The sequence below is a fragment of the Tasmannia lanceolata genome, unplaced genomic scaffold (genome assembly GCF_043159265.1).
Source record: "Tasmannia lanceolata isolate RefF3 unplaced genomic scaffold, GAP_Taslan_0.1 ptg000006l, whole genome shotgun sequence".
In the NCBI taxonomy this organism is placed as follows: domain Eukaryota; kingdom Viridiplantae; phylum Streptophyta; class Magnoliopsida; order Canellales; family Winteraceae; genus Tasmannia; species Tasmannia lanceolata.
Genome location: NW_027518683.1, coordinates 34,434,060 through 34,506,148, shown reverse-complemented (window position 1 = coordinate 34,506,148; position 72,089 = coordinate 34,434,060). Strand labels below are relative to the sequence as shown.

Genomic DNA, 72,089 nt, shown 5'->3' with positions numbered 1-72,089 from the left:
GATTTTCTTTCTTTTTTATTCAATATGGATTTAAATCGGATTATCAAAGCAAGTGTATGAAAACGTGGGTTTCTTTAAAAACTGATATTTTTTGAGATTTCTATACAATAAAATACAACTGTAAACTGAATTCCAATCGCAGTTTAGCCGTTTTAATTTTGATTCTATTTTTCAAAAAATAACCCCGAAAGGGGTTATTTCTTGATGAATGAAGCCATAAGTATATCAAAGCAAGTCCAAAATTTGTTAAAATATCTTTCCAAACCAATTTTTTGATTTTCAGACCACCCAAAAAGTTTTGGATTTTTTTGAATTTGTTTAATCCGGTTTTGAATTATTTTACATTTTGGCCATTTTTAATAAATATCAAAAGGTTTTAAAAATCGATGAAACTCTCAAGAATTAATGTTCAATAATAAATTGAATTTCTCATGAAATTATTATTTCGAAAAAAGGTTTTTTTATTTGTGTTCTAATCGCTTCTTCATTTTACGCGTCGTAATTCTTTTTTATATTAAATTAATGTAATTTCGAATCTTTTTCCTACAAACCAGTAGTTTAGGCCATTATAAGGTTAGAAAAAAATTTTCAAAATATTTTACAAAGGTTTAAAATGATTTCGCAATTTTCCTTTAAAAAAACGGGTTTTAATTCTCTTTAAAAAAACGGGTTTTAATTCCTAGGAAACGAAGTCCCCTTTTTATTCAAAAATTAATTTTATGGAGGAGCATTAATTATTAGTTCTTGAAATTTTGATAGTAAATCATATAACATGTTGTATATCTCCTGGAATTTCTACATGAGTTTAGGATATCATTTAATCTACTTTTTAATTGATTCATTGATTTTATCAGAATTTTGTGTGAATTTTAATTGGCATCAAAGCTTGCTAAATACCTTTAAAATTTTTACAGTAGTCTAATACCATGATTCTATCTATACTGTAACAGTTTTACTTGATTTGAGATTTGTATGCTATGAGGTAATTTCTTAATTTACAATCTGACCTAAATTTTGGAAATTTAGAAATTGATAGGAAACCTTATTCCAAATTCATAAAACTTTTCCACTAGTCTAAACTCATTCATATCTTATTACTGAAAAAGTTACCATGAATTTGGAGTTTGATTGCTTAGGGTTACTGTGTAATCCTAGCAATCTGGTCTTAATGTTAATAAATCATAACTTAATAGTAAATCAACACAAAAGTCAGTGAAAACTTTCAGAAAATCCTATTTTTTCATCATATATTTAACCTTAAAATTTTTTGAAACAGAAACCCTAGAGGTTATAGATTCCCTTTGTAAATTGACTATGATGTGACGGTTTAACTGCCGATATTGCATTCATAATCGTATACTAATTGTGATCGTTCCTGCATAATTTGAGCATGTAAATTATAGTATGTTGTTGGCTCCGAGGTCCACTGTCTACGAAAATCCTGAGAATCATGCCAGGCAATAATATACTATAATTTATGTGTTAAATTATACAATGATTGAGAGCACGATGCCCTTCCATGGATGCAACTCAAGGCTGAAATTTGCCAACCATAGAGCCTTTGGTATTCCTTCGATGTTAGGAATCGAAAATCTTTGAAAAATTAAAAATTATTTACTTAATAAATTAAGATCATTTGATCAATGCTTTTGGAACGTTGGATAACAGTATCTCTTCGTAAGGACCTTTAGAACCAATTATGAACACTTACCTCGCGTTGTGTCCTAGGTTTTAGGGTGTCCTAGAGTTAGGGAGTTCAGCCTCATCACAACTGATTGCTATGGATAGCAACCGTGCCATAGATCTAGTTACACTAGTCACCCAATTTTCTCCTAGGACAAACCTAGTTACCTAAGATGTAGGTTAACATGCATTAGTCTAAGGGACGTATTGCACTTAGATATGACCATAAAGCATCTTAGATGAAGTCTTAGGATAATAAAATCTTCAACATGAATTAAATAATTTCTCTTAAACTGTTAAAACTGTCAATCCAGTCTAGGTCGGTGTCCTAGATGAGTTAGGCATAAGTAGCTTAGTTCAGATGCACGGAACTACATCGACTCTGATCCCAGTGAGGCTTGGGTACGTAGGCAGCTTGGATGCTTGATGGCATACTAATCACGAGTCGGCCCCACACACAAATGGTGGGGTTTTCTATATTAGTTTTTGTTATAAATTTTTAATTAAAATATGTAGGATTTTCCTCCAATTAGCATTTTAGGAGAATATTCACTTAGATTGAATTCAAACAAATTAAGAAAATCAATATACACATTAGAGAATACATTGAAATTAAATCTTAGGATGCATGTCACGTAGTTCGCACATTAATATAGAGTTAAATGAGCAATTTAAAAGAAATTCAAAAGAGTTAACTTTCGGAATTGAAGACCGATTATCGGGCAGGAATGGTGCATGTGGTGGTAACTCCCAATACCTTCTATTCTCGTAACCAAGTAACGAGTCTAGATTTCTGGTCAATTATGGGTCCTATATCCCTCATCTAGGTGGTGACTCTATCACTCTCTTTTGTGGGTAATTCGGATTGTCTTAGTGATCCCAAGTTCACAGAAAAGATGAATTAAATCACACCTTGCTAGGCTCGGCAGCTTACCCCTGCCCTTATGGGTACTGGGTTGCACGTTTGTTTGCACCCTATGGTTTTGTTGGTGCCTGCTTGGTTGGGTAATTAAAATCAATAATAAAAAGCACACGTCATTTGCGTGGGTACGAGAGACCAAGAGAGAGGAAGGCGGCTCGCGGGCCATTCCCCTCTCGCGGGATCGGGTCCCGGCTCTACTGGGGATCACCTAACTTCATTAAAATTTCAAAAGATAATTCGTTTGAATTTATTTTCACTGGCTCATAAAAAACTCTATCGTATATCTTATACTTGTTAGATTAATTTGTATGTTTTATTTTCTCAACACATTATACTCAAATTTAATCTAACAAAACCTGAAGGCATCATAGATTGCGCAAACTTATTCACACACTTACATCACTTGCATCTCACATGCACACACGTTCTATTTTAGGAACCCGGAGTGTTATCTAGCATAGTTGACTGGGATTTCATCACCTGGTGCCTTTGTGCTAGAGCAGCATTCCACTTTTAGCCTAGTACCTTTATGGTGCGTAAACGGATCTCTTGTTCACGTACTGGTACGCCGGACACTGGTACAGTATATTGAGCACGGATTTTGCGCTAAGGGAACTCTTGGCTTTACCCCTAGATTACCCCACACATGCATATAGTATACGAACACACGTGCATCACGTGTGTGAGCTTAGATTAGGATATCTTATCCAATGGTGTCTAGATTAGGCCGTAGTCCATGGTCCAATGGCTACGATCGGTTCTTAGGAACACTAACAAAGTCTTGAGTCGAGATCCTTCAGGTAACACTGTTAAAATGTACGAAGATTAAAAAACTTTTCCTTTGGGATTAGGATATAAATCCCATCTTTCCTAAGATCTCTTAGGATTAGCCATTCCTGATCTACCCGTTGAAAACAATCCTATGCAATCTCATCTTTTGATCATGTGTCTATCATTCGCCTCTTGTGGGATTCGATTATGTCTTCATTCTCTTTCTCAATTGGCAGGAATTGTGTATCAATCATTTGATTGTGCAATCTTGATGATTTGATCGTACTTGTACCCTTAGTCTCTTCTTACTCTAAGGGCAACCTTTTTCAAGAATATTTTTCTAAGTCCTTCAGAGTTCACTCTCATGATCCTTGAACTAGGGCATTTCCTTATACGATTTTGTCATCATTGTCATGTTTTGGTCATTTAGGATTCATCTTATTGTCCCAATTACTTGCTTACTCCATAATCTTTTTCAGTCATTGAGAAGAAACACTCCATGAATGTCAAGCTCATATACCTCGTGTTCATTGTTTCCATGACAGGAAGTTGGCACCGTAGCTAACTCTACCACTCCTTGGGTTCGGACTTCTTCACGGTTGGAGATGAAATCTGTCTCTCCACCACACTCTGTGAGAACTCCAGCGTCCCCTTCTTTCTCCTCACCCATGGCAGAAAACCAGGAGAATCCTTCGCTCGCTACTGTTGCTGAAACTCTTGCCTTAGTTCTCCAGCAATTACAAGAGATCAACGATGAAAATTAGGCCATGAAAGCCCAACTTGCTGAGAAACTCGGGTCATCGCCTTTCAGTTCTAAAGGTAAAGAGCCTATGCACCATACAACCACTTCTGCAGCACAAGCCCAGCCAATGTTCATCCCTATTGTTGGTCTGTTCATAATTGTCATGTTTTGGTCAAGAGAGAGGAAGGCGGCTCGCGGGCCATTCCCCTCTCACGGGATCAGGTCCCACAGGAAGAACAAACATGAAATGACTTCTAGGACACCCTGTCCCATCGTATTTATCCATGTCTGGTACTTTGAATCTTGGAGGTAATGTGACTCCCGGATAAATCATAAAATCTGCCATGTTCAACTTTTTCGGGCTTTGGAATTTTATGTTTTCCATCTCCTGGGTCAGCCTGTCCAGTCTGTCTGTTATCACCTTGCCCTTATCGGCTCTATCCAGATGAGGGTGATAATTCTCTTCTGCATACTGCTCATCCTCAAATCATCCTCAACAGCGAACATTGCTGGTCTGTTCATCATAGGAGGTGGAGGAAGTATGACTGAAGGATGCTGGGGAGCATGTTCTTTAGAAGTAGAACTTCTATCATTTTTCAGGCGAGCAATTTCTTCATTGATGGTGCCCAATTGTGCTAGGGTATTATGTCTTCATCATCTCATTGGTGTCCAGGGTATTATGTCCATTCCCCGCCATTGGTTCAGGTGTGGGTAGAATGGGTGAAAGAGTTTCCTGAAAGTTTGAAAGGGGTAACAGTGGGGAAGTAAAGAGGGTGGTGACAAAGACTGTCGACTCAGCCTGGAATCAGATGTCTAACGGGACCAGGTTGGTTTTGAAATATGAGTTTTCTGAGAAGCTATGATTGCTCTATGTTAGAATCCTGAAATAGAAGTATAAAAACTAGATTAAAATGAATGATAAATGAGATAAGATATTCAATCAAATAGTGACAAGAGAAACAAAAACACACTTTCATTAATAGAATTCAAATTGTGATTACAACGGATGGAAATATTAATCTCTGATCACAACTGGATAAGCAGACTGACAATAAAGGAAATGTAGAAATCAAGATAATAAAACATGATATAGATCCTCAAGGCTCCTCAATCTGAGCTCTCCTGCTTGCGGGCTCTTCCGATATTTCTCCACGTCGGATTTTAGATACTAAAGAAAATCTCCTCTCCATATTTTTATTTCCCCAAGCAGCCACAATGGATCGAACAAGATCAGGAGTGAGATCTTCACAAAGAGGAGGGACTATGATTCCGTGAGGACATGGAATTCCCATAATCTGATGGAGAAAACGCATGGGTGCATAAAAGGAAGATTTCTCGGTACCCATGAGGTAAACAAACGGATATGGGTAAGTGCTAGTGAAAACTTGGAAGCATGAATGACTTACCCAACGAAACTGGCTCTCCTCTACATGCTGCAACCAATTGCGCCATTCATCAATGGACTGAGGTTGATTCACTATTGGTTTCCATGCACGAAAATTCTTCAGGGTATACGGATTTTGGTTTTGTCGCTGAAGAACTTGAAGTTTTTCGCCAAGCCAGACATACAACAATTTCACGCACCCACAGAAATTATTTTTGACCTTTTGGTAAGTAATAAGGTCTAGTTGAAATTCCACTTAGCAACCCAAGAGGGGGTGAATTGGGTTTCTTTTCAAATTTTAAGGATTTTGAAAACTTAGATTGCACTAGTTTTAGATTGAATAGAAACTCAGAAATAGTATTTAAGACAATAGTAAAAAGCTTACCACAAGAGAAGAGGTGAAGAGACAAAGAAGCTTTGACACAATGATTTTTATAGTGGTTCGGTCTTAGCTCAAAACCTACTCCACTCTTCTCAAGTTACTCTCCTTGAGGATTCCACTATCTTCTCCAAGGAACTTAAATACGGCGTTCCTTCCGCCTTGTACAAATCGAGCTTCACGCTCTAAGGGTCTTCTACGGCGCCCTTTATGCCAAAGACAAAGAAGATGAAATGAAAAAGCTTGCTTGCCTCTAGATATGCTAATTTAAAGTAAAGCTCACTCACTCTCACAAGAACAAGATGAACAAATGAAAGTCCTAAAGTCTCTCAAGAATAATCTAAGGAAAATGACACAAGAGAGAGATTGACAGTGAAGATCTTGAGGAGAGGGAGAATGAATGCCTTTTAGTGCTCTTAAAATCTTTGTAAACTCCTTACGCGATGTTCCAAGAGTCCCTAGGTTCATATATATAGAGGGGAGAAAAATACACAATTTTTAAGCTCCCCAACGATCTTCTCGAACTCCGGGCTCGGAACTCCGACCCTTATTTTTTTTGAACCTGGAACCATTCTCGGAGTTCCGAGAAGCCTACGACAACAGATATTTTCTTATATTTTTGCTGTCTTTGTTTGGGCTTTTGGAACTTTGATTTATCAAGTTAAAGGGAATGTCATGTGGGTCCAACAATGTTGAGACACCATTATGAACATTCACAAACCCATTAAATTCTATCTATGTTGATTTTAACTCTCTCCTTTGTGCCATAGACCTAGATTAAACATGAATGACCATTTACATTCTAAATTTACTTGGTCTTCAATCTTGTTGGCACCTTGTAGAGGCTTTGACATGTCTTCACTCAGCTCCATTGATGCTTGAGCCAAGCTTGAACTTTTGAGTTGATTGCCATTCTTATGCTTGAGCCAAGCTTGATCTTTTGAGATGATTGTCATTCTTGTTAGGCTAGAGTTCAACCTTGTCTTTGAATGCCTTTGAGATGGTGATGCCTTCTTCATGCCTTGATATCACTTTGAGCTTGAATGATTTGCCATTTGTCATGCACTCTTGAGGATGATACGCTATCAACACCATAACTTTGCCAATGGAAATCATTAGTGTATACAACCTTTATTTTATAACAAATTGAATTTGTTAATCATCAAAACATTTCGATGGGAGTACTTGTTGAACCCTTGGGCTAACAATCTCCCCCTTTTTTATGATGACAAAAATAATTTGTTTTTGGGTAGGAGCTACCCCTTTAGGGATGAATAAAACAATTTGGGCTCCCCCTTAATATATGCATGTTATTATGACTTGGGAGTTCAAATATTCTCCTCCTTTTATCATCACCAAAAAGGTGGAACAAAAGGAAAGAGTGTAGGTGAGAGCCAATGAGACAAGTGAAGTGAAGTGCAATGCAATAGAGAAAGCAGGCATAAGACAAGTTATGCAAGCAAAGAAATAAAACAGAGAAGCTCACCGCACAGTAAACCAAAGATATATATATATATATAGATGATGTGAAATGGCATACATAAAAGTGCATACAACCAGTCAAAGGACATAGCATCCACGACACATCATAACAGTGACAGAAGTAGATAAACCGAATACATCCCAAAAAGATCCAACTGACTATAGAAGCATCTAGATAAGCCTAATATAAAGAGAAATCTGAGCAAGACAGGAGCCATCATCAGAGAGCGAAAGTCATCGACTGCTGCGGAGAAGGCGGTGGCTGATGAGAAGAACTGCCCAGCGCCTGGCCTCACTGGTCACCGGAGAGGTAGCGATAATAGGCGGCCCACTGGTCATCAACATGGGTAGTCAAGGTCTGGAAGCGAGTCGAAATCTCAGAGTCGACATGGGTAGACAGCTGCTCAAACTGTGAGGCCATGGATCGCTCAATACCCTCCTGCATGTGAGCCAAATCCTGGCGAGTGCAGAACTGAGAGGTATCCTGTGATGGCTGAGGTACCGGTGCAGCCTGGTCCTCGGCTTCGTAGCCGCCTTCATCGTCAGAATCAATGTCAATCGCGGCTTGATTGAGAGCCATGCGGTTAAAGGTCTGAACATCAAACGGTGCAGTCGGAGTCATGGTCATCTCTCCATCCAAGATGATGCCAAAGTGGCAGAAGACACGGGTGAGAATCATGCCATATGGCAAGGAAGAGCGGTAATGGCCAGGGGTCTGAAACATGTAGCGAAACATGATATGCCTCTAAGGGTCGTAGGGCTTCACGCATCCCAGCACGAGGTATGAAGATGCGGTACATGAAGTTATGAAGCATGCGCGCAACCGGAATGAGGTCAGCAGATTGTACAGGCATATTGGCGTGGTAGCGCCGTGTTATCCGACCATAGACAGTGTCATGATCAAGATCATCAAGGGAATGTGTCCCATCTTCCGGCCAAAAATAGTGTAAGAGGCCCTCATGGCTAATCCCAAGAAGTGTGGCAAAAGTGTGATAGTTGAGTTTGATGACTATTTTCTTGATCTTGGATTCGATTTTGAAGAAGGAAGGGAAAATGGTGAGATTGGCATAGAAGAGACGCACCAATCGAGGGTAAACGGATTCGTTGAGGTGAAGGATGGGTGTCCAATGAATGGCATCAAATTTTGCCTTTAAATCAAAATTTGGAAGGACAGGGGAATCAATGTACCTGCCGGTGAGGATGCCCCTAGTGCCGACGTCGGCCCAGAGTTTCTTGGCCTTATCCCCAGTGAAAAAGGAGTTGGACACAACCTCGACCACCACAGCCTTCGCCTTCGCCTTCTTCCTCGAAAACTTCTTCAGGAACGTATTCAGGGTCTACAGCTTGGGAGGAGCCGCCAAGGTTGAGATTTTTGGTTTTAGGAGGCATGGTGAGAGAAAGATGTGGGTGGAGAGAAAAATAAAGAAGAGAAAGAGCCCTAAAATGGAGAAAAATAGAAGAAATAGAGAAATGATGAAAGAAAAAATGAAAAAAGGGTGAAATCCTAGGGTTTTAATGAAAAAAACTAAGGTTTTTAGGAAGAAGAGAGGGATTTAAAGAAAAAACTAAGGTTTTTAGGAAGAAGAGAGGGATTTGGAAGGGCGAAGAGGGTTTTGGAGGAAGATGAAGGGAGAAAATGAAGAAAAATAACGAAAATGGAGGTAGGGGTTGAAGAGAAATGGAGGGAAGAGGGAAAGAAGAGAAGAAAAAATGAGAAAAACTAAACCGGGTCCAGGGTTTTAACGCTCCTGGCCCGATTCTCGGAGCTCCGAGAAAAATCTCGGAGTTCCGAGAACACACGATTTTTTTATTTATTTTCTACTGGTCCGATTCTCAGAGTTCCGAGACATTTTCTCGGAGCTCCGAGGACCACCTGGACGAAATCTTGGAGTTTCGTGAAATTGTCTCGGAGTTCCGAGAACCTTTCCAGGTGCCCTCTGCCCATATTCTCGGAGTTCCGAGACCAAATCTCGGAGTTCTGAGAATTTTTTTTTTATTTTTATTTTTTAAGGATGACATAGTTACACACATACACATAAATATATATATATATATGTGACATTGCAAGTATAAACCATGATCCAATGCATGAATTACACATATGACTTGCCGAAGGTTTAGATGATGGCACATGGCCAAAGTTTTAAGTATCTTAATTAAGGGTGATGGTACCGACTCCCCCTTGACATGAAGTGGGCTATGGGTACCAATTGAGTGAGTTTTAGAGTTAGGGTTGGATCATCTAAAACCATGTAGTCACTATCAAAAGAAGAGATATATATATATATATATATATATATATATATATACAAGGAGAATTGTGTCTTCTATTCATGCTTCATGTGCAAACTCTTTGACTTGATTCAAGCTCCAAATGTTGAGTCCACTCCTAAGATCACAAAATCAATCCTCATTAAGGGGTTTTGTGAAGATATCCACCAATTGTTCATTGGTGTGGATGTACTTAATTTCAATATCCCCTTTTTGAGAATGATCTCTTAAGAAATGATGCCTTACCTCTACGTGCTTAGTTCTAGAATATTGAATTGAATTTTTTATCAAGTTGATGGCACTTGTATTGTCACAATGGATTGGAACATTACTAAATGCAAGATTGTAGTCCATGAGAGTGTTCTTCATCTATAAGATTTGTGCACAACAAGCGCCGGCCGCAATGTATTCTGCTTCAGTTGTAGACAAGGTTACCGAGTTTTATTTTTTGCTAAACCAAGACACTAGAGACCTTCCTAGAAATTGACAAGTGTCACTTGTGCTTTTTCTATCAATTCTACAACCGGCAAAGTCGGCATCCAAAAATCCTACTAGGTTGAATTCATTCGATCGTTCATACCATAAACCTAAAGAAGGAGTTCATTTGAGATATTTGAATATCCTCTTAACGGCACTCAAATGAGACTCTTTAGGACCCGATTGAAACCTAGCACAAATACACACGCTAAACATTATATCCGGCCGACTAGAGGTCAAATATAATAGACTACCTATCATTCCTCTAAACTTTTTCTCATCAACCGGTTTCCCACTTTCATCCTTTTCTAATTTGGTGGAAGTGCTCATAGGAGTTGGCCTGATTTGTGAGCTATCCATGCTAAATTTCTTAAGGAGTTCCCTAGTATACTTCTCTTGGTTGATGAAAATTCCATTTTTACATTGTTTGATTTGAAGTCCTAGGAAATAGGTAAGCTCTCCCATCATACTCATTTCAAACTCTTTTTGCATGGATTGTGCGAATTCTTCACACATCTTATCATTGGTAGCACCAAATATTGTATCATCTACATAGACTTGAACAATAAGCATATCTTTTCCTTTTCTTTTAATGAACAAGGTTTTGTCAACCGTGCCCATTTGAAAGCCACTTTCTAATAGGAAGGAGCTAAGCCTCTCATAGCAAGCTCTAGGAGCTTGCTTTAGACCGTACAAGGCTTTGTCCGACCTATATACGTGATTAGGGTATTTGAAATCCTCAAAACCGGGAGGTTGTTCAACATAAACTTCCTCCATAATATACCCATTTAGGAATGCACTCTTTACATCCATTTGATACAACTTAAAGTTTTTATGGGATGCAAATGCAAGTAGCATCCTTATGGCTTCCAATCTAGCAACCGGAGCAAAGGTCTCATCATAATCGATACCTTCCTCTTGGTTGTAACCTTGGGCTACCAATCTAGCTTTATTCCTTTGAATATCTCCATGCTCATCGAGTTTGTTTCTAAACACCCATTTAGTCCCAATAACCGGGTGATCACTAGGCTTAGGAACTAACCTCCATACTTGGTTTCTCTCAAATTGGTTTAGTTCCTCATTCATAGCAATCATCCAAAATTCATCCTTTTCAGCTTATTTTATGGACTTGGGTTCTATTTGGGAAATAAAGGCCATGTTGGCAGAAACATTCTTATAGTGAGATCTTGTCTTAACTCCTTGTGAGGTTTCACCTATGATTTGAGTAGGAGGGTGACTAGACATGATGCTACTATGCTTGGGAAGACCTTCTACTTCAAGTTCTTCTATAGGTTGACCTTCTAAATTAAGATTTTCTAAGGGTTGAACAATGGACTCTACTTGACTATGAGGCTCTAGAAGTTTGACACCATCATCATCTTCATTAATTACTTTAGGAGGTTCAAATGACTCGTCAAATTTGACATGCACGGATTCTTAAACAATTTGAGTTCTTTTGTTGTAGACTCTATAAGCTTTACTATGGGTTGAATAGCCTAAGAAGATACCTTCATCGGATTTTGAATCAAACTTGTGCAAGGTGTCTTTCATGTTTAATATAAAACATTTACAACCGAAAACTTTGAAATAGCTAACTTTGGGGGGTGTTCCACTCCATAATTCATAAGGTGTTTTGTTAAGATGAGGTCTAATGAGCACTCTATTTAAAAGATAGCAAGCCGTGTGAACGGCTTCCGCCCAAAAGTTTTTTGGAACATTGTGCTCATTTAACATGGTTCTAGCCATTTCAATAAGTGATCTATTTTTCCTTTCAACTACCCCATTTTGTTGGGGAGTTCTTGGAGCCGAGAAATTGTGCTTGATTCCATTTTCATTACAAAAGATATCAAACTCAATGTTCTCAAACTCGGTTCCATGATCACTTCTAATTTCATTTATGAAAATCCCTTGTTCATTTTGAATTCGCTTGCACTAGTTGACAAATTTCTTGAAGGTTTCATCTTTACTAGTTAAAAATAACACCCAAGTGAACCTAGAGTAGTCATCAACAATCACATATACATATCTACTGCCTCCTCTACTACGAGTCTTCATGGGACCAAATAGGTCCATGTGAAGGAGTTGTAATGGACAAGAGGTAGCTAATACACTTATGGGTTTAAAAGAGTCTTTAGCATGTTTTCCTTGAATGCAAGCACTACAAACTTTATCTTTAATGTATTTGAGTTTAGGTAACTCTCTCACAAGATTTTTAGAAGATAATCTTGAAATCAAATCCATATGAGCATGACCAAGTCTCCTATGCCATAACCAAGGGTTATCATCCATGGCGGAGAGACATTGGATGTTTTGATTTTCAAGGTCTTCTAATGCTAATGAATACATATTGCTATCTCTATATGCAACAAATTCAACTTCATTATTTTTAGCCTTCAAAATCTTAGATCACATAGTTGACTAATGCTTATCAAATTAAATGAAAGACCATCAACGAGCAAAACATGTTCAACTATAATGTCCTTAATTTAAATGGTACATTCACCGATGATTTTGCTTCTTGTATCATCCCCAAAGGTGACATTTCCTTGATGACTCACGGTGACACATGCGAACTTGGTTACGTCTCCCGTCATGTGCCTTGAGCAACCGCTATCCAAGAACCACTTATTCTTTTAGGGTTTTCCTTTCAAGCACACCTACAAGAATCAAAATTCATGTTGAAGTTTTAGGTACCCACTTTTTCTTGGGTTCTTCAAGGTTAGCAACATCATAAAACTCATCTTTTTTAACCCACATAAATTTAGATGCTTTTGATTTCTTAACATTGCATGCAAACCTTAAGTGTCCTATTCTATCACAATAGTGACAAGTAGGAATAAAAGCACTAGTGTTAGCATGGATGTGGGAGGAATTCATCATAAACTTATTTTTGAATGAGGCTTTTCCTTTAGAAAGGGGTTGGTAACAAAGACCATTTTTTTCTAGAGAGACAAGCTTATTTTCAAGAATTTCATCTAGTTTGTTTTTGCCACATGAGAATTTTTTAAATGTTAAATCAAGTTCTTTGCATTTCAAAACAAGTTTCTCATTTTCCTCTTTCAAGCTTTTGTTTTCAAGGATTAATTTGTCTACTTCTTCATTCAAAGCTTTGTTTTCCAAAATCAATTTTTCACTTGTATTTGTTTGCAAATCGAATTCCTTTTTCAAGAACCCAAAATCCCTAGTGATATCTTGTAAGGACTTTTTCATTGTTTTGTTTTTGGCAAATTGTAAATCCAAATTTTCATAAAGTTTTTCACAAGCAAATATTAGTTCATCATTAGAGAATTCATGAGACATATCATCAACATCATTTACCTCGGATACGGAGATGTCTTGTGTCACATGGGCGAGTCCCATGAAGCAAAGGTCATCTTCATCCTTTCCGTTGGATTCATTTCCGGATGAAGCACTCCCTTCATCCTAAGCCGCCGCACACAAAGCCTTTTTGCCATTTCTTCTATTCTTCCTATCCTTGTCATTGTTGTTGATGAGTGAGCAATTTGGCCTTATATGACCAACCTTGTTGCACTTATAACATCTCATTTCCTCTTTGCTTGAAGGCCTATTTCTTCCTTGGCTAGAGTTGCCTCCTTTCTTGAACTTGAGAAATTTCTTGAATCTCTTGGTGAAGAGAGCAAAATTATCTTGTGTGTCTTCTTCACTCTCTTCCTCTTCACTCTCAACTCTTGCTTTAAAAGCTATTCCTTTCCTTTTTGTATCTTCCTTTTGTTTGTTTAAGGTTTCTCTTCCTTTTAAAACCATTTCAAAAGTTATTAAGGATCCTATTAAGTCTTCTAAGCTCATTTTTTATACATCTTTTGCTTCTTCAATGGCGGTGACCTTGGGATCCCAATCTTTAGGTAATGACCTAAGAATTTTAGTAACTAAGTCCTTGCTAGACAATTGTTTACCTAATGATCTCAACCCATTTGTTATGTTTGTGAACCTAGTATGCATTTCGGCAATGGTTTCATTAGGGTCCATCATGAATAGTTCATATTCTCTAAAGAGAAGATTCATCTTGGACTCTTTCACTTGATTTGTCCCTTCATGAGCTATCTCTAACATATCCCAGATCTCCTTAGCGGTTTCAAGAGTAGAAACTCGATTGAACTCCTCGGGAAAGAAGGCACAAATCAAGGCATTCATTGCTTTTGCATTGATAGTGGACTCTTTTCTTTCATTTTCATCCCATAGTTCCATATCAACACTAGGTTCATTATATCCATTTTGGATACTTCTCCAAACATCATAATCTAAAGATTTTAAAAACACTCTCATTCTAGCTTTCCAATATGGATAGTTTAAGCCATTGAAGAAGGGAGGTCTAGTAGTGGATTGCCCCTCATTGCTATGAGAAAAGGTTGCCATTTGGATCTTTCCCTTGTAGGTTTTCAAAGAGAAATCCTATGTAAGAGCCTATGCTCTGATACCAAGTGAAATTCCACTTAGCAACCCAAGAGGGGGTGAATTGGGTTTCTTTTCAAATTTTAAGGATTTTGAAAACTTAGATTGCACTAGTTTTAGATTGAATAGAAACTCAAAAATAGTATTTAAGACAATAGTAAAAAGCTTACCACAAGAGAAGAGGTGAAGAGACAAAGAAGCTTTGACACAATGATTTTTATAGTGGTTCAGTCTTAGCTCAAGACCTACTCCACTCTTCTCAAGTTACTCTCCTTGAGGATTCCACTATCTTCTCCAAGGAACTTAAATACGGCGTTCCTTCCGCCTTGTACAAATCGAGCTTCACGCTCCAAGGGTCTTCTACGGCGCCCTTTGTGCCAAGAAGATTAAATGAAAAAGCTTGCTTGCCTCTAGATAGGGTAATTTAAAGTAAAGCTCACTCACTCTCACAAGAACAAGATGAACAAATGAAAGTCCTAAAGTCTCTCAAGAATAATCTAAGGAAACTGGCACAAGAGAGAGATTGACAGTGAAGGTCTTGAGGAGAAGGAGAATGAATGCCTTTTAGTGCTCTTAAAATCTTTGTAAACTCCTTAGATGATGTTCCAAGAGTCCCTAGGTTCATATATATAGAGGGGAGAAGAAAAACACACAATTTTTAAGCTCCCCAACAGTCTTCTCGGACTCCGGGCTCGGAGCTCCGACCCTTATTTTTTTTAACCTGGAACCATTCTCGGAGTTTCGAGCTCAGAGCTCCAAGAATATTCTCGGAGTTCTGAGAAGCCTACAACAGCAGATATTTTCTTATATTTTTGCTGTCTTTGTTTGGGCTTTTGGAACTTTGATTTATCAAGTTAAATGGAATGTCATGAGGGTCCAACAATGTTGAGACACCATTATGAACATTCACAAACCCATTAAATTCTATCTATGTTGATTTTAACTCTCTCCTTTGTGCCATAGACCTAGATTAAACATGAATGACCATTTACATTCTAAATTTACTTGGTCTTCAATCTTGTTGGCACCTTGTAGAGGCTTTGACATGTCTTCACTCAGCTCCATTGATGCTTGAGCCAAGCTTGAACTTTTGAGTTGATTGCCATTCTTATGCTTGAGCCAAGCTTGAACTTTTGAGATGATTGTCATTCTTGTTAGGCTAGAGTTCAACCTTGTCTTTGAATGCCTTTGAGATGGTGATGCCTTCTTCATGCCTTGATATCACTTTGAGCTTGAATGATTTGCCATTTGTCATGCACTCTTGAGGATGCTACGCTATCAACACCATAACTTTGCCAATGGAAATCATTAGTGTATACAACCTTTATTTTATAACAAATTGAGTTTGTTAATCATCAAAACATTTCGATGGGAGTACTTGTTGAACCCTTGGGCTAACACTAGTCCCAAGAAGGTCTCTGCTAACATTGTGGAGACTGGATTCCTCCCTTCATTAATTTGGTCTACCACGGCTAACAACGTTAACGGGGCAACACGAGGGTTTTTTCGAATGACATATCGGGCAAAGACACAAAAAATCAAAGCATTACGTCAACAACTCTGAAAATGGGAGTTGGTAGGATCGACGTTTTCGGAAAAAAGTGTAATGAGGCTTTAAACTTGCACACACGTATCCGTTAAGCATGGAAGAGCATCAACGGTTTGATTTTTGAATAGCTTGCAAAAAAGAGAATGAGAGGATTCTATACTCGAAGATCGTATCCAAAGTCCCTCTGTTGGGAGCTCTAATAAAGCTCACCAATCCTCAAATATAGGACAAAGCTTGAAGGATCCAAATCGGAAAACATGAAGATTAGAATCCCAGAATCCAGCAGCTGCTTGGAGAAACTTCCAATTTATATCGGAGACACTCAAATGATTGAAGGTACAGATGAACTGATCAGCCATACTTCTTTCCGAAAACTCCCGCGGAAGAGCCCTAATAGTCTCATTTATCCAGCTTTTCAACACATTATTCGCCATGATTTAACCTAAACACAAAGATAGGATGGGATAATTAGGGAGTGGAGAATAACTTGGAATAAACAAAGAATAAGGATAAACTTAGCAATAAGTCACAAGAATGATACAATTGGCAACACTGAATGTTCCACTGATGATCAAAGATGATCAGAAACTCAGAAAAGAGACCACGGTCACAAAATGACGAAAGTAGATCATAAACCAGGTCTAAATCTGGAAGATGGACATCAAAATGTATGATCAAAAGATCGATAATGATAGACTATGGTCATAGAGACAACAGACAAGTTATCGACCATATCTGAAGACAAAACAAGCAAATATCCGAGTAATACATATGCAATAAGAATCTATGACACAACAAAAGAATGGCTGAATGACGTTTGAATTTGACGGATAACAACAAGCAGAATTTATCATCACTGAATCAAGGAATAAACCACACCTATGAGTGTGACAAGTGGAAGTCACCAACTGGGTTTAAATTTGAAGGATGACTTTAAACGATTGATTGATTCAGACTAGGAATCTCCACTAGAAAGTGGGTCCCGATCTTATAATCAAGGAAGGATACAGACGGATTTTCTAAGAATAAATCAAAAATAGACCACGACCATGAGAGGGGCAAATAAAGCCACTAATCGGGTCTAAATCTCGGAGATGGATTGATGGAATTGATTAGATTAGATAAGGAAGCCTCACTAATGAGTAGGCCCTAATCTGATAATCAATATATAGATATATATATATATATATACATATATATCCTGACCAGGGGCACCAGCCCTAAATATAATTCCGCAGAGTCAAGAAGCTTGACTCAAGACAGACATGTGAGTGTACTAGGACTGCGTTGTAGCCACATAAAGTGAACTACAATAATCTATAGACAGGACAAGGCTCCTAAATCTAGGCTCCACATGTGTAAGCAACACATGTTCGTCCCTATATGAATGTAATACATATATATATAAGCACATGCGACTCCTAATTGGGTTTTACTAAATCAACAAATATATCCATATACATAATATATGTAAAATGAAAGTAGAGCTCCGAACTCAATATATCGGGCACTATGCATGTGATCCATACTTTAAGTGTATAACACAAGTACATCGAGTGTTATACACAGTATGCTTCATTGCTCACCGGCTGCTGTAAACACAAGTACACCGAGTGTTTACGACTGCAGCACTGGCGCATAGCTTGGAAATAGATACAACAACACCATAAGGGTAATGACATCCCATCTGGCACGCACTGTATCTATCCCATGGAGCAAATAATAATAAATCAATAAAAGAAAATAAAAACAAAATGAAGTATGCTGTGCAGTGTATGAATCCCTTGTTTTAAACACCTATTTGGTGCCCCTGAATTCTAAGCGAAAAAGTTCCCATTTATAATGATTTTAGCCTAAATTTCTTCAAAATTAATTAAAATGGCATTTTAACAGAGTTAGGCAATGTTCCAAGAACTCCCCAGCAGAGTCGCCAGCCTGTGGACCCCGATCCGAGACAGGCGGGGATGAGCCCCACGAGAAAGTCTCTCTCTGGATCATCCACGTGAATGGAGAGCTCTACCAAGGAACTCTCGAAAAGAATGCCGCTCACAGCATGAGTAGCGATATGAGCTGAGATACCTCTCGATTCGGGGACTAGCCCAGATTTAAGACGTACCTCAAACAAGGAAGAGTCGCCATCCAAGGAAATGGGCCCTGGATCCCATACTATGCTCTGTTACAATGGATAACCAGAGATATAAAATAAGGTTCGTGCCTGGTTACGAATTTGGAAGGTCCGAAGAGCACCTCATCCACCCAAGTGCAAACACCTGGTCTCTTATGCCATTTACTTATTGATTTTGAAGAGTTTTGGGCGAAAGACGGGGGACATTGCTCTACTATTTATATCATATCATGCTTATTCATTTATCTGATTGATATCTCCTACCTCCCTAATCAATTTGTTTGCAATCATCAAAAAGGAGGAGAATGTAAGCCCAAGGGTTCCCATGGGTTAATCATTCACCTTACCTTCTTGTTTTGATGCTAGCAAACTCAAATTAATTAGCATTTATGGACTAATGTCTTGCCTTGAGGTGTTGTGTTGTATACATGATTTTCATGTCATAATCGCCATTACACGACTCTTCTCAACACATAGCGTGTGGATCAAGAAGCAAAGGAATCAAGAGCTTGCACCTATAATGAAGACATCCTCATTTGAAGATGTTCAAGTCAAGAAGCTCGAACATGAAGATCCCACAAGTTCCTAGCAAGTGTCAAGAAGGAGCTTGGAGTTGAACCAACATGGTAACACCTCATGTACCTCTCAACATGCATTGAAGATTTGAAGGAGTCACAAAAGCCAAGACAAAGTTCAAGATGTTCACTCTCAAGCTGAAGAAGTCCAAGAAAGTGCGAAGGAGCCAATACATTCCAAGAAGACACAACGGTATCATTTTTGAATGTATTTAGAGTCCTCCTGATATTTTGTAAAATGCACTTTAAACAGGTTTTCAAATGATTTTCATACCTAAATTTTTACATGTTTGGAAATCATCAACACACCAAAAAATGTGTTTGAAAACATAGGACTTAAGTCCAAAGACCATGGCCCAAAAGCCCCTGAATTTTTAAAGTTAAAATGAAATTTTACACAGGGGTGGTTGATCGAGCTATATCGGGCGACACGCGGCAGGGTAGCTGGAAATCCAGCACTTGCATGTAAATAGCGGGCCGGTCGACCGGGGTGAGCCAGGCGACCGCAGAAATGGTTCTATGGAATCAGAATCATTCTGACATGGGTTTGGGAGGGCAACCTCCAAGGGCCGGTCAACCGCGGATAGGTTTTTAAACTTAAATTTTGAGCGGACAGGTAGCCCTCACCGGACGACCGCCATGGGGCCGGTCAATTCCAACGGTAAGAAATTTGAAAATAAAAAAGGGCACCCGATAGGAACGGGGCGACCGCGACGGTCACGCAAACTAGCCGTTGGGGCTTTTGCAGGTTGACTTTTTCAACCCTGTTTTTTACAGTTTTACCCTCAAACGATCATATATTCAAATACACTATATATACATCATAAAACCTATCTAAACATGCTTTTGAACATTTTAGAAAGATCAAATCCCATTTTCCTTGAGCAAAAACCTTCTTATCAAAATCTAAATCTCTTTGAACTTGATTTTTACATTTTATCAAGTGGACCTCCATCGGCTTTACATTTTATCCTTCCTTGGAGTGTTTGTCAGCTTCAAATTTGTAATCTGCCTATCAAGAGGCATTGGGAGTTCTTTTCTTTTATTTTCTTCATTTGTATTTGAGGGTCTTCTCTTCGGCCCGTTAACAAAGGTGAAGACATTGTAAGGGTCTACTCTTCGGCCCGTTAACAAAGGTGATGATATTGTAAGAGGGTGTGGCCCCTCGGCAAGGCTTCGTCCAGAAAGGGTTTGTTCCCTTTAGAGTTGGAGGAGTTGGGTGTACGGGTTGGTGATTCGCCCTATTGAAGAATCTCACTATGTTAGTGGAGCCCCCAAGGATGTAAACTTGGAAGAGTAGAGTAGGTCTTATGATAGACCGAACCACTACAAATCTTGTGCCTTGTGGATGCTTTCTCTCCTCATTTTCTTTGCACATTGTGGTGATTGGTAAACTCTACCCTTTTCTTGTATTTATGTTTTATTAAAATAAGGGTTAGAGTATATAGGCTTCAAGTAACATCTAAACCCTAGATTTTAATATATTGATTATTTTAACAAGGGTTAGATTAACTAGTGCTTAATAAACAAATTAATTTCTAATAATCCAACCAATTAAGCCCAAAATTTTTAATCGACCAATTCACCCCCCTCTTGGATTGTTACACCTACATTTCAGGAACATAGCTTGAATCATCTAAGCTATTCCTATTGTCCAATAAGGGTATTAAGTGCATAACTATGTTTCAAGTGATATATCAACACTTAGACCATGCTTCATGATCATACCAAAATAAAAGTGTGTAGTCTATTGTGCACAATCACATGAGCTTTTAGATATCAATATAATATATCATGTTATCAAGGGTGTGAACATGTATAAATAGATACATATAGATAAAGCAACATAAGTACATATGTATCTATAATACACTTTCAATGAGATATGATCTTTAAGCACAATCATCTAAACCCATGATATTCAACCATTACAAAATGTCTAGAATGGATTTTAGATGATTTATCTTTTTAGCACAAACCAACTAAATACAAGATTTTATATCCAAAATAGAGTACAAGGTATCTAGAGATCAAATTTTAAAATAATCTACACATTGAAGCACAAATATAAACTAGATGCCAAGATAGGACATTTAGGGAACCTTTTCCAATAGATATAATAATTGAGACATAAACAACTAGATGTAAAGAGAATCATATAGCATCTAGCATGCATGATCACAAAAGATATAGCTTTTGAGCACAATATGGATACAAGAAAATAATCAAGAATGTGAACCTGTATCTCATATCTTACTATTCAAATGATATTACAATTTAAGCACAACCCCTAAATCTAACATATTCAATGAATAGTTTGGATGGGGGACTTTGGAACCCAAACCAATTTGATTCCATTCACGTTTATTTTTGGGAGTATATCTTTTCTTATCCATACAAACTTGGAACTTTTTACAAATCTAAGTCTACACCTAGATTTGTAATGTCCATTTCTACTACAATAATTACAAGATGCAAATGAATAGGTAGATGGACAACAAAATGAATTACAAGAATGTTTACAAACATGTTTATCATTTTCTTCTTGAAGGTTCTTGTAATCCAAAATAAGTTTTTCATTTACTAATTTCATCTCTTTTACTTGATCCTCAAGATGATCTATTTGTAGAGATGAACTAGCTCTTAATTGTTCTTCATCTTTACATAATAGTTTATATTTTTCCATGAGCTCAATATTTGTATTTTCTAAAGTTTTATTTTCTTCAAGCAACATATTTTCTTTGCTTGAGGCTTTATTGAGTTCATGTTGGAGGGTTTTCATTTTCTTTGTCAATGAATCAAATATTTTTACAATGACTAACTCATTTTTGTTTCTATCATTTAACTCATTAAAGAGTTATATCCCATTTTTAGCTCATAATATGACATTATATTTTTAGAGGAATTTTCCTCTTGAATTCTTGCTAAAAGATAATAATGTGATTTATAAGATTTTTCAATAGAAATCCAAATGTCTTTAGCATTTTTACAAGAACTAATGTTTTCAAACATACAATTAGGTAAAGCACAAGAGAATGCAATCATGGCTTTGCAATTTTGTGAAAATATTTTCTTGTCATAATCACTTAATCTCTTGGGTAGTGTAAAATCATTTTGAATCACTTTCAAGAGATCCCCATCTAGACCCTTTAGATAAGATCTCATTTGGATCCACCAAGATCCAGAGTTGGTTCCATCAAAGCTAGGCCATTAGGTTGCCTTGGATCTTTTCTCTTGTAGAATTTAAATTTAAAAACCTTTTTAAGAGCCTACACTATGATACCAAATGAAATGCAAGTGTGCAATCCCAGAGGGGGGGGGAATTGGCCAATTAAAATTTTTGTCTTAATTAAATGTGATATTAAAAATAAATTTATCAATTAAAGTAATCTAAATTTAACCCTTGTGACTATAGATTAAAAATAAATACAAAGGGAAAGAAATTACCAATCACCAAAGAGAAAGGGGAGAAGAGAAGTACACCACAATGGAGAAGAGATTTATAGTGGTCCGGTCTATCAACAAGACCTACTCCACTCTTCCAAGTTTTGCTCCTTGGGTACTCCACTAAAGATGAAATTCTCCACAATGGCCGAATCTCCAAGCCATACACAAACCTTCTCCGCCTCCGAGGGGACAAACCCTCTACGCTCCGGATTCTCCTTTCTTAACGGGCCGAATCGGAGACCCTCTTACAATCAAGCTTTTCCTTAAGGCCGAAGCGAAAACCCCTCTCACAACTCTGAAATTCACCTTTTCTTAACAGGCCGAATCGGAGATCCTCAATACAATGAAGAACAAATAAAAAGAAAAACTCTCTTAGCCTATAAATAGGCTTGATACAAAGATAATTACTCACCAATCTCTCAAATAGATAATACAAATGAAAAGCCAATGGAGATCCTCTTGATAAATGTAAACTACACAAATTTAAAGCATGAAGAGGAATAACCTTTGATTTGAAAGTGTGGGTTCAAAAAGATGTTCAATGATCTTAAAAAAGGTTGCTTAGAAAGGTTTGGACAGTGTATACATAGCCCGTTGAAAATATGACCGTTTGGGGGTAAAACCGTAAAAAACTGGGTTGAAAAAGTCAAGCCCCGCAAGCCCCAACGAATAGTTTTCCAGACCGGCGTGGTCGACCGAGGTATGGCGGCCGCTCGCCCTTATCGGGCTCTCTTTTTATTTTTTAAATTTCAAACCATTGCGGTCGACCGACCCACGGCGGTCGACCGACCCACGGCGGTCGCCCGGCAAGGGCTACTTGTTTGAATTAAAATTTTCGCACAAAACTATCCGCAGTCGACCGGCCCTATGGCCGTCGCGCGCCCAAACCATGCTGGATTTGTTTCTATAAAATAGAAACCTATCCACGGTCGCCCGGGACCTCCCGGTCGACTTGCCTGCTTTTGAAAGGTAAGTGTTGGACTTTCAGCACACCTTCCGCGGTCGCCCGGGACACCCCTGTCGACCGACCCTGTATAAAATTCTATTTTAACATATAAAAATCAAGGGCTTTGGGCCACGGTCTTTGGGCTTTTGTCCAAAGTTTTCAAACACATTTTTGGGTGCGTTGATGGTTTCCAAAGATTTTAAAAATTATTTAGGAAAACCATTAGAAAAGCCTTTAAAAGTGTAATCTACATAAAATCAAGAGGACTCCAAATACAATATAAAAATATAAACCTTGAGTCTTCTTGGATTGTGTTGGCTTCTTGGCACTTTCTTGGACTTCCTTGAATTGTGAGTGAACTTCTTAAACTTGATTTGGTTCTTGTGACATCCTCCATTCCTTAAGCATGTTGAATGGTCCATGAGGTGCCTCCAATGCTTGTTCAACTCCAAGCTTCTACTTGACACTTGCTAGGCCAGTTTGTGGGATCTTCATCTTGAGCTACTTAACTTGAACATCTTCAAATGATGATGTCTTCACAGTGTGGGAAACCTCTTTGATCATTGTGTGTGTGGATCCGCAAGCCATGTGTTGTGAAGAGTTGTGTAATGGCAATATGACATGTGAAATTCATGTATAAGGCACAACACTTCATGGCAACACATTAGTCCATAAATGCTAATCAATTTGAGTTTGCTAGCATCAAAACAAGAAGGTAAGGTGAATGATTGAACCCATGAGAACCCTTGGGCTTATAAAAAACCTATTAAACTAGCAAACTCATTGTCAAGTTGGGCAGTTATGTCCTAAGAAAAAAAGGTTATAGACTCTCTCCTAATTGCGATGGAATTGATGAGGACCGTCGATTTTGGTGACATCTTAATCCCCAACCAATCTTAGGACGATCAATGTTCAACTAATACTTGTCTACTATAGCCCTGACCTGATCATCGGTCCAGATCGTTTGATCATCAATCAAAAGATTTAGTGCTGTCCGATAATGGGTTTGTAGCTTTCGGCCATTGCCATTGATCGGAACATCCGGCCCTCATTCTGTTAAGATCCACCTACATTCACCGCCCCCATCTATTAAATTCAACTTCTGTTTGTAACTCATTCCAATTAAGACTTCTAGAACATAAATCCTAGTATGTGTGTGGGGCCAGGTGTTACAAATCATAAGAGCACTAAAGTGTAAACTCAACCCCAAAATCTTGATCCGTGAATCTTGTAGATATATCAAGACGAGCAAAGGAAACATCAAGATTAACGCTAATGCCTCTCAGCTCCTCAAGGGAGAGCTATTCACGCAGTCATCCGTGATGATCATGGTGATGTTCTTATGACTCTAGGAGTACAACACATGATTACATTTTCCTCCTAGGGATGATTGATATCCACTATGGTCTTATTTTTGGCTCTCTAGTGAGGCTCACGATAATTTGGGTGGAATCTGACTCTTTTTTTCATAATTAACATTACTAAGGGGACCATCACCTACACTTGTAACGCTCTCTCTATACATGCTCAAATCAAGTTAGTTATGAACCAGTTCAGTTTAATGATGGTTACCCACACTTGGAAAGAGCAAACAAGCCGCTCGAATGGGACAGAAAAAGAGCAAATTTTGCAATTCTAAAGCCCCTGATAACACTCTATCACCTTAATCCATTCTTTTATAGAGGGTCTGGCATTTTTTCCGACCCACTATTTACATAGAGAAGAAAGGCTCTTGCTCGAATGCGTGACTGTTGCGCGCCTATCGCCCCGGCACTGCACTCTAAAATGCATGTTGGGTTGGGGCCACCGGCTCCCCAGGGCATCAGGTCACCAACTTCCTTGACCTTTCGGCACTCGATAGGCGTCAGGCCCCATACAAGGTCTTATGACTGTCACCTACCAAGTCAATCGAAAATTTCTATGCTTGGTTGAAAGATAAAAACCTTGACGTGGGATATCTACTTATCAGATCAGGTTCAGGAGCTCCATCGTAGGTTTTTTTGGACATTTTCTAGGATCAGGTTCCCCTACGGCTACCTTGTTACAAACTCACCCCAGTCGAAGACCCCACCGTGGTATGCGCCAATAAGACTACCAAAAGCCTTTGGGGCACTAGTGGTACACACAAGGAATGGGTGATCATTGGTCCGATGAGAAGCAGATGGTGTTATTGGTTTTCTGTCCAAAAAAAATTGACCCTTTAAGAGAGTCTATACCCCCTCTCCTATTCCTCTAATCTCATTTTTGTTACGCATAATGATTGTACTGGTATGGTGTTTGATGAATGTTTTCTCCTTTTCCTCATCTTTTAATAAATTTGGTTTTGGTCTACCTTTTTTTTGATTGGTTTTGGTCTACCTAACCCCAACTTATCAACCAAAAAAGTGCTTAATAAAACGAGCGTCATTATCAAATGCCATGTAACGTTATGGTTGAGAATCAGCATCTTGTCATGCCCAACATGGTGCATCATGATTGGTCATTAAATACAGTTGGTGCGTGATAGCAGATAAACACGCGGAACTTCAGATTTCCTTCAACTTTGAGATTTAGGGCAGAATTTTGACTTTTCAACTCTTCTTGATGGACTTGATACAGAAAACTTGAAATCCAGCAAGCAGATGCTGAATTTTGGTAAAAATAGATGAAACCTTGAATTTCAAGTCAAAAGAAACTAAAATTCCATGGAGGAACTTGATCTCCAAGCTCAATTTCTCCCTTGGACGAAAATTCCACAAGAAAATACTCTTTTGCAAGAGGTTTTCCCTCAAAATCCACTAGACCCAAGATCTAGAGAAAATTCTCTCTTTTCAAATTCAAATTCAAATTCAAATCATGGTTATTACAAATGGAGGGAAAAGTCCCTTTTGTAGATCACTTACACGTAAAAGGACCTAACTACCCCTTTGTCAATGAAAATCACTAAAAGTACATGAGTAGCCACAAAATAACTAAACTATCCCTAATGAAATAAAATGGAATAAAAGGACTCGCCAACTGGTCAAATAACTAAACTATCCTACTACATAAAAAAAACCACAAATGAACAAAAACACACAAACAAAACTACACTAGGGAGGAAATATGGGCTGATGTAGTGAATCTAGGGATACTTCTGCATCAGCGTGGTACCCATCTCCTTCGCATACGAGGAGAAAGGCATTAGGTTGGATATGTCCAAAAGGAAAAAGACACCTCGTCTCTATTTTAAGTAGTTGATAAGGCCAGAAGGAAAAAAATCCTCCACGTTTCTTTTTGAAGTAGTTGTGTCCAAGTAAGAATATGAGTCGTAGGAGTAGTTGTTGATTGTTAGGGCTTTAGTGATAACTGTTAGATCATATCGACTGTCAAGATTGAGTATTAGATAGAGAAGGAACTTCATAGATATGTAAATACTCATGTACAAGGGTGTTTGCACTAGCAACTTTTTTCTGAAATAAAAAATTTTCTACTTTCTTTCCTCGAGACAAGTAGTTTCATCTCTATCTTCGTGGATTCTAAGAGAATCTTTCGTGAATTTGAAGTCAACCTTCCATGTGGACGAAACATAAATTACTAAGGCTCTGTTTGTTTTAAAAAAAAATTAGTACAATAATAAGTTTTGGAATGTAAATCAATTCCGAAAATTTAAAACGAACAAGGCCAGAAATAATGATGTATCATTTTCTAACAAGACTAGTCGGCATGATATACTCTTCATTCTTGTGTAGTATCCTTGATAGCTAGTACCAATTATAGGGGTGCTTCAAAGCAAAATATCCACATATGATGTGGGGAAAATGTGTATAATTACAGGCCATTCAAACTTATAAACTTCCACAATGGAAAGAGTAAAACTCCATACAAATAGGTCATTAACTTTCTCAATGGAAAGAATAAAACTCCTTGATACTTATTCTAATTCAGGGATTGTTGTCAATTTTGTACCGTGAGTTTCTTCTGGTAAAGCTACTTTAGTATCTGGTGGACATGTAGAAACGAATGGGTTTGGAGGCATCATCAAGATCTCCTCACTTCCTTCCAACATCTGGACTACACTATTCATAGAAGGGCGATCCACCGGGTGCCATTGTATGCACCAGAGAGCCACTATAGTTAGTTTTCTTGCTATCTCAGCATCTCCATCTTCCTCAATCCTAAGTGTCAATCCTTCTCCTTGATTGAGTTTATTATATACCCATTCTGGAAAGTAAACTTCACTAGTGTTTTCTATTGTAGCATCGTTGTTCTTCCTACCTCCAACCATTTCTAGCAACAACATTCCAAAACTATAAACATCTGATTTATAGGAAACATTTCCAAAGTTTCGAGAGAACACTTCGGGTGCAATATAACCCATCGTCCCTCTAGCAACTTTCATAGATACAATACTTTGTGCCTTCGAACATAACTTTGCCAATCCAAAATCAGATATCTTCGGATTGAAGTTATGGTCTAGCAAAATATTGTGAGGCTTAATATCGAAATGGAGAATGCGTTGCTCACAACCTTGGTGTAGATACTCGATTCCTCTAGCAACACCAACTGCAATATCTAGAAGCTTTTCCCAGCCAAGCAATGGGTTTTTAGCCCCTGTCGAGAAAATGAATTTCTCTAGTGATTTATTCGGCATGAATTCATAAATAAGTGCTCTCCTGAATTTGTCAGCACAAAAGCCTAGAAGGCGAACTACATTGACATGGTGAATTCTACCAATGGTTCCCACTTCATTAATGAACTCTTCGCCATTGCCACCAGAGTTTTGGAGGAGCTTTATGGCAATAGTGACTTCATTGGGAAGCTTCCCTTTGAACACAGAACCATAACCTCCTTGACCCAATTTTTCCTTGAACTGATCTGTCATCTTTTTCAAATCAACATAAGAGTATCTTGTAGGTTTGAGAGTTTTGTAATCTTCCAAGAACTTTTCAACTTTGATTTGGTTTCCTATTTCCTTTCTATCTAATTTCCATCTGTTGTAGACTTTAATGCCGATCAGGGTTGCCACTAAGAGAACAAAGATGCCTATGCCGACGCCTGCACGTGTAACAGCATTGAAAATCATTAAGAAGTTCTTAAGATGCATTTATCTAGTGTATAAACATAGCAGAGTGCTTTACCTATTTCTAGGCACTTTCCACTTAGTCCTGCAAAAATTAACGCAGAAAGTTAGGATCATTATGCATATGGTCTTTATTCATTACAAGAAATTCAATCCCTCAATTGATCATGTACTTAAGAAATCAAAGAATTCTTAACTTTCTAACATTGGATTCTCTTTAAAAAGATCAAAACTACAAATTCAATTGTGGCTACAAAGTAAATGATTAGAATAATAAATTCATTTGTAGGGATTAACTAGGCATGAATCCATAAACAACATATTATATTGAGGCAAAAGAGTAAATGTTAAGAAGTCCACGCCATAACCATAGTCCAACTAGACACACGTGCGCACGCACACACTATAAAGAGTTTCCTAGAAGTTCTCCACTTCTTTTAGGATTCGAAACATTAGAAAACCTACAAAATCTTTATGATCAAGGACTAGTTTAGTTCCAACAATGAGAATAAACATTTCAAAGTTGAATAAACTTTTCAAAGTTTTGTAAGTTACAATTAAAAGCCAGCGGAAATTAATTTTCCTTCTGAAGTGCAACAACTTCTAAAAGCTTAAAAAGTCAACATCGTCAACTAAAATCATATGGGTGCATCACTTTGACCAGTAGGACTAGTTGGATCCCGCCATCCTTGGTTGATGAACCTCTGAATTCTTCCTCTCATAATAATCAAAATAAAAAGTTTAGCCGAGGCCCAAAAAAGAAATATCTATGGTCATTATTCTGAAAATGCTCAATCTATGGTTCTATTACACTTATATCGTGAATTTAATTTCAATTGTCCTCTTATTGTTCCTTGGAATTAGAGTATGGGCATGAACATCCTACCTTTGTGAGGGTTTTCAGTCTTCCCTAAGCGGGTCATTAGAGTTTTCACACTAAAGCACAAAATAGTTGGATTTTCGTAAGATACAAATCACATAGCTTTGTGTTTGGGTTGGACTTTATATCAGGATTATAGTTCGAATGTCATATGAGGTCAGATTGTAGACCTATGATGTGAATTTGTAATTTTTAGCTAATGGAAAAAAATTTGATCGTTTTGTGGATGTAGGCACCATTGTCGAATCACATAAATGTCTTATTTTCATGTGTTTGCATGTTTTATTTTATTTTATTTTGCATTTCCATTGAATAATAGATCAATATTGTTACAAAATTTTTAACCAAAGCTAGGTTGGGCTTTGTGATAGTCATGAAAAGTTGGAATGTGAGGTTCAAGTTGGACAAATTTGATGAGAAGTATAACATTAGTAAATAGAATGTCAAGATTCGGGATATGTGAACTCAACAGGAAGAACAAAAGGCGCTCAAAGGGAAAGAAGCCTATGGAGAGGAAGGTTCTTGATTGGGACGATTGTAAGTTTTAAGTCTGATCCATTTATGTCTTGTGAATATATGCGTTGTATTACTCCATAAATGAGGATTCAACGTAGAAGGTTGAAAGAAGTTTGAAGGCCTCTACATGGATATCATTCAAACTCGCTATATCTCAAGAAATGATTGTGTACTCTTTAGATAAAAGAAGATATGTTAATCTCTGATCTTCTAAACGCACTTAATACTATTTTGTCAATTTAAAGTATTTATGTTTGGCTTGAAGTTGAGAATATATCGTTATATTATTGTATTCTCTTCTTTCATCATATGAGCATCTCATTACTACTATGTTCTATGCCAAAGGGAAGATAGGCATAGAGGTGGTTATAACAATCCTTCTCTCAAATGAGATGAGAAGAAGTATTCTTGATATCAATTTCAAGGCAGAAGGTATGGTTATCAGCAGTAACAACGATCCTTCTCTCAAACAAAATGAGAAGTATTCTTGATCACAATGTCAATGTAGAAGGTATGGTTATCGGAGGTAACAAAAAAAAAAGAAAATAAATATGGGGGTAACTTTAGATCCAGATCGAAGTTTAGATCCAATATGAAGAACATGAAATATTTCGTAAACACACGGTATTTCGTAAATACAGAGTGTAACTAGAAAAAAAAAAAGAACCTCTAACAAAGCTATTATTGTAATGGATAATTTTTGTGATGTTGAAGTGGTCTTTTCCTGTGATTTGAGAGTTGAAGCTCTTTGATTGTTTTCACCCTTGGCATATTTTTCATTTTTGAAACACTTAAATTCCTTGTGTTCTTGTGTGTGCATCCTTGATATCTCAATTTATTTTTATTTTGATCAAGCCCTTGATAACAATTTTCACAACGGGTTTAATAAAAATATAAAATAGAGAAATTTATATAAGAATAATAAATTAAGGTCACAAGAAAATTATGTGGCATGCTATATTTTATGGCTACACCTATGAGCAGATCGAAGCTTCCACTATTTGTGAAGATTTAAAAGTATATGATACCCAGATGGTCCATGATCAAGATAGAATCCTGACCGTAGTCTCACTACAACACTTTTACCAAAATGTGGGAGCTATGCAATTTTTGAAGTGATGAATGTTGAGGCGGTGGAAGAGAGAATGTCGGTTGAGTAAAAAAGATAGACTTGAAGCATTGCTCTCCATTCTATCAAGTTTGGAATAGAACGACAGCTGCCCCCAGTCCCTATTTAAGAAGTTTAAATATGGGTTTAAAGGCTAATGGGCTCCAGCCCATGTGGGCCCACAACGCCTAGTCCATTATCTAATGGGCTTATATATTAGAACATATCTAACAATCTCCTTCTATGTTCTACATATAACATCACTGAATAGATAGATAGTGTGATGTTCAAACAAAATATTGAATCATCCACATCACCATATCATAAAGATTTGTAATCCATCTGAAAACACGAATACTTTTATGATTAACAAAGAGTTTTAGATACAATCTAAACTCAACCAAAAGGTAGTTGCACATATAAGTGAACCCCATTGATCTTAGATGAATTCATTCATGGGGTATGATTCTCATCGAGATCCAAAATAAAGTTCCACAAAAATGAACTCTATACATATTGCATGAAAGCATAGTCTTCGTGACTTTAGAAGATTTACTCATCAAGTAAGTCATCCTCATCAAAGTCCAAATCAAGACAAGCTCCTCCTTGTTCGCCAATTCCTGTGAATTACCAAAAATGGATTTCATTAAAAATGAATCCAATCAAAAGTGTAAACAAGAAAGTATCTAGTTCTACCTAAAGAAGAACTTAGTACAATTCCATAATCCACGAAAGTATATAGTTCTACCTGAAGAAGAATTTAGAACAATACAAAATGGCTGAAAAGTATCAGTATCACTCTCACCATAAGCATCATTGTCAAGTTTTAATAAATAACAAGACCTAAACAGCTTCTTTTGCAAATAACTATTCATTATTGTCAAGTTTCAATAAAGAACAAGACCAAGCTAGTTTCTTTTGCAAAGAACAATTTCATGTTTCACTTGAATGTTACAGTCATCTTATCCAAATTTGAGTTAAGTTGAATCATCTATGTATGGAATGTCCAACCCTTCCCAAAAAGGATAACCAAATTTGAGTTAAGTTGTATCATCTATATATGGAATGTACAAACGTACTCAAACAAGGGCATGTCATCTATGTATGGAATGACATACAACAACTCTAAACATCAAAGAAAACATATCAAGTGCTTATCTGGGCCATAAGAGGAAGATTCAAATATTCAAATTAACATGGATAATAGACATTAAGTCATTTCTATACAGACTTTAATCCCATCTCCCTTACAGTTTTGAATATTTGATCCTTTTTCAATCCTTTTGTGAGAGCATCGGCCATATTATCCTTCGATCTCACATTAATCAAAGTGATAGTCCCGTGTTCAATGAGATAATTCAGCATGGCATGTTTCAGCCTAAGATGTCTCCTCTTACTATTAAAGAGTGAGTTCTTCACAATCGTTATTGTAGCTTGATTATCACAGAACACACTTAAGGAATTAATCCTTAACCGAGTTAGTGGAAGGTCCATAATCAGATTCTTTATCCACTCTGCTTCATCTGCAGCTGAAGCAAGAGCATAAAGTTCTGATTCCATAGATGACAACACAATGCAAGTCTGTCTCTTCGACTTCCACGCAACAGCAGCTCCACACAGGGTAAACACATAACCACTTGTAGACTTACTGTCTCTTAATTCTGAGCCCCATGATGCATCAGAATAACCTTCCAGGACAGGAGGATGGCCACCATAACAAAGAGCATAATCTTGAGTACCCTTAAGGTATCTCATCAGCCTCATAAGAGCATTCCAATGCTCATGGCCAGGATTACTAGTAAAATGACTCAGCATGCCAACTGTAAAGGCTATGTCTGGCCTAGTGCAACTCATAGCATATATGAGACTACCAATCAGTCTAGAATAATCTAACTGATTCACACTGTCTCCTTCATTAGAGATCAGTTTCTTGGTATAATCAAATGGTGTCTCAATCGGTTTGCACTCACTACATCCCCATATATAAAGTAATTTTTCAATATAATGGGTCTGGCTAAGGGAAATTCCTTGCCTGTCAAAACTTACTTTCATACCAAGAATGGTGTCAACAACACCCAGGTCTTTCATGTCAAATTCTTTACCCAATGTTAGTTTCACGTCACTCACTACAGAGAGATCGGAACCAATAATCAACATGTCATCTACATACAAGCAAATAATTGCGACCTTATTCGACACAGAACGATAATAAAGGCATTTATCCGAGTAACTCTTCAGAAACCCAAGGCTCTTTACTATTTTGTCAAATTTTTTATGCCATAATTTAGGTGCTTGTTTAAGACCATATAAAGATTTGTTTAATTTACAAACTTTATTTTCAAAATCTTTCATGATAAACCCTTCAGGTTGATTCATGTAGATTTCTTCTTACAGTTCTCCATGGAGAAAAACTGTCTTTACATCCATTTGATGCACAACAAAATGCTCAATGGATGCCAGGGCAAGAAGAATTCTTATCGTAGCCAAATGACAGACCGGTGAGTAGACATCAAAGTAGTCTATCCCACGCACTTGAGTATAACCTTTAGCTACTAAACGTGCTTTATATTGAGCTATTGATCCATCAAGATTAAGTTTCTTCTTCAAAATCCACCTGCAACCCACAGTTTTAGCCCCTTTTGGCAAATCGACTAGCTGCCAAGTTAGATTTTGCAACAGAGAGCTCATTTCATCATCAATGGCTTCTGCCCACAACAAAGAGTCCCTAGATCGCATCGCTTCCTTATAGGATGATGGATCATTCTCTAAATGGTGGATAACAAAATCCTCACCAAAAGTTTTAAGTACTCTTGCTCTTGTAGAAACTCTTACAGGAACTGATTCAGAAATCAGATTGGGACTAGTGTCAGAAGTAACTAGTTCAGACTCAACCAACAAAGTCTTTATTGCCTGGTATGGTCAAACCCTGATCTCTGAGAAATTTATTCTCAAAGAAAACTGCATCTCGAGATTCTATAATCATATGGGTTGATAGATCTAAAAACCGACCAGCAGCACTATCTTCTGCACCTCCTAGATAAACACAAGTGTTTGTTCTAGTTCCCACTTTAGGTCTCCTATGGTCTGATATCCTAACATAAGCAATACAGCCCCAAGTCTTAAGAGTGTCATATCTACAGGGATGCTTATGCCATAACTCATAAGGAGTGGAGGAGCATTTTGAGTTTGGCATTCTATTCAGGATGTGATTTGCAGTCAAGGCTGCTTCTCCCCAATAACAACTAGGCATGCCAGCTGTCAATAACATAGAGTTTAACATTTCTGTTAACGTCATGTTCTTACGTTCAGCTATGCCATTAGATTGAGGTGAGTAAGGAGCAGTAGTTTCAAGGATTACGCCCTGAGAGGCACAGTAGTCCTTGAACCCTGTCGTTGTGTATTCTCCTCTTCTATCACTCCTAAATCTCTTAATTTTCATGTTCAGTTGTAATTCAACTCGATTCTTGAAAACTTTAAACTTATCAAAAGCTTCATCCTTTGATTTTAACAAATAAATATGACAATATCTTGACATATCGTCGATAAAGGTGATTAAATACTTCTGACCACCTCTAGTGGTGAAACTTTTAAAATCACAGAGATCAGAATGTATCAGCTCAAAAAGTTGTGTGTTCCTAGAAACCTGGCGAAAAGGTTTTCTAGTAATCTTAGTTTGAGCACAAACCTCACACCTGTCAAACTTAATTGACATATCTAATGGGATATTATAAGTTTTAGCAAGTTGGACCATTTTTCGATAGTTCACATGTCCCAATCGGTTGTATAACAACTTAGGATCAACAAGTGGTGAACTAACCTGATTAATAGTCTCATTTGCTAAACTCAATCTATACATACCATTGATTAAGAAGGCACAACCAAAATAGTACGAGTTAACAGTTAAAGTTACTCTACCACTCAAAAATGAAGTGCACATACCAGCATTATCAAGCAAACTAATGGAAATCAAATTCTTTTGAATAGTATGAACTACTTTAACAGCTTTTAAAGTTAGTATTTTACCTGAAGAAAGGGTCAAGTTCGCAGTACCAGTGTGAGTGACCTCTACATCTGCTCCACTAGCCACTATAACAGTCTCCTTTACTTTGGTAACATCATTGAGAAGTTTCTTTGAATTGCAAACATGACAAGTCGCACCTGTATCTAACCACCACTCTGAAGAAGTACTGGCCTTATCTTTGCCCATCATGGCAACAAAACTTTTAGGCTCAGCCTTATCTACCAACAGAGTAGTTTCCTTTTGTGGTGTGTCAGATTTAACTTTCTTAGGTAGCCTGCAATCTACTGCAAAGTGACCCCATCTCCCACAGTTGTAGCACTTGCCCTTCTTTCTCTTAAAGACAGTCTTTTTGGCTTCCAACTTGGGGATATCACTCTTAGGTGACTTGGATTTTTTAGGAAATTTCTTGGGATATATGACAGTGTTAGCAGCTGACTGTTGCTGTCTAACAATCTCCAAGTTATTCCTAGCTTTATTCTCATCTTCGATTCGAATGAATCGTTTGAGATCATCCAGTCCCAATTGCACTTTCTTTCTATACATTTCTGTTTTGAAAGACTGCCACGCAGATGGTAACTTATATATGATTGCACCCACAAAAAATGGATCACACACTACTATTTTCTCATTGGTTAATTTAGATTTCAAATTCTCTAAATCAGTTACTTGAGGAGTGATTTCCATGTCCTCATGGAACTTGAAATCCATGAATTTGTCCACCAGGTGAGTCTTGGACAATTCCTCCTCCTTTCTGAATTGAGCATCTAAATTATCTCAAATTTCTTTAGCAGTTTCAAATTTGCTATAAGTTTCTGCAAGACGATCTGACAGACAGTTCAACAAATAGTCTTTGCAGAAATCTTCATCTCGGATCCATTGAGATTCCTCAACACTTTCAATCGAATCACCCTCAGCAAAGGTACCCAAAACGGTGTAGAAAACATTCATGTATTTCAGACCGAATTGAGTCTTTCGCTTCCAGGAATTAAACTCAGATCCTCCAAACGATTGAAGTTTGACCATCTCAAAGGGAACTGCAGTCTTGTCCATTTTTAGGCTATTTACAAAAAATAAATTGGAAAGAGTGCACCTGAGTTGAAGAACCAAATTGCGAAAGCCAAATCACGAGAATCAAACAGAACCGCGAAAAATAGCAAGAACCGGCAGTGAACCCGACGGCAAGAAGAACCGGCCACAAGAATTTGGTGCAAAGAGGGTTCAGCCACTAAATATACCCACAACAAAACGAATTTGAAGTGGAGGAAACCCACAGTCAAAATTGCCGAGATGTCTTCCACCTCCCACTCCAAGAGCAGTAAATTTCAACCACGTAGAGGAAAACTAAAAATAAAAGAGAGTGAGAGGGTGGAAGAAAACCAATTGAGATGGAATATCAAATCAGCCACCACTTCAATGCAAAAATGAATGAGAGATACAGCAAGATGCTTCAAGAACTGTTGAGGCGGTGGAAGAGAGAATGTCGGTTGAGTAAAAAGGATAGACTTGAAGCATTGCTCTCCATTCTATCAAGTTTGCAATAGAACGACAGCTGCCCCCAGTCCCTATTTAAGAAGTTTAAATATGGGTTTAAAGGCTAATGGGCTCCAGCCCATGTGGGCCCACAACACCTAGTCCATTATCTAATGGGCTTATATATTAGAACATATCTAACAATGAAATCACTCTATTTGTGTTCCAACCCCTGTTCGACGCCATCTTGCTAGGCTTCAATAAATGTCCCATGCATGAGGCCCTTTGAGTCCGTGTTATAAACTTATAATTGTAAGGGACCGTCGGAGTGTAAATGGGAATGAATTATACACTAGGATTACTTAGAAATACCAAACATCATGTTTCACAATCTAGATCACACGATCCCATTCACAGATCATTTTCAATCTGGATCAACACTAGAATTCCCAAAAGATCTCTATAAATTTCTCATTTTAGGTGACATTCTAGACTTTTCAATGTTGGTATTTGGGAGGGACTTGGGACTTTGGAAAAAGTAAAAACTATAATCCACAAAATGCACAATTCTATAATGACATAAACGACAAAAAACTAAGTATAATTACATACCGTAATATTAGGTGGAGCGACCGGAACAAAGCTTTTGTAAGATACCATGTACAAAAATAGCGAACTGAGTAACCACTATCACACCACGTACGAAGGAAGTTTCGTACCATGTACCAAAGTGATACGCATTGTAGGTAATATTGTGTCAAGTAGTCAAGCATGGGAAAAGGGAGGCCCTCAGTGTCATCCAATACATAGACCTAAACTTTGTTGCAAAATTTATGGGGTTTACTAGGTGTCTTGGTTGGTTTTGGGATGCAAAATCATTTACTAATGTTTGGTTGCATGTTTTAATTCAAACTACTATCAGACTACTTGGCTTGTCTCTCCCTCGTGTGTCCATGTGGCATGACTTTTGTCCCCTACCAACCAACTTGAATAAAGAAGGTTTTTTTCTACTAGAATCTTGGGATTTAGCTCTCTCTCTCTCTATGTATGGGAAAAGTGTTTCTGGTCGATCGACCAAATAACTTATCTGGTCCAGAAACAGAGTGGACCCCACATTGTTTGGGTCATTCAAATTAGTCATTTGATAGGTCCTGGCACAGAATGACAAATTTTGTGAAGCTAGAGATGGAAATGATGAAGTTGCAGAGAGGATTAGGTGATGAGAGGGGTTTGGTTCGGATTTTTAGGGAAATAGGATTGAATATGGGGTGGAAAATAAGCCTTGAAGCTACTGTTGGGGTGATGAAAATAAAGAAAATGAAATGGGTTTAGGTGGTGGAAATGATGGAAGTAGAAGACGGTTTGATGGTCGTAGAGAGGGGGTTTGCCGGAATTAATGGCGATTGGGGTTTGTAGGAACAAGGGAAGATGGAAACGGTTGGATCTGATTTGATGGGGTGATGATGGGAAAGGGTTTGGTGGTAGTAATACGGGTTTTGAAATGGGTTTTGGGTTGAAATGGTGATGGTGTTGGAGGTGGTGGGATGGAGATGGGAAGATAGTGGTGGTGGTGGATTGGCCGGATTCCGGCTGGAGGTTGGTCAGAGAAGATGGTGGGGGTTTACAGAGATGGTGGGAAAACTGAAGTGGGTTTGGATTTAGTGAGAAGGGGTTTGAGATGGGTTAGAGGTGGACAAGGGGCAGAAACAGGGGATAGGGTGGTCGGATTTAGGAATGGCCACCGGACAAAATAGGAATGTGTTTAGAGGGGTGGCTGATGATGGAGTGGAAGAAAAGAGATGGTTTGGCAGAAAAGGGGGGGTTTGGGTTTTGGAGAGGGTGAAGATGAGAAGATGGTGGTGATTGAATTCTGGCAAGCTTGCCGGAATCAATGGGGATGTTGGTTATGGAAGTGGAAGACGAAGTGAAGTAGAAGAATAAGAGGGTTATGGATTAGGGGTTTGATAGGGGCTGCCAGATTCAATGGAGGAGATGAGGGTTAGCTTCTAGTGGGAGGAAAATGGGGGTGCGATGGCTGGCCGGTAGCAAAGGGAGTGCTCGGCCCTCTTTTTCTTCTTCCCCGATCTCTCTCTGCTCTTTTCTCTCCTTGGCTGCTAAAAAAAATCCAGCAGACCCCTCTCACAAGCTCTCTTTTGGGGTTAAGTAGCTAGGGCTTTTTTTTTTCATAGTTGATCTCAACCCTTCATTTGGTATCTTTTTCCTCTTGATTGCTCCCAGCCCTTGATCTTTGTCTTTGCCTTAATACCATCTTAGAAACCCTAAAAACCTAGAATGTTCTAATTTCATCTAAGCCCTACACCTCACCTCCTTTTATCCAACGATCCATGCTCATTACTTGTAAAGAAAGTAATGTAAATTTCCAAGAATGCCCACTCTTTTCCATGGGAAATGCTATATTTGACTCCTTCTATTTTATGGACAGCCACCCTTTAAAATATTTTGACTACTCCTTTAAGCTACAGGAGGGTGACTTGAGGTGGAAAAGGAGTGGATTGTATTCTCTCTTTTTCCTATACATAAGAAATGGTATTAGCACACCCCTGCAAGAATAATGCACCCCTCTTCTATTTATTCATCTAAGAAAATGATTTTAGCCCATCAATTTGATTTTAGGCATTCACAAAAGCTTGTCTTTTCTTCCATTTTTCACTCAACCGGTCTTTTATAAATGAGCAGAGGGAACTGATATCACCACAACCCGGTTTTGATATTGGAACACCCAATTCGATGATTCAACCCCCTCCAAGATAGATAGAGGAAGGTGATATCGGCACTTCGACTCAACTTTGGGAAATTCAAGATCGGTCTCAGGAACTTGAAATTTGATTCTGGGGGACTTCGAATTTGGTCTGGGGACTCAAATTTCAGGGTTTATTCAATCTTTTTTTTTAGGAAACTAGGGTCAGGTCAAAATGGGGTGTCTACAGGTATCAACCCTTACTTTTTACAATGGTAGATGGAAGAAATAAAAGCTCTCAAGCCTCTTCAATAGGCATATACAAATGTAGAAGCTCAATAATCACTCTTGTTTTTCACTCAATGAAAACAACCCTAAAAGGATCTCTCTTGAAGGATTAAATGTAATGGCACACTAGAGAAATCAAATGAAAAAGAATCTCACATTCAATATCAAAATTAGAGTAGGTGAGAGTTTTATGACTTTAAAGATGGTAGCTAGGGTTTGGAATGCAAGAGATGTGCCTAGGGTTTCTCAAGAGGTTGTTTTAAATAGCAAGTCACAAAGAAAACACTATTTTTTTTGCTTTCAAATGCGTCGCGGATGAAATGCCAGACAATCGCCAATTATAGCCGTTTGAAATTAAGACGCTCGCCAAAGTCCGTCCACGGACGTCCGCCAGATCTCGGACGACCGTCGTTTTCTCGATAATTTTTACTCACCCTTTCAGGGTGCAGACGGGCGTCCGCCAGGTTCCCGGACAACCGCATTTTTTCGGTTATTTTGTTTGAAATCAAAAGGTTCAAACAGACATCCGCCAGTTTCCCGGACGTCCGCATTTTCCTTGGATAGTTTTTCAAAGGTGCCAACGGACGTCCGCCAATATCCCAGACGTCCGTACTTCCTCTGGATACTTGGATTTACATTTCTTGAGGAAATTTACTACGGACTTGAAACCATAGGATCATCCTAACCCTTCAATTGTGGAAGTTTAAAATGGACAGATTTAAACCTCCACATATCTGTCCATTTTAAATCTCCACAAATCGAAGGGTAAGGATGATCCTATGCAGATGATTTTTTGGGCACACACTATCTATGTCTTGATCCATCAAATGAATGGTTTGGACTTTAGATCGCCAAAACAATGTGGGCTTCACTCTATTTATGGCCGACGGACCAAATAAGTTATGGAATTAGTCGACCAGATAAATACAACCATATATATATATATATATATATATATATATATATATATAGAGAGAGAGAGAGAGAGAGAGAGAGAGAGAACGGTTCCTACACACGTGTAGATAAGTTATCTACACACTAGCTTAAAATACAGTGGGGGGCACATTATTTGGGTGATCCAAACCATTCATTTTTAAGGCCCTCACATAGATAGGGTGTCCACAAAAAATCAAATCCGTAGGATCATCCTAACCATTCGAACTGTGGAGGCAAAAATTGGACTAATTTGTGAAGGTTTAAAGACATCCATTTTACCTCCACAAATCGTAGGGTTGGGATGATCCTATGGATCTGATTTTTTGTAGACACCCTATCTATGTGAGGGCCTTTAAAATGGATGGCTTGGATCACCCAAACAATGTGGGCCCCCACTGTATTTTAAGCTAGTGTGTCGAGAACTCTCTACACATATGTGTAGGAACCGTTCTCTCATATATATATATATATATATATATATATATATATATATATATATATATATATATATATATAGCAGGATGGGGGTTTCACTATTCACGCTGACGTGCACAGTCCCCCTTCCGGCTTTAGATCCCACGTGGCACCTAAATGTTTCGAAAACCTAAATTTTTCAAAATATCTCAAAAATGGCATGAACTGGTATTCCAAGATTTTCTCCTGGTTTCTCTGCCTTTTAGTGAAAGGTTTCTTATTACTTCCATATTCCACATATACTTACTAATTTATAGCTATTCATGAATCGAAATCTTTCTCCATAAAATCAGCCACTTCCCCCTTTCTCCTAAATACTTATCCTTAAAATTAGCAAGTTAATGTAATCTTAAATCTCTCAGGCTACGAATTGCCGTGTATCACCCAGAATTTCTTAATCGATGGCATAAATCTCTCGATTTCTGCTTAACAGAACACCCCATTCAACGATAGTGAAAATCACTTTCTTCTCGCCTCTATCCTTTCTTCCAATCCCACCGTCCCCAAATTCCCTCACATGCCATACCGTACTATTTTATTTCCTTAGCAGAACCATCATGTCCAATCTAGCAGCCAAAGGTAAGTTTAGTTTGGAGAAAATTCTACAAAGAAGCAAACAGGAAGTTGAAGAAGTTGATCAAGTATTGCCACATATTCTGTCACCAGAAACATGTTGAATCTCAGTTTATCGAGTTGAAAGTCAATGCCTCTCACTGACAGGATTTCAGATTTTATAAGCACTCAAAAGTTGAAAGAAAACAGAGTATTTGTTTCATGAAACTGCTTCTAGACAACAGTTTCCTTGCAATGCCCTATCTCCACAATGAAAATATTTCGAGAGACAGAATAATGAGCAGAGGAAAGCATAAGGATTTTATAAATGTTTTCCTTGTCACATGAAAAACCAAACCAACACGGATTTAAGAATAATAGAAGACTTAGGCGTTCTATTGTTTCTTGGGGAAAATAGGGGCTTAGAATTTGCTATTGTTTCTTGGAAAAAAGTATTTGATCTGCCATTTTTTTAAGTTCTAATGCTTATTATGCTAATTTTTCTTAGCATAGGTGTTGATACTTCATTCGGTAAACAGATTTATAGGCATTGATTTCTTAGGATTCAAATTTGTAGATCTTCTCTTTGGGTTGGAATAGAGAAATTTTCCTTAGCATGAAACACCTTATTACGATTTGTATATGAACGTGTTTTTCTTATGAATTTGATTTCGTTTTTGGGTTCATATTGATGAGAATATGTAGATCCTCTCAGCGTAGATACTTTTTTTATTAATAACTTTATGTTTAGAACGAATATACTTTTTTTATTAATAACTTTATGTTAAGAACGAATAGAACTTTGGACATAACTTCCCACGGCAAGTATTGTAGCGCAGCACCATTGTTGCACCTCTAGAGAACTACGGTCTACAGCAGAATCTTTAGTGTAATAATCAGCTTAAGTTAATGCCTTTCTCTGTTGTTAGAAGAAAAAGCCCTTTTTTAATTACTACGAAATGAAATTGTTGTATTTTTGTTCTAAGAAAATTATATTACCACCCTCTAAATTACTCCCTTATTTTGATGGTAGCACTCTTTTTATACTTTTTAATATCTAAAACAAGATTCACGCCAAGCATTGCACGATTGTCACTCACTAGTGTCTGTGGGAAATGATTTCAACGCTCCACATGTTTGTCGTGTAGCATTTAAAGGGCTTTAAGAGCTTTTTGAGAACCGTAATATTCCTCTGACAGCCCTTTAAATGCTACACGACAAAAATTGAAGCGCATGTTTATCAAAACATTGGAGCGCAGAAATAATTTTCTCATATATATATATATATATATATATATATATATATATATATATATATATATATGAGGAATAAGAGTGTGCGGTCGAGGGCCTAAACACATGGGCCCCACACTTTTTGTAGTGATCAAAACCATTCATTTGCAAGGCCCCATCATAGATAGGGTGTGTACAAAAAATCAGCTCCATTGGATCATCCTAACCCCTCCAAAAGTGGAGGGCAAAAATGGGCAGATTTGTGGCAAACGGTGTCTGTCCATTTTGCCCTCCACTTTTGGATGGGTTAGGATGATCCTATGGAGCTGATTTTTTGTACATACCCTATCTATGATGGGGTCTTGCAAATGAATGCTTTGGGCCATCCTAACAATGTGGGCCCACATGAGTTTTTGGCCCTCGACAGCACCTAAGCTTGGTGCGGTCGAGTGCACACTCTTATTCCTCTATATATATATATATATATATATAAGATAAGATAAAGATTTTTGAGCGATCTCTCAGATAGCTTATCTGAGCAAGCTCATATAAATAGGGTAGGTAGCTATGTTGATTCGGTTATGTTACATATTGATTCTATAGGACCTAACATAGATAGGGTGTTCCTAAGAAATAATCTCCATAGGATCATGGTAAGCGTTGATTTGTGAGGGTTTAAAATGGACATCTAGAAAAAATGTCCATTTTGTGCTTGTACAGATCAAATGGTTAGGATGATTATATCGAGATGGTTTAGTAGGAACACCCTATCTATGTGACGTTCTATGGAACGAATGGGATGGATGAGTTAAACAACATGGGAGATGGTGTATTTATAGTGGCTTGCTCAGATAAGCTATCTGAGCTATAGCTCATAAACCTCGCCCCCTATATATATATATATATATATATATATATATATATATATATATATATATATATATAGAGAGAGAGAGAGAGAGAGAGAGAGGAAAATGATTGTGAGCTTGAAGCTCATATAGCTTATATGAGCTTGAAGGCCCAAACACATGTGCATCCACATTGTTAGGATGATCCAAAGCATTCATTTGAAAGGCCCTTACATAGATAGGGTGTGTACAAAAAATCAGCTCCATAGGATTATCCTAACCCATCCAAAAGGGGAGGGCAAAATGGACAGACACCGTTTGCCACAAATCTACCCATTTTTGCCCTCCACTTTTGGAGGGGTTAGGATGATCCAATAGAGCTGATTTTTGGTACACACCCTATCTATGATGGGGCCTTGCAAATGAACGGTTTGGATCACCAAAAAAAATGTGAGACCCATGTGTTTGGGCCCTCAAGCTCATATAACCTATACGAGCTTCAAGCTCACAATCATTTTCCCCATCTATATATATATATATATATATATATATATATATATATGAGAAAAGAGAAGGTACTCCCTGGAGTAGATAACTTATCTACTCCCTACCTTAAAATAACAGTTGGGGCCACATTGTTTGGGTGATCCAAAGCATTCATTTGATGGGCCCTCACATAGATAGGGTGTGCCCAAAAAATCAGCTCGATAGGATCATCCTAACCCTATGAACTGTGGAGGCAAAAATGGACGTGTATAAACTTACACAAATCTGTCCATTTTTTGCTCCCACAGTTCATAGGGTTAGGATGATCCTATCGAGTTGATTTTTTGGGCACACCCTATCTATGTGAGGGCGCATCAAATGAATGCTTTGGATCATCCAAACAATGTGGCCCCAACTGTTATTTTAAGGTAGGGAGTAGATAAGTTATCTACTCCAGAGAGTACCTTCTCTTTTCTAATATATATATATATATATATATATATATATATATATATATATAGAGAGAGAGAGAGAGAGAGAGAGAGAGAGATAGATAGAGAGTGAGAAAACGGTTTCTACAAACATGTGCAGATAAGTTATCTACACACTAGCTTAAAATACAGTGGAAGCCCACATTGTTTGGGTGATCCAAACCATTTATTTGATTGGCCCTCACATAGATAGGGTGTCCACAAAAAATCAGCTTCATAGGATCATCCTAACCCTTTGAACCGTGGAGGCAAAAAATGGACAGATTTGTGAAGGTTTTTACACGTCCATTTTACCTCCCCAAATCGTAGGGTTGGGATGATCCTATGGAGCTGATTTTTTATGGACACCCTATTTATGTGAGGGCCAATCAAATGAATGGTCTGGATCACCCAAACAATATGTTCTCAACTGTATTTTAAGCTAGTGTGTAGATAACTTATCTACACAAGTGTGTAGAAACCGTTTTCTCATATATATATATATATATATATATATATATATATATATATATATATATAGAGAGAGAGAGAGAGAGAGTTAAGTGAAGCTACACATACGTGTAGCTAACTTAGCTACACCGACAACTTAAAATACAGTGGGCCCACATTGTTTGGGTGATCCAAACCATTCATTTGATAGGCCCTCACATTGATAGGGTGTGCCCAAAAAATCAGCTCCATTGGATGATCCCAACCCTTCAAAGTGTGGAGGCAAAAATGGACAGATTTGTGAAGGTTTTTACATGTCTATTTTTGCTTCCACATATCGTCGGGTTGGGATGATCCTATGGAGCTAATTTTTTTGGCACACTCTATCTATGTGAGCTCCCATCAAATGAATGGTTTGCATCACCCAAACAATGTGGGGCCCACTGTATTTTAAGCCGTCGGTGAAGCAAGTTAGCTACACGCATACGTGTAGCTACACTTTTCTCATATATATATATATATATATATATATATATATATATATATAGCGAGAGAGAGAGAGAGAGAGAGAGAAAGAGGAAAGGATTGTTGCTAACGTTAGCATAAAACAAGGTTGGGCCCACATTGTTGGGGGATCCAAAGCATTCATTTGGAAGGCCCTTTCATGGATAGGATGTCCACCATAAAACAAGGGGGATCCCAAGCATTCATTTGGAAGGCCCTTTGAAACGTATGAATGGGGAAATGAAGTATGTGCAGCTGCACAGATAAGCTACCGGTGCATGGCTGAACAAACCATAGTGGGGGGCTACTTTTTTTTGGAGATCCAAAGCATTCATTTGGAAGGCCCTTCCATGGATAGGATGTGTACCAAAAATCAGCCCTATAGGATCATCCTAACCCAATCAAAGTTGGAGGGGAAAATGGACAGACATTGCTTCTGCCCATTTTTTCCCTCCACAAATGGCAGGGTTAGGATGATCCTAAAGGGCTGATTTTTGGTACACACCCTATCCATGGAAGGTCCTTCCAAATGAATGCTTTGGATCCCCCAAAAAATGTGGCCCCCACTATGGTTTGTGCAGCCATGCACATATAGCTTATTTGTGCACATACTTCATTTCCTCTCTCTCTCTCTCTCTCTCTCTCTCTCTCTATATATATATATATATATATGGTTTCTGAGATCTAGCTCAAGCTGAGCTAGAGGTTAGAATACACCATCTCCCATTGTAGTTTGACTCATCCAACCCATTCATTTTATACTACCTTACATATATAGGGTGTTCCTAACAAACCAACTCCATACCATAATCCTAACCATTCTAAACCTCTACAAATCATAACCCATAACCCTAAGCATAACCTATAAACTAAATGGGTTGGATGACTCAACCAACTATGGGAGTAGTGGTTTCTGAGCTCTAGCTCAGGTTGAGCTTGAGCTCAGAAACCTTTTCCTATATATATATATATATATATACGGAAAAGTGTTGCTACTCGGTCTTGTAGATAAGCTTATCTACTCGGTCGGGTTAAATACAGTTGGGGCCCACATTGTTTGGTGATCCAAACCATTCATTTGAAAGTCCCTTATCTAGATAGGGTGTCCACAAAAAATCAGGCCCATAGGATGACCCTAACCCATCCAACAGTGGAGGGAAAATGAGAAAAAATGGACAGACACAGTTTGTCCACAAATCTGCCCATTTTCCTCTCCACTATTGGATGGGTTAGGATCATCCTATGGGTCTGATTTTTCGTGGACAGGTAAGGGGCTTTCAAATGAATGGTTTTGATCACCCAAACAATGTGGGCCTCCACTGTATTTAACCCTACCGAGTAGATAAGCTTAGCTACAAGACTGAGTAGCAACACTTTTCCTATATATATTAGTATATATATATATATATATATATATATATATATATATATATATAGCTAGAGTAAAAAAAGTTTCTTTTCTTTTTTTTGTGAGATTTACATGTCAGCATTAATATTTACCATTAATGCCATCCCTAACTTTGAGCTTTAATTTTTCACTGATTTTTTACTTTCTTCAAATTTAACATGTCAGACTGTCAAGCCATTCCCCTCGATCCGTCTATACCTCTCAAAAAATTTTGACTTCCTAATTTACCCCTGATGCCCTAAGATTATCTATTCAATTTCTTCTTAAATCTTAACAGAAAAGACTTTGATTTTTTTATTTATTATTTCTAAACTCCATCGATTTAACACGTCTAGGTCCTTCGACTCTGTCAATTTATTGGCAGAGATATTTTCTTTTGATGGTTTTTCTTACGGTCGGCCCCAAGTACGCGTGTTAGAGCTCTAGCCCTCCACAACTCTCTCTCTCTCTCTCTCTCTCTCTCTCTCTATCTCTCTGATGACCCTCTTTTTCTCTCTCTGTGATTACCAAGTGTACAACACTATCCTCTTCTGGATATTATATCTATCTTCTCTCTCCCTCTTTCTCTATCTCTACTTACGAAAATGCCAGAAAGACTCCCTCACCCCCATTGTTTCTCCCTCGCTGGGATTTAGGAGCCGATGCCCCTTCACTCTCCAAGAAACTGCTTTAGGTTGCTTGATTTTCCAAATCACATGGGATTTAAAGATTATCTCTAAAGGGGATTCATTCCATTTACTTTAGTAAAGAAGAAGGAATATCTCACTGGGTTCTCCGATGATGTTTTGAATTCAATCCATTTACTTTAGTAAGGAAGAAGAATCTCTCTCGCAATCGACCCATTAGGGAGAAGGAGGTCGTGGAAGCAGAATATTTCCATACGTAATCTTTAATTTATTTTTACATTTATACTCCCTTTTCTGATGTTGATTTATGATCTTTCATAGGGTTTGCATATATCTTCTCTCTTTTCTTCCATTTGAGGTATTTGAGCTTACCCTCTTCAATTTTTACTATTTTCTTGGGGGGAAATTTTGGATTTTGAGAGCCGGTTATTACTCCAAATTGGGTTTCTTTTTTGTGACTCCAAATTAGGGTTTTTAAAATTAATTTTTACATTTATATACCCTTTTCTCTTAATTGTAACTCTTTGTATGATTATATTTGAGTGAAGGATCCCTCATTCATGTCTCTATGCTTCTTTGGGGGATATTTATTAAGCATGCCAAGTGTTTGTGGAATTCTTTGTAAAGATAATGTTTTTCTATTTTTCAGGCTTTGTAGCTAACATCATTCAACTCATGTGTTTACTAAATATCCATATTCTTTTTATCTTTTGCGTTTCGCTCCATTTTTAAAATCTGGACATCTTTAGACACTTAAAGCATGAGAATTATGATTGATTAGCAAAATTGTGTGTACATGTATTGAAACATTAAGTATATATAATCATTTTTATGATGGAATCTTCAAAAAAAATTTAGTAAAACATTATGTACTTCAAACTATAATGTGATGAGCAAGTTCTTATGCTTAACCGATTTTAAATGGCAATTTTGCTATGTATTCATTTGATTCCTTTTTTGTTTCTAAATTTTCCCTGTAACATGAGGCTGTGACTTTTCGCTAATGGGAACCACTGGAATGTGATATTCTCCCACATTGCATATTATCAATAATATTTGTAAGACAGGTATTGTAAATCTGTGGCAGTTTTTTACACTCCCATGTTTTACCAATGGAACTCTTTCATTTTACACTTTCTAATTAGCTGATGGAACCCTTAAAATGATATTAACAGCCAATCAAGAAAGTGTAAAATAGAGAAGAGTGTGATTATCAGAAAAAGGGAGTGCCATTATCAAGAGTGTTCTAATTAGAAAGAAGAGTGTTCTAATTAGATGCAGTTGTGTTTTGATCCACTGCAAAAAAAAAATTCTTTTGCATTTTTTTACATTTTAGCCCGATTTTATTAGATGCATACTGCTTGTTTGTTAGAATGCCTCAACAACATATTGTTACATGGAATTCAATTATGGTAGCAAATTTATTTCTGCATTGATCAATTGCTTTTTTTTTTCCTTTTGCATGTTTTATAAGAGTGTCATTATCAGAAAAAGGGAGTGCCATGATCAAATTACCGCATTTAGATGCAGTTTAGTTTTGATTCATTGATTTCTTCTTCTTCTTTTCCTTTTGCATTTTTTACAAATTATTATTTTTTGGTTAAATTTAGCCCATTTTAGGGACAAATTGATTTTAAATATTTTTTTGATCACATGATTTTACATATTACTTTTTCGTTATTTTCTTTCGTTGCATTAAGTCCATTTTAGGGACTGTTGAGGATAATGACTTCCAGGAAAGTTTCATGGCCCTTATTAGGGTTTGAAAACTTTTTGATCTGGACAAGTTATTAGTATCCATAAATTAATTTTACAAATTACTTTTTTTATTTCTTTCATTAAATTTACCCCATTTTGAGGACAAATTTATTTTACAAATTACTTTTTCGTTTCTTTCTTTGGTTGAATTTAGTCCATTTTAAGGACTACTGAGGATGATTATTTTCAGGAAATAGTCATGGCCTTATTAGGGTCTGGAAACCTTCTGATTTGTACAGCTTATTAGTATCCATAAATTGATTTTACAAATTACATTTTTTGTATCTTTCGTTAAATTTAGGCCATTTTGAGGACAAATTGATTTATAGATTACTTTTTCAGGAATTTAGTCCATTTTAGGGACTGTTGAGGATGATTACTTTCATGAAAGGGTCATGATCTCATTCATTTTTTCCATGTAAAATTTAATTTTGATAAAAAAATTAATTATGATAGTTTATTTCCAGTCTTATGTAGGACAAAGTTTGTATTTTTATCGCCCCGTGCATCGCACGGGATTTTTTACTAGTATATATATATATATATATATATATATATATATATATATATATAGTAATGGAAACTAAGGGAATTATTTGAATTTCTCCAAAAAATCTATGAGAATTACACATCACTTTTTTTGATTTTTTTTAACAAAGGCACCCATTCAACTCACATATTTACAATCCTACCCCCTCCTTTATGCTTTCTAACAAAGGCACCTGTTAAAGCTACATAATTTCAATCCTACCCCCTCCTTTATGCTTTTTAACAAAGGCACCCATGAAAGCCACATAATTTCAATCTTACCCCCCTCCTTTATGCTTTTGTAATAAAAAATCTATAGGGTGATCTTAACCATCCGATGTAAGAGGAACAAGATATTATGGAAACCTCTATAGATTGTACGGCTAGGATCAGCGTATGGAAATGATTTCTAGGGCACAACCTGTTGATGTTGTGTTCCATCACATGGACGGTTTGAATCAACCTATGATGTGGTCCGTAAAGTTCTTGGGCCGGGTACGGGTCCAAGATTTGTGACCCGTAAATTTCCCCGGGTCATTTTGACCAAGCCAGTGTCACCTGGACCCTTACGGGTTGGGTCAAACCCTCCCATATTTTTCAAAATCATTTTGATGGGCTCAAAACTTAATCTCTTCAAATCCTCCCATATTTTTCAAAATCATTTTGATGGGCTCAAAAATTAATCTCTTCAAATCTTTGAACTGGTCTATCCCCTACAGTTGGTGGGCCCAAAAATTAATTTCTTCAAATCTTTGAACGAGGTAGGCCCCACCTGTATTTTTCAAAATGAATTGTAGGCACCACCCCATGATCCAAACCCTCCATTTGATAATCATAGCCCTCTGATGTAAAGAAAAACTGCATATTACGGAAACCTCTACAGATTGGAGAGTTGTGATCATCCAATGGAAATGATTTTTGGGGCACGACCTATTTACATTGTGGCCCATCAAATGAATGGTTTCGATCATCCTATGGTGTGGGTCGTGCATTAACATTAAGGCCAAATTGTAGGCCCCACCCAGATTTTTCAAATTAAGTTTGCGGTCAACGTCATAGGATGATCCAAGCCGTCCATTTGATGGCCCACGACGCAAATAGGTTGTGCCCCCAAAATCATTTCGATGGGATGATCGCAACCCTCCGATCTATAAGGTTTCTGTAATAAGCAGTTTCTCTATTGTCTATCATGAGAAGCTAAATATAATGTTTTCCCACTCCCGTGATGCACGGGGAGTACCACTAGTATATATATATGTATATATATATATATATATATATATATATATATATATATGTATATATATATGTATATATATATATATATATATATATATATATATATAGAGAGAGAGAGAGAGAGAGAGAGATAGAGAGAAAATTGTCTCTAGTCTCTCCCCTAGATAAGCTTATCTACTCCTCCCTTTAAAAAAACACAGTGGGCCCACGCTGTTTGGATGATCCAAAGCATTCATTTGATAGGTCCTAACATAGATAGGGTGTGCCCAAAAAATCAGCACCAAAGGGTCATCCTAGAACTTCATTTTGTGGGGCACACCGTGTCCAAAATGGACGCATATAAACGTGGACGTTTATATGTGTCCATTCTGGGTACCACAAGGCCCCACAAAACGAAGTTCTAGGATGACCCTTTGGTGCTGATTTTTTGGGCACACCCTATCTATGTTAGGACCTATCAAATGAATGCTTTGGATCATCCAAACAGCGTGGGCCCACTGTGTTTTTTTAAAGGGAGGAGTAGATATATATATATAGAGAGAGAGAGAGAGAGAGAGAGATAGAGAGAAAATTGTCTCTAGTCTCTCCCCTAGATAAGCTTATCTACTCCTCCCTTTAAAAAAACACAGTGGGCCCACGCTGTTTGGATGATCCAAAGCATTCATTTGATAGGTCCTAACATAGATAGGGTGTGCCCAAAAAATCAGCACCAAAGGGTCATCCTAGAACTTCATTTTGTGGGGCACACCGTGTCCAAAATGGACGCATATAAACGTGGACGTTTATATGTGTCCATTCTGGGTACCACAAGGCCCCACAAAACGAAGTTCTAGGATGACCCTTTGGTGCTGATTTTTTGGGCACACCCTATCTATGTTAGGACCTATCAAATGAATGCTTTGGATCATCCAAACAGCGTGGGCCCACTGTGTTTTTTTAAAGGGAGGAGTAGATAAGCTTATCTAGGGGAGAGACTAGAGACACTTTCCTCATATATATATATATATATATATATATATATATATATATATATATATAGAGAGAGAGAGAGAGAGAGAGAGAGAGAGAGGAGAGAGATTCTGCGCAAGTGTGCAGGGAGCTCCCTGCGCACAAGTGGCTTAAAAAGCCACCAATTGGTCACTTTTTGTGGACCCCGCAGAGGTGGGCCATACAAACCAATCGGTGGCTTTTTAAGCCACTTCTGCGCGGGGAGCTACCTGCGCACGTGCACAGAAACATATCTCTCTCTCTCTCTCTCTCTCTCTCTCTCTCTCTCTCTCTATATATATATATATATATATATATATATATATATATATAGCATTTATTTGGAAGGCCCTTCCTTGGATAGGGTGTGTACCAAAAACTAGCCCTTTAGGTTCATCCTAACCCTGCCATTTTGTGGAGGGAAAAAATGGGTAGAAACAGTGTCTGTCCATTTTCCCCTCCAACTTTGATTGGGTTAGGATGATCCTATAGGGCTGATTTTTGGTAAACACCCTATTCATGGAAGGGCCTTCCAAATGAATGCTTTGGATCCCCCAAAAAATGTGGCCCCCATTATGATTTTTGCAGCCATGCACATATGTCGCCTTATTTTGGTAACGACACTCGACACCAGGAAACTACTATACTAGACAACCAAACACTACTTACCACCATGGTTTCAAATTTCAGTTTTGGAATGCATTTCGATCCTCACCGAATCCGAAATTTCAGTCGAAATTTCAGCCGAAATCGTACGAAATCAATTTAACGGCTATTTTATCTTGGGAAATTTCGGGATAATATTAAATAGTTATCAAAAAGCGATACTTTTGGGTGAAATCCCTTGAATTTTGGATGAAATTTTGACCGAAAATTTGAAATTTCGGCCTAAATAAACTACGGTTTCGGGTATTAACAATTTCAGCTTCGTTCTCCACCGAAACCCGAAATTTTGGATTTCGGTCGAAATTTAAAACCATGACTACCACTATTGTAGGAGAAGCTACTTCAGTGTATTTAAATGACTGCTCCAGTTCTGAATCACCACTACAAGGAGACTACATGTAACCAAACTGACCCGTACGAATTTAAATGAGTTTTTCAAATGACCTATTTCAGTATAAGTCTTGAAATATTACTCTGTTGTATGTTTTCAATTCTTATTTTCCATATTATTTCTCGGGGGTTGATTGGATGCAGAGAAAGAATTTCAGATTTTTTTTTCTACGAAAAATGAATTTTCCTACTTTTAGTTGACTCAGTGTCCATGGATTTTTTTTTTCTCGGTATAATATTAGTTTTCAAAATTTTATTTTCCAAATGCCTCATTCAACAAGCTTTGATACATGGTCTTGGATGCGGTAGATTGAAAACCATGGCTGAGAGATGACCAACTTTTTGTTCGGTTAAAATTAATTGCCTGTAGGCATAGCCGCATAGCACAACACGGTTTTTCTTCTTTGACAAAAGAAAGCACCAGAGTCAGGGGCATAGAGCAGGGCACAGACTTCGAACACACACAGTTGAAACAAGAAAGATTAGGGATTGAGAATATTTTGTAGAGATATGAAAGAAAATGATACTTCAAGGTGCACTACGAAGTCACTTTCCTTAAGACAATATCCGCCCCTGTCAATTGAAGAATTGATAAGAGGGATTATGCAATTTGCCTCTAAGATACGATGAAGCTAAGTAGTCTAACTAGCAATGTCTGTTGGTGTTATGCATAAACAGAAATAGACTCGAAACGCCATCATATTTAGCAAGTCTCTATGACATTGGCTCTATTTCTGTAAAATAATGGATAACCAGAGAAAACAATAAAAATGGAATAAAAAGAGAGTTTAGAAAGACCTTGAGGGTAGAAGGCTATGGAAATTCCAAAGTTGGTGGTCACCACTTGGATTTTCAAATGCTATTGCAAATTGTGGATTTCTGAGCATTTTATAGACATTTTGGTTCTTTCTTGAGTTGAATTGCACCTTTTAAATGCACCTGATTAGTGTGGGTTATAATCTGACCATTAGATCGTTTATGATTGCAATTCTACTATCGAGATCAACTCCAGATTGTGACAGTTTGCATGTGTAAAACTCCGGTCCACCCCATAATGGTCATTTGACCATTGATTGGAGACTAATCGCCAATCTGTAGATCGGTCATTTGCAATCATGCAGCCTAGGTTGCAACCGTTCATGATCGATCTCATCTGATCACATCAATCGATCAAGATAAACACTGATCATGACCAACGGTCTACATCTAATTGGAAAAAATCTAAGGTGCCCAACTGTGCGTAAGTGCCTAAGATGCAAAGTGAGCCAAAAAGCACCCCACCACTTGCTAAGGGACCTGCTTTTTAAAAACAAGAGGGAAAAGAAAGATAGTAGCAAGAGCTAGGATGTATCAGATGTGTAGTGTGGGGTAAAATTAGAAAACAAATAGAAGAAGGGAATACCTTTATGTGGTCCATAGAAACAAGTGATTTCGCCAGTCATGTTCTTGAATCCGCATCTACCTCTTTTTGCTTCGCAATCATGGCATTGAGGTGCGTCCCACATCAGATCAAGAACATCGTTCAACCTGTAAGGCGATGGAATAAAGACGGTCTTGATCGGCTGGCAAGAGACTGGCAACGTATCCAATGATGAATCCCCATATCCAACATGTTGGAAATCTCTCTTGCATGGGATGGGATCTCCGTAAGCAAAATCAACTTCTGACGAACAATTGAAAAATGTGTAGTTCGAGCAATAATATATGCTGGAATACTGGAAAGGAGAAGTGGAGAGATTAAGATTAAAGAAGAGGCCCTTGATGCAATTCTGAGGTTCGAATATGGTTAGTGTCTGCTTCTTATAATTGATGTCCCTCACGAAAACCTCCATTGAAGATGAGAGTTTGAGGACAGTGTTTTCTCCCTTGCAGGAGAGATCAAAGTTTGGATAGCCACAGTGCTGAAGCTGATGTTCTTTCAATCGAAAAGGAAATCTAATTTCAGGGCCATGGAGACTGCAATTGGAAGGTGGGCAAATATCGGATTCACAAACTCCACAATCTAAGAAAATGAGAAGGAAGAGCATGTTGCAGAGCAAGAGCAAGATGGCCTTCGCAACTAGATTACACATCTCAAATTTAGTGTTTTGTGTGGATGAACTCTGGTATTCACATTATATTAGAATCCAAAGACTTGATCGAAGACTTCGACTTTGATTTATCTTTAACTCATCGAATCTTTTTTCGCAACGTGGCATATGGAAACAAACAGCTAGACTTCCTGGTAGCTTCGGATCAGGTGGACTCCACACATTCCCCTTTTCATACACCATAGTCTTTGGTCGCCATATAAAGTTGCTCTGTAGAATTTTTTTTCTTGTTGTACTTTCTATTGTATGTTCCGTCTAAAATGCTCTGGCGCGGTGGGTCCAACCGTGTGTGTAGCCATATTATATTAGCATCCCAAGACGATCCGAGACTTGAACTTTGGTTTTTAACTATGCCAGGGTAACTCTAGGGGTACAGCTTGGGTCAGGCTCAATCCGAACCCAATGGGTTCAACCCGATTTTGGTTCGGGTTGGGTTGGCATTTCCTCGGGTTGGATTAGGGTTGGGAAAAGTCAAGCCGATCTAGTTTCGGATTTGCGTTAGGATTGAGACCTTGGCAATCCGACCCGACCCAAACCGAACTCCTTCCTTTAATGTTATCGTGATTTTCTTTGGGTTATCGTTTTTTTTTTTTTTTCCTGTTTGGCCCAAGGTGAGCCTGAACCAACCCAACTCAAACCCAACCTGATTTTGGGTTAGATAGGTTGGGTTACGGTTGAGAGATTTTGAGGCAAGTTGGGTTAGTGTTGACCATCTGTTAGCCCAAGGATTCAACAAGTACTTCTAGTTATCTGTTTTGATGATTAACAAACTCAATTTATCATACAATGATTATGTGGACTACTACTCTTCAATGTCTAAGTTAATTTGTTACAAGCTCAAATACTATCAAGGTTGTAGCCCAAAGGACAATTTACTCAAGTACATCAAATGCAAGCCTAAAAGGATGGAAATCAACCCAAAGACCAAAGCTATGCTCAAGCAAATCAATGGAGTTGATAGATGACAAATCAAAGCATCATCAAAGTGCCATCAAGATTGAAGAACAAGTTCTATTTAAATTGTATTTGGTCAATCATTTATATCTCACTTTAAAGGTACAAAAGAGAACTAAAATGAACCCAAAATGAACCTAATTGGACAAGTGAATGACCATGGTGGCGTCTTCACATGTTTATACCCATATGGCATTCCATCCATCAAGATTGAAGAGAATTCCAAAGGCCCTAAACAAACAGCAAACAAAAAAGGCAAAACTGCTGAAAATAGCCTTCACGGAAGGAATTCCGTGTTGTATTCCCTCGGAATTCAGTGAAAGGTTCTGTTTGAAAATAAAAAAGGGGCAACGGTCACTACGGAATTCCGTGCGATGCTTCCGTAATGACCGTTGGAGAGTCTAAAACGGCCATATTTCATACTCCCTTATATATATGAGTTACTTGGGCCTTAATGGACACTCTTAATGACTCACCAAACATTCGTTGAGAAGTCATAAGGGTTTTTATCACACTCTAATAAGGAAATCACTCTCTTAATCTCTCTTGTCCCTTTAATCTTAGATTACTCTTGAGAGACATTAGGTTTTACTTTTTCATCTTCTTCTTGAGTGAGAGTAAGTGATCCTTACATTATAATCAGCCTACTAAGAGTCAAGTGAGCTACATCTTCTCTTCTTTATTGTATTTGGCGAAACGGGCGCTGAAGTTAGGTCCCTTGGAGTGTTGAAGCTCGGATTGTACTTGGCAGAAGGAACGCAGTATTTAAGTTCCTTGGAAGAAGATTCTTAGTGGATTCCTCAAGAGATCAACTTGGGAAGAGTGGAGTAGGTCTTAGGTTTAAAACCGAACAACTATAAAAATCTTGTGTCAAGCTTCATTGTCTCTGCTCTTCCTCTCTTGTGGTAAGTTCTTCAACTCTTGACTCTAAAACTAATTCTTCTTTTTAATCAAACTAAAACGAGAGTACGATAGTTTTTCAAAGTCCTTAAAATTTTAAAAGACACCCAATTCACCCCCCCTCTTGGGTTGCTAAGTGGAATTTCACCATCCTCAACCCGGAGTGATATGCATTTTTTCACTAAGTGTTGAGAATGGTCAAAACAAGAGAGAATTTGGACCCACTGGGTGGGCTCGCATTGAACATTTCGATTGGAATGGGATCAAGCAGGTGTGTGTGGACCCCGATCCCGAGGACGGTGAGCGAGGGACACCAGATCCCACGCCGATCCTCTAAGATCTCCACAATGTGAAGGAGAGCTCTACCAGGTAACTCTCGAAATGATGCCACTCACAGCATGGGTGGCGATATAAATGAGATACCTCTCGATTCAAGGACAACCCGGAACCAAGATGTACATATAACAAAGAAGAGTCGCCATCCAAGGAAGTAGGCCCTGGATCCCATGAAATACTTTGTTGCAACAGGTAACCAGAGATACAAAAGTCCGTGCCTGATGACGAATGGGGAAGGTATTAAGCGCCCCCAATTCGCCCAAGTGCAAGCACCTGGTCTCTTATGCCATTTTTAATTAATTTTGAAGAGTTTTGGGCTAAAATAATGTGAAATGGGAACGAGTATCCCCGAGAAAACGTCTATCTAAGCATGCATGACCCGGGAATGGGCAAAAGAAAATAAACATCCAAATCCTAACTCACCGCATCTACTCCTAACCCATCACATCTAGGAAAACAATAACATCCGCATGCACAACTACAGCTAAGCAAGTAATGGCAGATATGATAAGCAGAAAAGCAGTAAATATCTACAGCTAAGCATGTGAGACTAAACGCACAAGGAATAAGCAAATTGAAAGTAAACACATAAGGAACCAAAGACAAACACACAATAAGCTAAAAGATGCGAGGAAAGAAAGGGATCAGAAAATAGACGGTGTGCGCAAACCCAAAATGGCAGGGAAAAGAAAATGAGACATACAATAGACTTAGGGAGCAGTTCTAAAGGAATCGAGCTCAACGATCCTGATCCACTAAAGATCGGACAAGTCTCGCGATCGTCATAGCCTGTCGCTGGGCTCAGCGAGGACAATCCCTGTAAAGGGCCACGCTACGTCGTCGCCCATCCCAAAACCCGATAAAACGTCGAAAAACCGATAAAACCGGCAAACCACGATCAAAATTGGAAATGAAATGAAAAGAAGGCTCTGAGTGACCTGGCAATCACCATCCTTGCCCATTTTGATTTTTGTATTTTTGGGAAAAGCTTAAAAGATATTTTTAGATGCTGAAATGATTTTTTTGAAGGGTTTAAATGATTTTATTGAAAAGTTTGACTGAACTTGGGACGAGAATCCCAAGCTGCCTACGCACCCTGTAGAAAGGGATCAAGCCAACGTAGTTCGACTCAGCTTTTCGAAAAACGCTTTTGTTGTTTTTTTTTGTTTTTTTTGGATTTTTATGTATTTTTTATCCCTTTTGATTGAAAGGGGGGTTTTGGCTCAAGAGGTTGCCATCCGTCGTCGCCAAAACCCGACGAGAGTGTTCCTGTAATCGAGGGAATCCCGAAACTCGAGGAGAATCCCAAGGAACATGTGAAAAGATGAACCCGAAGAAGGAATGAAATTAATCCCTAATCCTGTGGAAAATGATCATCTCGGAGAGGAAGGAACCCTTGAGTCCTGTAAGAAAGGATGGCCTCCAAGAAAGGAAAATCCCTAAGCCCATGAGAAATGATGAGATAAGGATAGAGGCATGGAGGGCAAAGGGATGGGTCAGGAAACATTCTGTTGTGTGAACATCGCTTCCCAAAAGAAGAAACGGCAGAGGGTGAGTGAAACAATATGGGAAAGCAAAATCATGGGGGGAGTCAACTTCCAATCAGCAAAATCGATTACTCTCATATTGTCAAGACACCCAAATGAGGAATATAGATAATCCAATAGCAAATTTTCTTTCATGCCTACTATCGTTCCCACTAGAAATCCGAAGAACAGGCTAATGACATGGGCCTGATTCATGCGATGAACTCATTGAAATCTACAGACGGAATAAGAAGAAAAGGAAAATTACCTGTAGAATGGTTGAACTTCAACTGATGTCGACGGAATCTTCGGAATTACCAGAGATTGGATTAGCTAAGTCGGGTTTCGATGTTAGCGGAAGAAAATCGCCGCGAGAGGTTTGCCAGAAAAGGGGCCGGATCCGAGACTTCTCAAGATGATGGTGATCATAAGGAGGGTTTAAAAAGATGAGGGTAGGGGGTTCGGTGGAATGGGTTTGAGTAGGTAGCAAAGGTAGGAGGGAAGAAGGAAAATGATTGAAGGTGGGCGGCCAGAGCGGAGGTGGGGAGCCGGCACCGGCGAGCTTGCCGGAGAAGAGAACCTGCCAAAACCCCTCTCTCTCTCTTAGCTCTGTCCCTCTCTCTCTCTCTATTGCTCTGTTTTCTTTTTCTTTTTCTTTTTTAAAGAAAGAAAAAGAGGGTTTGAGGGTTTGAGGGAGGCCGGTGGTGGTGGCTATGGGTTTTCAAGGTGGGTTTGGGGTAGAAATGGGTTTCGGTTTTGGAGGTGGGGGTTGGAGAAGATGAGGGTGGAAGAGGGTTTTCGAAGTGTGGAGATGGGTTTCGGTTTGGTGGTGGTTGGTGGTGGTGGGTTTCGGTTTTTGGAGGTGCAGAAAATGGGTTTCGGCTTTGGGGGTTGAGGAAGGTGAAGGTGGAGGATGGAAGAGGATTTTCGAAGGGTGGTGTTGGGGTAGAGATGGAGGTGGAGGATGGTGGAGGTGGGTTTCGGTTTTTGGAGGTGCAGAAAATGGGTTTCGGCTTGGTGGTGGTTGGTGGTGGTTGATGGTAGAAGAGGATAGTAGGAAGAGATGGGGTTGATAGCGGCTTGGATTTTTGCCGAATTCCGGCTAGGATGGCCGGGGAAGACGGTGGTTGGAGGTTGAAGAAGGGTGGAAGAGGGTTTGTAAATTAAAAAAAAAGAAGGTTGTGGAGGAGGATGGTCGTCGGTGGAGGTAGCGATGGTGGCAGCAAACCCTCCCTCTGCTTTCCTTGCTCTCTTGATTTCGCTCTTCTCCACTCTCTCTCTGCGTTTTGCCTCTCTATCTCCCTCTACTCCTCTCTTGCGGCTGCCCTATCTCGAGAGGAAGAAAAACCCAAAATGATGAAGCCCCCTTCCTCGATGCCCTAGTTCCGTAGGATATAGGGAAATGATATATTCATGGCCCCATTCATTCCTTGGACAGCCACCCCTAGCATACTACGACTACTTTTTTTTTTAACTCTTGGGGTGGCCTGGGTAGAAAAGGGGGGGGGGGTTAACATTTAGCTCTTATTTGTTCACTGCCCATGGGGTTGGGCTATTAACTTAGGATCATGTCGGGTTCGGATATTTTGGAAAACTTTAAATTTGGCTCTGGACCTTAGGTTTTGGGAACTTGAGACTTGATTCGGGAAAACAGTGAACTCGGTTTCGGGACTCGGATTTCGGGATTTATTTACTTTTTTTTTCTTTTTTTTTAAAAATTGGGGCTAGGTCAAAATGGGGTGTCTACAGTGTGCCCTGCATTGATATTCATGAGAAATATGAGTTTTGAACTTATTTCGATCCAATGAATAAAACCGTTTTTATGGAGGACCCATATATGTTTTGGTCAAATATGCAATGGGGTTCACCAAGTGCCGGTTTAGATCATCCCATGGGAGTGATTTGGGACAAACCAGTTTACATCGTAACCCATCAATCGAATGGTTTTGATCATCGTATGGAAATGACTTCATGGGGGAGATAATCCATTCATGCGCCCAACAATTGGAGGGTCCTGATCATCTCACGAAAATTATATTGGGGTAGTAGGGCTACAATTAGTTTACATTACAACTGATTAGATGGATGGCCTTGATCAGCCAATGGGAATGGTTTTAGACACAACCGATTGTCATTGTGACCGATCAAGTGAGTGGTGTGGATCATTTTATGAAAAACGACTTGGGGGTGCTATAACACGCTGTATATGTGGTGGGCCCTCTAGTCTAATCCAAGATTCATTCACTTTAGGAGCCCAACATTTGTGGGAATTTACCTCACTCGTTTGGAATTTAGTGGAAATAATATATTCTTAGAAGTCAAGGTATTTTTGGATATGGGAAGTGACAAAAGCATTACTAATTTGATTAAGGGAAGTTGGCCATGCAAGAAACATTCTCTCTCCATATAGGAAAGTGGCTCACGTGGGCAACTCTTCTCTCTCTCACCATCTTTATAAGATACTAACTTTCTCCTTTGCTCATATTGAGGTGCTAAAAATAAAGAGAAGGCCATCCAAATATTATAAAAGGAAAGGGTTATTCGGTGGATGGAGTATATAGAAAAGGCAAGCCTCACTTTCTTTCTTATTATTAAAAAGGGCAAGCCTTTGATAAAAAGATGGAAACGTGGGCTGCTTTTATAAGAAGTGAAGGATTGTTTTTCTTTGGTTGCTAAGCTTTTTGGAATTATATGGAATAAATATGGAAAGCTTCTTTTCTTGTGAAAAAAAAAAGAAAAGAATTTTGCTTGAAGTAGAGAGGGGATATACCTCATGTGGGGATTTTTGGAATCGAACTCTCTCTCTCTCTCTCTCTCTCATATATGGGGGTAATGTTACTGTAAAAAAAAAAAAAAACAGAGGAAGAAACGAAGAGAGCCCAACAGATTTCATCCAATCTCTCTCTCTCTCTCTCCCACCTAATCACAGTTGCTAACCGCACATTCTTTTGGATTACCATCAAACAACTCAAGCATATCACTATTTCTTAAGCTTATCACTCTAATCACCAAAAGCCTTCTTCACCCTCTTCCAACAGTAGTTACACTAATTACTCCCATCACCCATTTGCAGTCCTTGCTCCCACCACTAATATTTGCAGCGCCCTCGCCCTCACCATTTTCCAATCGAACAGCAGCCCTTACCACTTTTCCAATCCAACAACTCCTCCCTCCCCTATCTGTCCGAAAATTTGGGGCAACCTTAAATCACTTCCTCTCCAACGATATAACCGATCTGATTTCTCTCATCCCTGCATTAAGGAGGTCAAATTTTCCACCATCAAGTAGGTCCCTTTATTTTAATATATAGTTCATAGTCTCTAGTCTCGGGGCATGTTCTTATTTTTATTTTTTAGATTCAATTTGCATGTTGTTGTTTTGAGTCCCAAATTGTATATTTTGGTTCAAGTTGCATTTTCTTGTTGGCATGTTCTAATTTCAAAATCATGATTAACTTTTTCTTAAAATTTCTAGTTCTAGATTGTCTATTCAAATGCTATGTTTTTGTTAAATGAATCCATATTTTGCATGTCTTGGTTCTAATAAATTTCATGGTTTAGATTAATTCAAGAATATAAACTACCCATGTAGGAGTTTAGGGGAGTCTTGGATTCACAAGGTTTGATGGATTTTGATTTCTTTTGGAAATATCGAATAAAACCCAATTCTTAGAAGCAACTTTGAATTATACAGGCCAGAACACTGGTTCAATAAGCTTTGAAATTTACCTTGAATTGTCCAATGTTGTTCGGTCAGAGAGCCACATCAGATGGCTCAAAACCTTTCAATTGATAGCCCACAACCCATTTTTAACATCAACCACTTCAATTTGTTATTAACAGCCCCCGCGCCAAGTTAATAACAACAGCCCTCATTCCGAGTTCATAACAATAGCCCTCACTCAATCTTAAGAACCCAATATCCATAGCCCACCTTTTCAATTGATAAATACAGCCCCTTTTCCAATCATCCCCAAACATCCCGTTAGAATCCAATCACAACAATAAAGCCACTTTTGATAATAACAGCCCAGTAACCATTAAAACAAAAGAAGTTATATGACAAAACGTGGTGGTGCCAATATCATTCCCGCCACAGTGCTGGCTGCCCGTCTTGTGAACAGATTTCGAACCTTTAAACAAATGATTCACGGAAAATGATAAACTAGAAACTTGTAGCCGTCAGAAAGATCTTTCAAACGCATATCCGTAATTTAAATTTGGTCAAGTGGTTAAAGAGTTATGGCAGTTTTACTGGGCTGCGTTCGTTAGATCTTTGAATGGGCAGGGTTTTGTCGAGATTGTGCAATTGTCGAAACATGATTGTGTTAATGTCATTCTCCAAACCAAAATCGAAAGGCACTAATCTAAAATACACCCAACCAAAAAGTCACAAATCTAAAATTCACCCATTTAAAATCCATCGATATAAATTCGTTAAAAGCCATTAACCAAAAGACCAATAAAAATCACAAGTGAAACTAAAGCTTCCAATTAAACATCTTAAAAGACATTAAACACACCAAAATATCTCCAGATAACTAAAAGCTTCAAGAAAACTCTAAAAGTTTCAACAAACAAAAGAATTCGAGATTCCTAAGAGCCTGTGGATTCAAAATTCCTTTAGGAACCTTTAGAGCCCCTATTAGGAACACTTAGGTCAAATCGAGTTTTAGGTCTTAGGGAGTCCTAGAGTTAGGAGTCCAGCCTCATCACGGCCGGTTGCTATTATTAGCAATTGACCCTTAGATTATGTTTCACTAGTTGATCCCTTTTCCCATAGGACAAGCCTAGTTACCTAGGATGTAGGTTAACCTGCATTAGTCTAAGGGACAACTTGCACTTAGCTAGGACCATATAGTATCTTAGATGAAGTCCTAGAATAATAAAATCTTCAATTTGAATTAAATAATTTCTCTTAAACTGTTAAAACAGTCAATCTAGTCTAGATCGGTGTCCTAGATGAGTTAGGCATAAGTGGCTTAGTTTAGGTGCACCGAACTACGATCGACTCTGATTCCAGTGAGGCTGGGATACGTAGGCAACTTGGATACTTGAATGGCATACCAAGCCCGAGTCGGCTCCACACATAAGTGGTGGGGTTTTGTAAATTAATCCTTAAATTAAAAGTAATTAAATCACTTAGGACTTTCCATGAAATTAGAATTTTAGGAGAACTTTCACTTAGATTGAATTCAAACAAATTATGAAAATCAAGATACACATTTAGGAATTACACTAAAATTAGATCTTAGGATGCATGTCATGTAGTTCGCACATTAATATAGAGTTAAATAAGCTATTTAAAAGAAATTCAAAAGAATTAACTTTTGGAATTGAAAACTGATTATCGGGCAGGAATGGTGCATGTTGTGGTAACTCCACATACCTTCCATTCTCGTAACCAGGTAACAAGTCTAGATTTCTGGTCAATTATGGGTCCTAGATCCGTCATCTAGGTGGCGACTCTGTCACTCTCTTTTGCGTGGAATTCAGATTGCCTTAGCGATCCCAAGTTCACCGAAAAGATGAATTAAATCACACATTGCTAGGCTCGGCGGCTTACCCCTGCCCTTATGGGTACTGGGTTGCACGTTTGTTTGCACCCTATGGCTTGGTTGCTGCCTACTTGGTTGGGTAATTAAAATCAATAATAAAAAGCATACACCATTCGCGTGGGTACGAGAGACCAAGAGAGAGCGTGGCGGCTCGCGCCTCACCCCTCTCGCGGGATCGGGTCCCACAGTCTGGCGACTCCACTGGGAATCACCTAACTTCATTAAAATTTCAAAAGATAATTCGTTTGACTTTAATTTAAGTGGCTCATAAAAACTCTATCTTTTATATGCTTAGTAGATTAGTTTGTTTGCTTTACTTTCTCATCACATAATACTCAAACTTAATCTAACAAAACCTGAAGGCATCATAGATTGCGCAAACATATTGCACCCACTTACATCACTTGCATCTAAACTCTCCCATCTCACATGCACACGCATCCCATTTAGGAACCCGGAGTGTTATCTAGCATGGTTGACTGGGATTTCATCACCTGGTGCCTCTGGCTAGAGAAGCATTCTACCCTTAGCCTAGTACCTTTATGGTGCGTAAACGGATTCGTTGGTTCACATACTGATACGTCGGACACTGGTACAATATATCGAACATGGATTCGTGCTAAGGGAATTGTTGGCCTTACCCCTAAATTAACCCACACATGCATATAGTATACGAACACACGTGCACCATGTGTGTGAGACTAGTTTAGGATATCCTACCCATTTTTGTTTAGATTAAGCAGTAGTCCATCTTCCAATGGCTACGATCGGTCCTTAAGTACACAAACAAAGTCAAGAGTCGAGATTATTTCTCCACTCCGCTAGATCAGGATTAGGATTGATGCCTTCAGGTAGCACTTGTTAAAATGTAAGAAGATTAAAAAAATTTCCCTTTCGGATTAGGATATAAATCCCATAATTCCAAAGATTTCATAGGATAGCTTCCTCTCGATCTATCTCTCAGATCTATCTTGCACGATCTTGCTAAATCATATGATTATGAGATCCAAATTTCTCTCTCTCAATGGCCTAGTCATGCTTGTGTCATTATAGGTCGCGTGACCTATCGCTTAGGCTTTCCCTAGGGCAGTTCATACATCTGGGATGTAGTTTACATATTCAGGTTATTTAGCCTAGATCATCTTTCTCTTAAGATCATTGCATCCCTAGCTTAAGGTCAATTTCTTCTGACTCTAGGGGGAACCTTTTATAAGATCATCTTCTAAATTCCTTCAGAGTTCATTCCGATAATCCTTAAACCAGAGGCATCCCCATGTGCTATCATGTCATCATTGTTATGTTTATTTGTTTTGAGGAACCATCATTTTATCTCCCATTCATAATTATCATATCAATCATAGAAAAGAAAAATTCCCTGAATGTCAAGCTTACATCTCGTGTTTATTGTTTCTATGTCAGGATTGGTCATCACTGAGAATCTTGGAAAATTTCTTGGGTTTGAACTTATTTTGGATTAAGTGAGAAAATTTAACTCCCCATTTGTGTTGAAAGTCTCTCTATCCACTTTTTCCTACGTATGACAGATTCTATGGAAAATTTCCAACTCTTTCATGTCACAGAAACCCTAGCTCTGCTTGTCCAACAGATGAAAGAACATAAGGAAGAGAATCAATACATTAAGGCTCAGCTGGATGAGAAACTTGGCCCAACCACTATTGCTTCTAAAGACAAAAATCATAGCCTCTATGATGCATTGAAATCGTCTCAAAATGATGTGTTCATAAAGATGGAGAAATTCTTCATGAACCTATCTCTGCAGACAGCCATGGTAGTTGGCGAAGTCAGTCAAGTGAAGAATCAGATACATTATATGTCCACCCATTGTTGTTAATGTCAAAGTTCTGAGCACTTCATCAACATGGATATTATGACTGAAGATGTCACTGCCCAAGGCAGTATTGCCCAAAATTGCGAAAAACCTCTTGAGACTCTAGTCTGTAAGGAAGAGAAGCCAGCTTCAAAACAGAGCAGAAAATTCACTGATTTGCCTATCCCACGATCTGGTAACCTGAAAGGGTTTAAGGAAAGGGAAAAGGGGATTAACTGGTCACAGGAGCCTATGGTAATCGAATATGATCAACCAAGACCTACACCTCAGCAAAAGCCCGATAGGCAATTCGCCCCCCTCCCGCTTCCACCATCTCTTATATTGCAACAAGGGTTGGCTTCAGGCGATATCTATTTACCTCGCAATAGGGATCCTCCCAATCCACTCCCCAGGACGTGGAAGGCAGATGAACACTGCGACTTTCACCGAAGATCAGGGCACACCACCGATCAGTGTATAACTTTGAGACATGTGATCCAAAAATTAATTGATGAGCGCAAGCTATCATTCCAGCAAGCAAACGCCAAATGTTGTGTGGAACCATGCCGCACCATCGCCAGATAAGGCTTAGACACATCGAAGTTTGAGAACCTCAGGTCTAGCTGCAGTAGAACAGGAAGAATCCAAAATTGAAAGTATCAGCCATGATGATGATTCAGAACGAACCAGCCTTCGCCGAGCATCCAAAGCCAGACAGTTGCAGCAGTTGCAGTTTTAGTCCTTCACTTTTTTATTGAGTTGAGTCATTATGGTCAGTCTAGTTATTGAGTCAAGTCCTACAGTTCTACAGTTCAAGGTCAATGCCTAGTCCAGGCCAATTATCTTCTGCTTTTCTTCTTATTTTTTAGAGTTGTGAATCGTGAGCATGTTCAGGATAGGTCATGGGATATAATAGCCTTTCTTTAAATAAAATTTCAGTCCCAATAGCTCATTTGTGTTTATTTCTCGAGTATACTTCTGATCTTAATAATAATAATAAGACTCCCTCCTCGAATAACGGAGAGATCGACGAAACTCCACTTGACTCACAGCAATTGCTTGAACAAGAGGAGAAACTCCGATCTCAGCCTCTCAAAGAGAAAGTTGAAATGATAAACATTGGCACTGAAACTTTGATTCAGTGAATGCCTATTGAAAATACATTAGAGTGTGAGGAATTGATAAACCCATTTCGAGAATAAGAAGATTGTGTAGAAGCTCTACAACTGATACCAGGGGCAAGACATAGATAGAAAGCTCAAGAGAATGAAGAAAGTGAGAAACATATGCTATACAAGGGGTATGGATTGGAAACGACTTTCATATCTCCAGTCAATGACCTTGGTTTTCAAATTCATAATATGAAGCCAATAAATTCAAGATAAGAAGATCAAGAGCAATCATCTCATAGCGATCATCAAAATATCAGGAGTCATCGATTCAAGGATGAAAGGATGTCTAAAAACCAGTATGCACTCTTAAAGTCAAAGTACTTATCAATATTCAAAAGGAAGAAGAATCATTATCTCTTACCGGGAAATGCCGTCAGACTCCGTAAAAAAAATCAGTGCAGAAGGACTTTAGTAACCTAGATCGATTCCCAATCTGAACATCGGAAGGCCTCATTTAGCCGAATAAATTCTAAAATCATAACCTAGCGTCAAAAGAATACCGGTTTGCAAACCTTTTGAGCCTGAATGTGAAAACCCATCAAACTAAGGGCATTCGCACCGAACTATGCTCAGCCTGATCCCTACATTGGGGTATGTAGGCAGCTCGGTAAAATCGAGTTCGGTCATTTCAAAAGAAAAGATTCAATGGTTCTGGAACCAAAAAAGGAAGGGACAAGGTTCCAAAATAAAAAGGGAAAAATCCCATTTACCTTCAAACTAGGGGCATCCGCCCTGAACTACGAACGACCTGATTCTTACCCTGGGATACGTAGGCAACCTGTTCACAGGTTCGGTCGAAATCTTTGTTCAACCTTAAGCCATTCTTTGAAAAGCCCTGTCCTACCTACAAAGTCCTTCAGATGTTCAGAATCAAGGATCTAGGTCCCAAAATTGAAATAAGAAGAAAGAAAAGAGCGGAGTTTGAAGATCTGCTAGACTGAAAACCTGAAAGAGCGGTCTAGGGAAAATTTAAGATCATTCCCCTGCTAATTTGAAAACTCGAAAGGACGACTTAGGCAAAAGCTAAGGGGATGGCCTACTGAGTTGAAAATCCGAAAGGACGATTCAGGCAAAAGTTAAGGCTAACACGGTCCGCCAAGTTAAAAATCCTGAAAAGGTAACTTGGCCATGCTATGAGAATCATTATAAGAAGGCTACAGCCGGAATCAAGACTGAAGATCGAATGGAAGTTCAAGCAAGCTCAAAGGTCATCCTAGAAATTAGGGGCATTGAAACCAAGCAATCCTAGGAATGGTAACTAAATCCTTGAGGCATTACTGTTTTAAGAAAGAAGTCCAGTGTTTATCAATTGAGAAACTACTATTTGAAAAGCTTAGACTTACCAAACAAAATATTAACTAAGTCAGAAGCATCACTGTGTTTGTCAGTGTAGTCAGTCAATTTTTATTATTCTAAGTTCACTCTTTCAGAGCTCCTCAATCCTTTGAGTAGTGTCTTTTATCCAAATTTCCTCTTTAGGAAGAGTCAATCGTCGTCCTTGTGTCCAAATGATGCAACTGTCTTGGTGAAAGAGGCCTGGTGTCGTCAGCTCCCTGCGATTGTACCTGCGTCAAGTTAATCCTGAAGGAAAGATCTCGATAATCTAGTTAAAGAGCTTCGTTTTAAAGAAGATTAGCTCAGAAGCATTCCGAAGTAGAAACATCGGGAAGTGGAGTTTCCATAAGAGGATCATGCCCCAGAAAGGCACCTGAGGCATGGAGGATTTCATATGTGATGATGATTGGGCCAGTTTCTCAGAAAGATGAACCCTTAAAATTTTCAATTTTCTTCCTAGCAGTTGAATATTATCCTGGTCAAGAAGTGTTTATCTAAACACTTGTCAAAGGAAAAATCTCACTTCCCAATTTTTAGTATCCAAGAGAGCCATTGTTCTAAATTACCAATACCAGGTAGTTAGATCAAGGTTTCAGTTATCAAAATCCCCAGAAGAAAAGACAGACAATCTCTTTGCGAAAAAAAATATCTTGTTGAAGTTTCCTGATAGTGTTCCTAAACCATTCTTGTTAATCATGTTGCATAGTTCCTAAGGTTTGTCGTCTCGTCATTCGTCAAAGTATTAGTTTCTCATATCTTCATCGGGCACGATTTCTGTTGTCCCCGATGTCATCCTACACCAATTTCAAGCATCTAAAATTCATCAAATTCGAGTTTACCTCAAATCTACAAATTCTTCATTGTCGAATTCATTAATTCATCTCAACCGAAGTTGTCTTATCTCTTTTGAACCCGTACAACTACGGTGTCTCATTCTCTTTGAGTCCATATATGACTATGGACTCTTATCCTTTTAGGCCTGTATGACTACAGTGTCCTATTCCCTTTGAGGCTGTATAACTACAGTGTCTCATTCCCTTCAAGGTCCGTATAATTACGGCGTCATGTTCCTTCCGAGTTTGTACAATTACGGTCTCATTTCTTTAGAATCCGCATAAATACGGTATTTCATTCTCTCTGAGTCCATTCGAAATGGTCTCTTATTCTCTTTGAGCATCATATAAATACGATGTCTCATTTCCTTGAAATCCGTATAAATACGATGTTTCATTTTCTCTGAGTCCATTCGAAAATGGTATGGTCTCTTATTCTCTTTGAGCATCATACAAATATGATGTCTCATTTCTTTGGAATCTGTATAAATACAGTATTTCATTTTCTCTGAGTCCATTCGAAAATGGTCTCTTATTCTCTTTGAGCATCATACAAATATGATGTCTCATTTACTTGGAATCCGTATAAATATGGTGTTTCATCTTCTCTAAGTCCATTCGAAAATGGTCTCTTCTTCCCTTTGAGCATCATACAAATATGATGTCTCATTTCCTTAGAGTCTGTATAAATACGGTATTTCATTCTTTCTGAGTCCATTTGTGAATGGTCTCATGTCCTCCTTGAGCCCGTTTGTGAACGGTGTCTCATTTCCCGAGTCCATTTGTGAATGGTCTCTTATCCTCTTTGAGCCCGTTTGTGAACGGTGTCTCATTTTCTGAGTCCATTTGTGAATGGTCTCATGTCCTCCTTGAGCCCGTTTGTGAACGGTGTCTCATTTTCCGAGTCTATTTGTGAATGGTCTCTTATCCTCTTTGAGCCCATTTGTGAACGGTGTCTCATTTTTCGAGTCCATTTGTGAATGACCTCATATCCTCCTTGAGCCCATTTGTGAACGGTGTCTCATTTTTCGAGTCCATTTGTGAATGGCCTCATATCCTCTTTGAGCCCGTTTGTGAACGGTATCTCATTTTCTGAGTCCATTTGTGAATGGTCTCATGTCCTCCTTGGGCCCGTTTGTGAACGGTGTCTCATTTTTCGAGTCCATTTGTGAATGGTCTTTTATCCTCCTTGAGTCCGTTTATGAACGGTGTCTCATTTTCTGAGTCCATTTGTGAATGGTCTCATATTCTCCTTGAGCCCGTTTGTGAACGGTGTCTCATCTTTCGAGTCAATTTGTGAATGGCCTCATATCCTCTTTAAGCCCTTTTGTGAACAGTGTCTCATTTTTCAAGTCCATTTGTGAATGGTCTCTTATCCTCCTTGAGCTCGCTTATGAACGGTGTTTCATTTTCTTCTAAAAACCGTTCGAGAACGATCTTTTGTTCCTTCTCTTCAGAATCCATTCGAAAATGATATCTCATTCTCTCATTGGTCGTTTGTGAACGGCGCTACATCGGGATTATCTTTCATTCTGAGTTGGGTGATTTTTGCAAATAAGATCGGATCCATTTCTCCATTATTCTGAACTACCAAGTCAGAGTGTTTAGAGTAAATGATCTTGATTAAATTCTAGGACTTCATCTAGGGTCTTGCATTAGGATAAGTTGCATGCATTCGCATCTAGGTTGCATTTTGTCTAGAGAGTTTTTTGTTGGCAAAATGCTGCGCAAAATGGCTTTGTCACTTTTGCTTTGGTATTCGATGACTACGTCATCTCTGCCAAAGAGGGGCATCTGTAGACACCCCCATTTTGCTCCGCTTTAATCAATGAAGAGGTTAGTGTTTTTCTATCGGTTTTCTAGTGTTTTTCACTTTCGTGTCCTTCTTTTATGTTTCTTCAATCCTTTCGGTCGTTTCCGTCATGATATGCATTTTTTCACTAAGTGTTGAGAATGGTCAAAACAAGAGAGAATTTGGACCCACTTAGTGGGCTCGCATTGAACATTTCGATTGGAATGGGATCGAGCAGGTGTGCCCTGCAGTGATATTCATGAAAAATATGAGTTTTGAACTTATTTCGATCCAATGAATAAAACCGTTTTTATGGAGGACCCATATATGTTTTGGTCAAATTGCAATGGGGTTCACCAAGTGCCGGTTTAGATCATCCCATGGGAGTGATTTGGGACAAACCAGTTTACATCGTAACCCATCAATCGAACGGTTTTGATCATCGTATGGAAATGACTTCATGGGGGAGATAATCCATTCATGCGCCCAACAATTGGAGGGTCCTGATCATCTCACGAAAATTATATTGGGGTAGTAGGGCTACAATTAGTTTACATTACAACTGAGTAGATGGATGGTGTAAGCCCAAGGTTTTCCCATGGGGTTATTCAATCACCTTGTTTTGATGATTAACAAACACAAATTGATTAGTCTTTTATGGACTAATTGTTTGCCTTGAGTGTTGTGCTATACACAGGGAATTCACATGTCAATCCATGCTAGCACACACCATTGATGGCCTATGCTTGAAGATGAACCAAACAAAGGACTAAGGAGCTAGAGCATATTTGGACAAACCATACCTTGGAGGATCAACCAAGGAGAAGTTCCACACAACCATCTCAAAGTATTGAACAAACAAAGAAAGATCAATGAAGGCCAAAGCTTGTGGATCAACAACTTGCAAAGGAGCTAGAACCAAATGGTGGCATCATCCTTTGAAGGTGTCAAGCAAAGAAGCTCAACCTTGAAGATCCCAAAGCAAGCCATGCACTCAAAGAGAAGATCAAGTAATGGCTACCTCAA

At 38.4% G+C, this 72,089-nt stretch overlaps 1 protein-coding gene across 1 annotated transcript; it reads right to left on the bottom strand.

Annotated features, from left to right (window-relative positions):
• Positions 1–26,853: 26,853 nt before the first annotated feature.
• Positions 26,854–54,872, bottom strand: LOC143880251 (rust resistance kinase Lr10-like). The gene is made up of 3 exons (XM_077383088.1): positions 54,143–54,872; positions 28,263–28,289; positions 26,854–28,179 (listed from the first exon to the last, which is right to left on the bottom strand). The coding sequence occupies exons 1-3, from the start codon at positions 54,810–54,812 to the stop codon at positions 27,056–27,058; spliced, it is 1,821 nt and encodes a 606-aa protein (XP_077239203.1). The 5' UTR covers positions 54,813–54,872; the 3' UTR covers positions 26,854–27,055.
• Positions 54,873–72,089: the final 17,217 nt, after the last annotated feature.

Bases quoted from the DNA above. Each gene is read 5' to 3' on its own strand.
- LOC143880251 (XM_077383088.1), bottom strand. From the start codon at position 54,812: ATGTGTAATCTAGTTGCGAAGGCCATCTTGCTCTTGCTCTGCAACATG. The intron at 28,290-54,142 runs GTATTCCCTTCT...TAATTTTTGCAG, and splicing joins TTTCTATGGACCACATAAAG to GACTAAGTGGAAAGTGCCTA. The intron at 28,180-28,262 runs GTAAAGCACTCT...TTACACGTGCAG, and splicing joins TGGAAAGTGCCTAGAAATAG to GCGTCGGCATAGGCATCTTT.